Here is a 67,872-nt window from a genome sequence, read left to right as displayed (position 1 = left end):
GGAGATGGTGCTTGGTGTCGGAGGCTAGAAGTTTTCCGATGGACTCAAGAGTCGGCTGTGGTCGGGTGCTTCCAGGGTGCTGCATCGGCAAGTTTGCGGCGCTGGAGGTTCATGGCAGGGAGAGTTTTTCTTCTCTCTACCGTCTGTGTGAGATAATGGGACTTTGGAAAGACTTTGAGACTTTTTTTTAACCATGCCCATGGTCTGTTCTATATCAAATTACGGTATTGCTTGCACTGTTGTAACTATATTATATTTATGTGGTTTTTGTCAGTTTTAGTCTTGGTCTGTCTTGTGCTTCTTTGATATCATACTGGAGGAACATTGTATCATTTCTTAATGCATGCATTACTAAATGACAATAAACGAGGACTGAGTGTCCTCATAATCTAATATTCTTATACTTTGGTCTTTGCAATGAGGAATATAAGTCTTGTTCAAAAGGCTTCAAATTCTTGCTAAAGTAGTTTACCCTGGGAGCTGGTACAGTTTTTGACTTGCACAATTACTAATTATAGTGAAGATTTGTCATAGGATTTTTCTGTATCTGATTTTATCTTGGGATTTTAGCAGTCTGCTGCTTATTTTATGTTGTACCTTGTGAATATACTCATTCGGTTCTATTAAGTAGATTAAGGCTATGGACCCAATGATTATTGAGAATTGCAAATGTATTGAAGTAGAGCTAGTGGATGGTGGTATTTTCAAGTTGTCACTATTTCTTCCATGTGACATATGTGATGGAGATGGTGTTGAATGAGCCCTGGGAATTTGTGACAGTGCTGTCATGGTACATGGTGCTATTTCATTAAATTCCTTTGTATAGATGGTGACACGTTTCTCAAATTATACTCAGCCAAGTAAGTGAAGTGTATTATATTACAACTTATTGTTATTATTGTTATCTTCCAGACGGTACAAAGTTTATGGGATTGATGAAGTGAAGAAATTTCTGCAGAAGACTTGATCTCTGGCAAACTGTAATTGCCACTATTCAATATATTATCAGTGTTGATCTCTGCCTCTGTAAGGAGATTACCATAGGCATTTCTGTTTAGCATGATGAAGTGGCATATACTTGTTGAAAATGGTAATTGCTTAGCCACGAATTGCGCATATTTTACTTGGCAATTTTCAAATTGATGCCATTGTCTAGGCCGTGCTTGTCATATGTATGAACTGCTTCATATCTGTGAATAGAATGGAAGTCCCATGCGAGCATATCCACTTCTGACTCCTGTGGAGGCAGGTCAGTGATGAAGCAGCTGAATACATGGCCCTGAGGAACTGTTGCATTGATGACCTGAAGATGAGATGATTATCTTCCAACAACCTCAAACATCTTCACATTGTTTCTGCGGACTGGTGACTTTTGTGTTTTCACCAGGAACCTATGCTCTTGAATGCAGTAGTGAAAATGCTGAACAGGAATTATAAATGACTCCGAAGTCTATTTGATTTTGCAGTATCATTAATGTGTTTCTGGTGAGTAAATATAGATCTACAAACTTTTGTAGCTTCTGGGCCAATTTTTATAGTTGATTTTGGTTCCTTTTTTGTGTGTGGAAGATCAAGAAGGACACAGAGAGATCAAGAGAACCACCAATTCAATGACAGCAAATAACATTTGTCCGCAATGTTGTGAAAACCATACCTGTTCCAAATACCCAAGGGTCTACCTCACTGGGGGCTAAAAACAGAAGTGAACCCACCAGAGTGAAAGAAGCAGTTCATGCCTGCCTTAAGGTGTAGTCCAAAGACCACAACCACCATAATTGTTATTGGTGTGGGTACTTATGATTCCACCTTACAGCAGCAAAGTAGGCTCTCTACATCACAAGCAAATTGTGAATGATACATTCCAACTGATAAAATGTAAGGCCATGGAGCAGATAATAACTCCAATCAAAACCTGAAACTCAGTAATGAAAAGCTTCAGTCACAAACCCACAACCTCATCATGTAATGTAGAAGAAATGGATATACAAGGGTATAACAGGAATGCCATAATTTTGACTACCGCCAAGAAAGGAGACATGCCCAACTGGTAATGGCAGAAGGGTCCCTGCTGTATGCCATAGGGAAAGTCTTTGCTAGGGTCCTCCTAGATCACCTTCCAGAGAAGAAAACTCTCCAGGTCAGTGTGGATGATATCCACCCCGAAGTACAATAGACATGTGCAACAACCCTGAAGGACAATAGACATGTGCAACCCTGAAGAACAATACACACCGTGCAACAACCCTGAAGTACAATGGACACTGTGCAACAACCCTGAAGTACAATAGGGAGTGCAACAACCCTGAAGAAGTTGTAGCAAGCAGACTCTAGCACTGGGATGTGCCTATTGGTTTACTGAATCTTTGCTGATAATCAAGTTCTCATTTCAAGGGACATTTATTATCAAAGTATATGTGCAGTTTTCAACTGGAGATTAATAAACAAAGAAAACCATGGAGCCGTTAAAAGAAAAATATCACCCCCCATGCACAAAACACAAATCAAACCCAACCCCCCCCATACAAAACAAGTTGGAGCAACCAGAAACTGGAACATCAAACCCTGAACCCCAACACCCTCTCTTCCCCCAACAGCCCCCCACTGTGTAAAATAAAAACAAACTGTGCAAACGGCAAGAGGAAAGAATGGGGCGGAGACACAGAATATGAAGCACATATTGAAAGAGTCCTAATGAGCTACAGTCTAATTCGTAGTCCCCCAGAACTTGGGTATTATCCTCCAACAGCATCGTGAGCACAAGAGAGGTGGGGGGGGGGGGCGGGGACACCACCTGAACACAGGGGCCTTCCCTTAGGAGCAGCAGGAACGTCACAGATAGACACCCTCCTCTTACAGCAGCAAGCGAGAGGCTGGCAGACGGCACTGAATACTTGCACACCTTTTACATTTGCCTGCACAAATTTGATTTTACTGTCCCCAAGTTCCCATCTCTGCCTCCTTGCAGAAAACATTGCAGCAAACAACGGTAGACATTTGTATGGTGAGAGGAAACATGCAGTCACAGAGAGAGTACTCAAGTTCAGGATTGAACTTGGTTGCGGTGCAACTTTACTAGGATTTTTGATTTCACCAGTGGTGATCAACTGTGAGACACTCCTCGCATTCATCTGCCCACAAAAGCTCAATACGATTATATTTGCTCCAATGACGTAGCATGTACTAATCTGTCTACAATGGAACTAAACTTGGTGAAGAGTGTCAAACAAGTCTATATCATTGCCCCACCACTTTCCTAATCTTTCTTACTACATTGTTATATTTCACTTTCAACATTTGTGTACTCTTGGGGATCAAGATCCAAGATTTTGTTGATTCTTTCAACAAAACCTATGTGAGGTTGGGCTTTAGATTTAACATCGACAAGACTTGAGGTCCACTCCCTCTATGCCAATTCTGTTTACTAATAGGGATCTTATGATGATATTTTGGAAACTATGAACCATATCCTAAACCTTTGGGTCCAGCTTTTGCCCAATGCAGACATCAATGATGAAATGCATGCAGTAACTTAGCACAACTTGGTCAATTGAAAAAAAGAGTATTTGCAAATTAAGACTTCATACTTGATTCAAAGTTCGAAGAAAATTAGGCCTGAGACCTAAGATAACTGAAGCAAGTATTAGAAAAATATCACCAATAAAATCCACCAAATTTACTAAAAGTATAAGCAAGTGTAAATTACATCTCACCCCAATATTTCCAGCATTACTTGCATTCGGTTTGCTGTGCTGGGCAGGTCACTTGAGATGTATGAAACAGATATCTTATTTTAAACTCTGATGTGGTGGAGATAACCAGCTAGATAGAGGAATATGCTGAAAGCTTCTTTAAAGTGCATTGGTCCCATGGCTAGTGGGCACCTCGGGTCCCTAAACCTTCGAAGTGGAGAAGCAGGATTTGTTTGGTACCAAGAATCATTAGGCCATGCATCTGGCAAACACAGAAACCCTGCCCTCTGCCCCATCTGTGAAGGAATCACCATTTGTCTCATTGCACCAAAGAATTCTCAAAACTAGAATTTGAGAAAGTCTTCCTCAAGTCCCAAGGGCTACTTACAAAATCCAGAAAATAATGATTATGCATTTATTTTTAAAATTTGCATCTTTGGATTAATAGGCCTGTATGATTTTGCTTAAAACAAGTTGGAAATAATCCTTCAGTTGCTGTTAATTCTCGCTGAAATATTTTGATGTTACACTATTGAAATGAATGCAGGATATAATGTAGGTTGGTGTTTTGAGTTATTTTGCAAAGCCATTGGCTTAGCTATTCCCATTGTATTTTGTATGCTCTCTTCAGATTGTTTGGTCAGTTTTTTTTTCTGGGGGTGGGGGGGAGGCATATCGTAAATTGCAGAACACTCTTTGACATTTCCTGATAAATTGGCATAATGCCACACCCCAAAATACACAATCTTTGTTACTGAAGTGGTGCAAAGGGATTCATTTTGCTAGAGGAGAAGGGAGTTCAAAATTAGGAGACGCAAGATAAATTCAGTATCCATTTCCAAGAAGATATCTAATTCAACTGTGAGAATACAGCTTTGTGCACCTGAAATTATTGAAACATTAAAAGTATACTAAAAAAAATGTGGTTATTTTAATAGGGTGAGATGAGTGCTCATGAGAATAAGTTTTAATTTAGACCATTTGGTTTGAATAACAGAGTCTGATGCTTTAATATTCAAGAAAAGTGCAATATAGCTGTAGATTCTGGTTAAATAAACTTGCCTATTACAAACGTCCCACATATCATGCTGCACTATAAAGCCTGTACTTTATGTCCATCTGTTGGAATTTTGCGTTAATTACAAGGTGTGTGTGCTTGTTGAAAACATCTTTCATCATGAATAAAAAAGCAAAATTTAATTTGTTCTTGAAAAATAAGCAAAGCTCCCCCAAAAAAAGGAAATAGAAGTATATTCTCATCACCTCTCCCTTATCTGGATGCGCCTAGATAACCTTCCAACCTCTGTCTTACCTCTTCCTCACTTCTGTACACTGACCATCTTCCCTTTGCACATTCATTCCTGATGCAGGATCTCAATTTGAAATATAAATTAATCATTTGCTTCCACAGATGCTGTTTGACTGTTGAAATCTTTCAGCAGTCTTTCCCCCTTAGAAATGTCCATCTGTCATTTTTTATATTTTGTAGGTTCCTACAGAAGTCTTAGCTTAATACATATAGTGACTACATTTGACTGAATAGCTGGAGTTGGCAGGCTGTTCAGTTGTGGTCGGCAATGCCTGATTTTGTTCACCAACAGGTACTACAACAATTTTGGCAACACTTGATATCAGTTAAGTGCATTCAATTTTGTATCCTCATCGTAACAGTGCAGTTCCATTGAAATGTTAGTGAACCTAATTTGTAATAATATTTGTATTTTATTGTTTCAAATTAGTTTGACTAAAGGTCCTCACTAAACCTCTCATAAATTCATGTTCTCAATGGTCTGGACTATTACGAAAAATAAATCTGCGTTGACTTGATTCATTTTGTAAATATGTTACCAACCATTAGTTTAATGGTGGAGGTTGAGAGATATAGATAGGGTTGATTGCAGGAAACCAGGTGAACACTTGAAATGCCTCTATATAGAAGGCTTTGGACCAAGTGCTGGAGGATGGGATCAAGATGGATGGGTGCCCTTGTGGTGGGCTGAATGACCTAGTTCCTAAATTATGCTGTATGATTTTTATACTAAGACCATGAGTGAATTGCAACATCAAGTATGCAGGTCCATGAAGTATGCCTCACCTCCATCTGATTGAATGCAATTTGCTTCAAATAGGTTCTTTATCTTAAAATAGTATTTTTACAATTAGATTAATCACTTCCTAGCATTAAAAAAATTCTATTATAAAAAAAGTTTCAGCAAAAAATTTGGTTGTAATTTACTTTCTTTTCTGCCTCCTAGCAGAGTGTCGCAATTGCAGATCTTGTGTGGGGTTTCAAATAGAAAGCCTGAGGCAGTAAGGTAAACAAATACTTTAAACCTGCAAAGGGTAAAACTGTTGTTAATTTACAAAGAAAATTAAAATTTAAAGGAATCCTTGTGTGCTCCTACATCTAATTCTGGAATAAAGCTTTAAGCAAATTGATGTTTAATTTTTTTCATCCATCATTTGTGACATTTTCTTCAAAAGACATATTTATCCTTGACAAATATGCTGTAATACAACTCATTAATTAAATAAAGGTAGGTATGCCTCCTCCTATTTTTCATATCTCGTGTCACCTTGTACATTGAAGCAGCTGGTTAAATAGTACTATATCTGTGTAATTCACTTTGTGCATGAATGAGCTGCCTACCTTTACCTTATGCTTCAAAAGCATCTTTGTGGTTATATTTGCCTTGTGTTATAGATGCAGGTCTATATCAAAAACACAGAAAAACTTTAACATTGAAGATATATCTAAGTATCTTCTCAATATCCAAGATCCTAGCATTATTGGATAGCAAAGAGAATAATTAGCAGTTTTGACATCTGCTTATGGGCTCTGAGGTCTTGGTTTTTTAAGATTCATGTTCCAGCAAATGAGCTATGCAATATTGAGTATTAGAGCAGTATAGTATTATACTGAACCAACAGTAAGAGTGGCGCAAGAATATGTTGTTCGTGTGGTGAAAGTGGATACCTTGATAAAGCAATGGGTACCACCTGACCTGATCTGAACTGAAACATTTAATCAGTGTGCACTTAAGTCCTAAGTAAATGCAAAATACAAAGTTTACCCTGTTGAGTAACAGATTTCAATTAAGAATTACGGGTAGAAACCTAATTATTCCCTTGGGCAGGGACTCCAAGCAGGTTCCTTCTTGGATGGTGTGCATTTTGATAGTGAGCCTGATTCCCTTATCTGTTTCTCTGAACGTTCACAGTCCTTCACACACATTAGATGCACTGGAATTTCAACCCATCCCATTGAAACTAAAATTGTTAATTGCTTGTTTTACAACTATTTATGTAATTTCACCCCTGGGTTTTTAAGTGTCATTGAGTTGTACAACATAGAAACAAACTTTGGTACCTTGTGTCAAGCTGACCATCGTGCCTAGCTCTACAAATCCTATATGCCTGGATTAATTCCATATGATTCTATGCCTTGCTCATTCAAGTGCCTATCCAAAAGCCTCAGAAATGTAGCATTCTTCCACCACGTTCTCGGCACCCCATTCCAGATACCAACCACTGAGTGAAAGATACTCTTCTGTCCTTGGGATTGCCTTCAAATCCCCTTACCTTAAACCTATACCCTCTAGCTTTAGCCATGGCAAATTGGTTATCTACCCTATTTATGCCTCATAATTTTATATACAGTACTGTGTAAAAATCTTAGGCACATGTAAAAAAAATATTCTGTATAGCAAAGATGCTTTCAAAATAATGGAATGAAAAGGTTCTAATTATCAAAAAAAAACTATAAAGAGTAGTAAACAGTAGATCAATATTTGGTGTGACCACCTGTTGCATTTAAAACTGCATCAATTCCCTTAGGTACACTGCCGTGCAGTTTTATAAGAAAATCAGCTGGTAGGTTGTTCCAAGCATCTTAGAGAACTTGCCACAGTTCTTCTGCAGACTTGGGCTGTGTCACTTGCTTCTATATCTCCAGCTAACCTCAGGTGGCCTCAATGATGTTAACGTTAGGGCTCTGTGGAAGCCACACCATCTGAAACCTTTTTTTAAAAAAAGTGGGGTGTCTAAGACTTTTGCACAGTTCTGTACCTCTATCACAACATTTATCAAGGGAAAGCAACCCTAGCCCATCCAATCTCTCCTTGCATAACTCAGTCCCACAGATTCAGACAATGTTCTGTCAATCTTTTCATCATATTTTTCCTGTAGTGTGGTGATCAGAACTATAAAAATACTGCAGGTGCAGTCTAAGTAACTTAATCTTCATCTGTAACACAATGCCCCCCACTCTTATACTTAATGTCTTGGCCATTTAAAACAAGAATGCCATACTTCATATCCTCACTGTCGACGCTTTAAGCTACCTACTTGTATCTCAAGGTATCTCTCATATCATTGTCAGGCCCTGCCACTTTTTATGCCCTGCCCTGGTTTAACTTCCCTAAACGTGTGTCTTAAAAGATATCAAAATATTGCTCCATAGCCCCATTCAGTGACCTGATATTGTGGTAACTATGCATTCCTCTAACAAAACTGTGATCGTGCTATGAAATTCATTGTTTATGAATGTGCGCAAATGCAAGGGAGGTGGATACTGAAATACAAATTCCTCTAAACCTGCAGAAGGTTCGTGGTATCAATAGTTTTTATTGTATTTGCATTCTGGATATCTGTATTCAAAATAAGGATCACAAGGGCGTAAAGATTTTAACAATTCCATAAGCTCTCTGACTGCCTCAAGGATAGCCTTAGTGGAGAGTGTCTCATCACTGCAAAGACTTAGATATCTGTCTATTTGGTTTTGCACAGTTGGAGAAGAACTAAATTTGCCTACCACTAAGTGAGGCAGGAGGTCTCTGCACACTAGAATGAAGCTTTGTGCTTCACTGATGTTCCCACAAGGTGAAAAATCCATTTTGCAGTCTGAAGTCAAACAAGAGAAGACATCATTTTTTCCATGGACAAATTCCTCATCTGCAAAGAGAAGACATGTAAACAAATCATGTTTTTTAAAGATGTTCATTCATGGTACAAAGGCGAATGGACAGTGAAATATGAATATCTTTGTTCAAACTAGGCAAATGTACATTTACAACATGAGCAAGGGGTGTTTTGAACATACCACTAATCAATCTATTAATACGTAACCAATGATCAAAGGTGAATTGACACAAAAATTTCCCCATTTGTAAATTACAATTTTGATGGTGGGAATTCCAAGGAAAACTATTACAGAGTACAGAACACCACACCAGGGCACAGGAACAGGATATTCAGCCCATGATGCCTGTTGACCAAATGAAACTAATCCCATCTGCTTGCACATGGTCTACATTGCTCCATTACCTGCTTATTCTTGTGTCTGCCCAAGTTCTTAAACAATACTATCATATCCCCATACAGTATTCCAGACACCCAAAATAATCTCACACAAAATGATGGAGGAACTCTGCAGGTCAGGCAGCATCTGTGGAAATGCTGCCTGCCCTGCTGAGTTCCTCCAATGTTTTCTGCTTGTTGCTCTGGATTTCCAGCATTGCAGAATCTCTTGTGTTTAAGATAATCTCATACTGTTTTAAAAGTTTCGAATTCTTCATTGAAGACAGTGATCTCACATCTTTCCTGTTTAATTCTTACATTATGTATAAGGCAACTTTATAATAGTTTTAAAAACTGCGATAGAAAATATATAAAAGTAATTGTATTTTGTCATCAGCTGAGATAAAAGGTTTCACAACTGCAGGATTCCCAAAATAACTTCATTCATTGTACAGTCAGAGAACCTAATGCATTGCACAATTTTAGACAGCACCTTCCCACAAATAGTAGTGTGATCATAACCAATGTGCTTTCACTGAGGAATAATTCATTACCAAGACCATGTTTTATGCATCTAAATATAATTCCTGATGATTAACTGAATCTAAATGTTGACACTGCCAGAGTGAGGTTTGAACTCCAATCTAGATTCTTAGCCTGTAGTCGCTAAGTGAATGGTTCAGCACTTTACCAAAGGAATGCAGACTACTATTTAATACCTGACCTGAAAGGGTGTGTTTTCACCGACTGTGTAGTACTCCCTTCATACTTAAGAATGCAAATTAAAAGGATGGCTAGATTAAAGGTTCTGTTGAGGGGAATTAGGCAATTTGATGCGCAAGATAGAATACCGAGGAGAGCAGAATTGCAGGTGATAAGCAGGGTATCTCTGATAGAGACAGGAATTTATTGTTGTAGTATATAATGTCTTATCAAAGGAAAACAAGCGCTAACAATGATGAACTAAGAGCGTGGTATCAATGATATGGGTGTAATAATAAACACAAAATAATCTGCAGATGCTGGGGTCAAAGCAAAACTTCTTCAGGGTAGGCATACCTCGAAGATGGTGTAATAACAGTGTGTTCGAGTTACTAGACTGGTATTCATAAAATGGCACTGTTGATCCTGGGTTATCAATTTAGATCCACCAATGTTTATCAGGACATTTAAATTTGGGTAATGAAGTATTTTTTTTAAATTAGAACAAATAGGAATGGTAACCATGAAATGCTTTATTGGGAGGGGAAAAAGTCTGGTTTGTCTATGTACATCAGGGAAGGAAAAAAAAACTGCTTATGTTATCCTTTGTGTGATTCAAGACGCATTGATGTAATTGAATGGAGACAGTTAACAATCAAACATTTTGGGAATGAATTATAGATCTGAATTTCCAGCAATGCCCATATTTTGCGGACAAATATGTTTGAAAAATCCAGATTGTCTGTTTTCTGGAAAAGTAACGTTGGTGGAGTGAACTTGGTGTTTAAAGAATGGTAGTCATGGTTAAGTGGGATCAGGATAAGTACTGGATATAGGATCACTCTGGGAGGGGATATAACAGAAACACAAGTGGCAGCAGCAACACACTTGGAAATACTGATCAAGAATTCAGAGGGCTCATTGCAATGGTCATCAAATAAAGACAGGGCATATCAACCGGGAAAATAGAGCTTTGTTCTTTGCTTCAAATATATTACAACAGTATTAAGTGCAGAAGACTTGATAAGTATATAATACACCTCTAGTCATCAGGCTATGTTCGATTGCTAGATTCCGTGAAGAGTGACTTGCTGAAGAGAGAACTTGAAATAAATGGCACATGGTTATGACTTGTATTCGCAGGCAAATTCTTTGCCTTCGGGGTGTTAGAGCAAGGGTAGGGAAGAGAAGGGAATGGCTTGTAGTTTTAAAAAGAACTTTAATATTTACAAGATATATTAAATCTAAATTTGTATTTTTAATATTTTATATTGTTTAAAAGTTATGTTTTTGAAGGTTTTTTATTCAGGTATTTATGTTTCAGAGGATTGCGTGTTTCCGGAGTACAATATTTTTAGTAGTTTATGTTTGGTAGTGGTGGATACCTAAAATCCAGGGGAACATTAAGAATTTGAAAGTGCAGGCGGCACATGGCATTGGAAGAGCTGAAAGTAATAAGAATGGTCAGAACATGATTGACAAGGATTTTCGCTTGTTTTTTTTCAGTTGAGTTTCTTTGGAATCTGGTCATTAGATGGTGTTGACAAGAGTATGGCTTGGTGTTGGTTAAATATGGTGTGGTATAAATTTGGAGCAAATTCATTTTCAAAAACATTAAGTTAAATGTACTGAACATAGAAGTTGGAAGTTTGACCATGAGAGCATTAGATAATGATGATGCACTGTTTTTGGAATTCCACAAAGCGTCCAGCATAATCAAAGACCCAATCCACCCTGGATATTCTGACTTCTCCACTCCTCCATTGGGCAAAAGACACAAAAGCCTTTAAAGTGTCTACTACTAAACTTAAGGACAGCTATTATCCCTCTGTTATCAGACTGTTGAACAGATCTCTTGACCTCACAATCTACCTTGATATGATCTTGCACTTTATTATTTACCTGCACTGCACTTTGTCTGGAGCCTTTTCACTTTATTCTGCATTGTTACTGCTTTACTGTGTTCTACCCTAATACACTGTATTGATTTGATTTGTATGAAAATAGGCAAAATGAGCTAAATTGTCTTGGTTCATGTGATGACAATAATATACTATTATTAAAGAGCAACATTAAATATTATGGCAAATATGATATAAAAGATAATATGTTAGTATGGGAAGGAGATTAGTTAGCTGATGGTAAAGAAAAGGAAGTGAAAATAGTTAATTTCAGGACAATAAGCTAATTGCTAGGTTAACTTGGACCAGCCTTGGGGCTTCAGCTTCTTGCAGTTGTGTTAAGTGACTTAGATATAGGGACTAGTTATGTAACTAAATTAGCTGATATGCAAACAGAGTGCTTGCCGGATGAGCCTGAAGTAAATTGTGAGGACACGGTAAAGGTGATATAGATAAATTAGTTGGCAAATAGAAAATACATGAAGAGTGAGGTTATCCAGATTGGAGGTGGTACTCTAGAGATGAATGGCATATGCATTGTGTAAAAAGATCACTACATTTTTACACAGTATTTGCAGGCATAACACATTCTGATAACTAAAACAAGTCCACTAAGAATCCTTACCTTCCAGCTTGTCAATGATGCCTATTGTGCTGGTGTCTATGATGTAAAGTCGTCCATCCTCAAAGGTGCCAAACATGTTACTATGGACACTGGCATAGTACATGAAATAATTCAAGTCATTGTTTCCCAGCAAATGAGTAATATGAAGAAGCTGGTAAGCGATATCTGCGGTGATTTTGGAGGATTCATTATAAAATGCTTTGATTGATTTTGTCCATGGAGTCACAATTACTCGACCACAAGAGCCAAAGTATCGTAAAAATGGCCACCCTTCTATCCCTGGAAAAAGCTGAATAGACATATTGGTCATTATTACAGGACAGTACTGGCTTTTTTTAAAAACTGAAGAACTTAATTTGTGCTTTATGAACAGGACCGACTCATTCACTAATGTTTTTAATACACGGCTTTTAATATGGTGATGAAATGCTTTGAGAGGGTGGTCATGGCTGGAATGAATTCCTGCCTCTGCAAGGACCTGGACCCACTGCAATTTGCCCATGCCACAATAGGTCAATGGCAGATGCAACCTGAATGGTTCTTTACACGGCCTTGGCTCACTTGGACAATACAGACACCTATGTCAGGTTGCTGTTCATTGACTATAGCTCACACCATCATTTCCACAATCCTGATCAATAAGTTATAGAATCTGGGTATCTGTACCTCCCTTTGCAATTGGGTCCTTGACTTCCTAACCAGAAGACCACAATCTGTGCAGATTGGTGATGATATCTCCTCCTCGCTGACGATCAACATTGGCGCACCACAGGGATGTGTGTTTAGTCCGCTCCTCTACTCTCTCTATACCCATGACTGTGTGGCTAGGTGTAGCTCAAATGCCAGCCATAAATTTGTTGATAATACAACTATGCATTCAATGTCAGTAAGATGAAAGAGCTGACTGTGAACTTCAGGAAGGGTAAGATAAGGGAACTTGATCCCTTATAGAGGGATCAGAAGTGGAGAGTGGGAAGAATTTCAAGTTCCTGGGTGTCAAGATTCCTGTTGATCTAACCTGGTCTCAACATATCAATGCAACTATAAAGAAGGCAAGACAGTGACTGTATTTCATTAGGAGTTTGAAGAGATTTGGCTTGTCACCTAAAGCACTCAAACTTCTGTAGATGTACCCTGGAGAGCGTTCTAACAGGCTGCATCACTGGGGCGGGGTGGGGGGGGGAGTGTAGTTGCTGCTGCACGATACTGAAAGAAGCTACAGAAAGTCATAAGATTAGTCAGCTCCATCTTGGGTACTAGCATCCATAATACCCAAGACATCTTCAAGGAATAGTGCCTCAGAAAGGCGACGTTAGTTATTCAGGATCTCAATCACCCAGGACATACCCTTTTCTTATTGTTACCATCAGGAAGGAGATACAGAAGCCTGAAGGCACACACTCAGCAATTCAGAAACGGCTTCTTCCCCTCTGCCATATGATTCCTAAATGGACATTAAGCCCATGAACACTACCTCACTATTTTTAATATATATTATTTCTGTTTTGCATTATTTTAATCTATTCAATATACAGTACATATATAACTTACTGTATTTGATTTATTTTCTCTTTCTATATTATCATGTATTACATTTAACTGCTGCTGCTAAGTTAACAAATTTCACAACACATGTTGGTGATAATAATTCTGATTCTGACAGCTAGAGCTATGGGTGCAAACTTTTTTTCCAGATGGTGCTGAACTTATTCCTGAAAGTGTCAAAAGTCAAGCAATTTCATTTTCAGGACCATAAGGTATCCTGGACACATTTATTTTAGCTTGATTAAATTCGAGGGATTTTCCCGTGTTGGTTCAATGATACTTCCAGCTTTTCTTTTGCTCCTCCCTGTGCTTCCCATGGATGGTAGTTGAGGTTATTGGGAAAGATGGGCTTGACCACGTGGCTACGGTAGGAAATGTCCAGTCAGTTAAGAACCTCTCGTCTTCAGTGAGGGGCAAAGAAGAAGACTATGTAGTCTTTTCATAAGAACGTAAGAAGTAGGAGCAGGAGTAGGACACCTAGCCTGTCGAGCCTGCTCCACCATTCAATATCACGGCTGATCTGGACACGGACTCGTCTCCACCTACCTGCCTTTTCCCGTAACCCTTAATTCCCCTACTATGCAAACATCTATCCAACCTTGTCTTAAATATGTTTACTGAGATATCCTCCACTGTTTCATTGGGCAGAGAATTCCACAGATTCACCAGTCTCTGGGAAAAGCAGTTCCTCCTCATCTCTGTTCTAAATCTACTCCCCAAATCTCGAGGCTATGTTTCCTAGTTCTGGTCTCACCTACCAGTGGAAAGAACTTTCCTGCCTCTATCCCATCTATCCCTTTCATAATATTATATGCTTCTATGAGCTCTCCTCACATTCTTCTGAATTCCAGTGAGTACAGTCTAGGGCAACTCAATCTCTCCTTATAGTCTAACCCCCTCATCTCTGGAATCAACCTGGTGAACCTCCTCTGCACCACCTCCAAAGCCAGTATATTCTTCCTCAAGTTCAGGAGACCAGAACTACATTCAGTACTCTAGATGCAGCCTCACCAATACCCTGTATAGTTGCAAGATAACCTCCCTGCTCTTAAATTCAGTACCCCTAGCAATGAAGGCAAACATTCCATTTGCGGCCTTGATAGCCTGCTGCACCTGCAGACCAACCTTTTGTGATTCATGCACAAGCACTCCCAAGTCCCTCTGCACAGCAGCATGCTACAATTTTTTTACCATTTAAATAATAATCTATTCTTTAATTTTTCTTCCAAAGTGAATGACCTCGCATTTACCAACATTGTACTCCATCTGCCAGACTCTTGCCCACTCACTTAACCTATCTATATCTCTCTGCAGACACAGTATTTTCTGCACAATTTGCTTATTGTTCCCCTCTATCCACTGCGCTTATTATATACTCAAAGAACTCCAGTAAGTTTGTCAAACAGGACCTTCTTTTGCTGAATCCATGCTGCATCTGCCTGATGAATCTATTTCTTTCCAGATGCCTCGCTATTTCTCCTTTAATGATAGCTTCAAACATTTTCCCAACTACAGATGTTAAACTAACTGGCCTATAGTTACCTGCCTTTTGCCTACATGCTTTTTTGAACAGTAGCATGACATTTGCCATCTTCCAATCCGCTGGGACCTGCCCAGAGTCCAGAGAATTTTGCTAAATTATCACCAAAGCCTCTACTATAACTTTACTCCATTTCTTTCAGTACCCTGGGATGCATTCCATCAGGACCAGGGGACTTGTCTATTTTCAGGTCCACAAGTTTGCTCAGCACTATCTTTTTAGTGATAGCTACCAGCTACTGTATTGAGGTCCTTCACCTCCCATCGCATCCATAACCTCTCACTTTAGCAAATCAATCATGAAGACTGATACAAGATAGTTATTCAAATCCTCTGCCTTTTCCTAATTTTCCAATATCAATTCCCCCTTCTCGTCCTCCAAGGGACCAATGTTCACTTTAGCCACCCTTTCCTGCTTTATATAATTATAAAAACTTTTACTATCCATTTTTATATTTTGTGCTAGTTTATTTTCATAATCTAGCTTCCCTTTTTTTTTTGCTCGCTGAGTGGTTCTTTGTTACTTTTCAAAGTTTTTCCCAATCTTCCAGTTTCCCACTACTCTTGGCAACTTTGTATGCATGAGCTTTTAGTTTGATGCCTTGTTTTATTTCCTCAAGGCTGGCTCTCCCTACCCTTACTGTCTTTTCTTTTAACTGGAATATACTGTTGTTCAGCACTGTGAAAAATCTCTTTGAAAGTCTTCCACTGTTCCTCACCTGTCCAGCCTAGGGTCCCAGTCTACTCTAGCCAAATGATCCCTCATCCCATTGTAGTCATCAATGTTGTGGCATAATACATTGGTTTTAGATCAAACTATTACACTCTCCAATTTTCATGACTTTCACTTCCCTTAAATTTTTCTAAGAAACCTCGAAGAATTGGTAACATAAGATCTCTGCAGATGCTCAAAATTCAGATCAACATATACAAGATACTGAAGCAACTCAACAGATCAGGCAACATCTAAGGAACTAAGGAGAGAAATAAGCAGTTGAAGTTTTGGGTCCAGACACTTCATCAAGGCTGGAAAGGAAATGGGAGGAAGCTATAAAAGGGAGGTGGCAGACAAGAAGGAATACAAGCTGGCAAGTGATAGGTGAAACCAGATGTAGGGAAAGATGGGTGGGGGAGGAGGGTGAAGTGAAAACTTTAGAAGAAATTCTCAATTTGTAAAACATTTTCTGTTGATCACTGACAGATTATGCTTTGTCACCCCTCTTGCATACTATTGCAGTGAAGGAGATGAGGACTGGAGAGTGAATGTGCAGAAGATAAAGGAAGAAATCTTTCAGCTAGCTGTGACCTTTCTGAACTGACTTTTAATTCCCTTAATATCTAGAATTCACCTACCTATCCATGTCGGTGTATACTTAGAATCTGAACAGCCACAAACTGCTTAGGTAAAAAATTCCGAGATTCACTGCCCTCTGGTGATGAATTTTCATTTTCCCCTATATTGTGAATGGCTAACCCCTGATTCTGAACCAGGGGACTACTGGTTTTGGTCATCCATCTATCCTTTCTACTCCCAGAACAATTTTTATTTTCAGCTGTCATTCCTCAGAACTGTACTGTATTTCATTGCTGTGTCTCTCTAATAAGGTAAATTTGACAGCTAAGAATCAATGTGATAAATGGTTTAAAAATACACCAGCCCCTCTATTTGTTACAATGAGAAATACCTCACATTTTCCCATGCCATGACAGACTCACGTTTAAAAAAAAAAGAATTCTTACACTCTTGAAATTGGCCTCCTACCAGTTCAAGACCTTGAGAACCAACTCTATCCTTCTCCATTGCTATTTTGAAACATTTACAGAATTATGGTCGCTCTTCCCACTGACGCATCCACCACCTGGCCAGTTTCATTTCCTAACATTTATGTTCCTAATATCTTTTTCACATTTATTTTGCAAAGTTATGTAAGGCTGCAACTCTCAGGCACTTCCTCATACCTACCTCTTGAAGAGGACCTCACTCCAGACCATCAGAAAACTGTCTCTGACACCATCACTGACCTATCAACTCTGGTGAACTCCCATCCACCACTAACGCCATAGTTCCCTTATGCTGCACTGCTTGCTTCTACCTCCTACATTAAGAGTCTGATGATCTGCATAGGCCTATTGTCTCTGCCTGCTCTTGCCCCGCTGAACTCAACACCTCATACCTTGACCCCACTGCATCACTCGATTCAATCCCTTCCCACCTATATCTGCAACACTTCTCATGCTCTTAAATTCCTCAGTAACTTTCAATTCTCTGAACCTGACTGCCTCATTTTCACCATAGATGTCCAGTCCTATCCCTCATCAAGAAGGGTCTTAAAGCTTTCCACTTCTTTCTCAATGAAAGAACCAACCAGTTCCCCTCCACCACCACCCTCCTCTATCTGGCAGAACTGGTCCTCACCCTCAACAGTTTTTCCTTTCGCTTCTCCCACTTTCTCCAAACTCAATGAGCAGCCATGGGCACCAGCTATGCCTGCCTCTTTGTTGACTACATAGACCAGTCCATGTTCCAAGTCTTCCCCGGTAATGTTGCCCAAATCTTCCTCCACAGCATTGGTGCTTCTTCGTGCATTCGTGCTGAGATCATCAATTTCAACAACTTTGCCTCTAACTTCCACCCTGCCCTTAAAATCACTTGGTCCATTTCTGCCTCCCTCCTCTTTCTCGATTTCTCTGTCTCCATCTTAGAGACAAACTGCCAACCAACATCTTTTATAAACCTACCGATTCCCACAATTACCTTGACTATATCTCTTCCCACCCTGGCTCCTATAAAAATGCCATTCCCTTTTCTCAGTTCCATTCTCTGCTGTGTCTGTTCCCAGGATATGACTTTCCTTTCCAGGACATCAGAGACGTTGTCCTCCTTCAAAAAAAAAGGGATTTTCCTTCCTCCACCATTGATACTGCCCTCACCCACATCTCCTCCATTTCCCAAACATCCACACTCATCCTATCTTCCTGCCACTTTTATAGTGATAGTGTTCCTCTTCTCCTTACCTACCATCCCATGAGCCTCTGCATCCAACACATCCTCTGCAACTTCTACCATCTCCAAAGGATCCTACCACCAAACATATTGTTACCTCCTCACCTCTCTCCGCTTTCTGCAGGTATCGTTCCCTCTGTGATTTCCTTGTTCATTTGTCCCTCCCCACTAATCTCCCTCCTGGCACTTATCCCTACAAGTGGCCAAAGGTGCTACACCTGCCCATTCACCTCCTCCCTCACCTCCATTCAGGGCCCCAAACCACCCTTCCAGGTGAGGCAACACTTCACTTGTGAATCTGCTGGGGTCGTCTATTGTGTTTGGTACTCCCAATGCAGCCTCATCCTCATTGATGAGACCCACTCCAAATTGGGGGACCGTTTCATTGAGCACCTCCACCTCATCCGCCAAAAGCGGAACTTCCCAGTGTCCAAACATCTTAATTCCTATTCCCATTCTGATGTGTTGGTCCATGGCCGCCTCTTACGCCATGATGAGGCAGCCCTCAGGGTGGAGGAGCAACACCTTGTATTTTGTCTAAGTAGCCTCCAACATGATGGCATGAATATCGATTTCTCCTCCTGGTAAACGTTTCCCCTCTCATCAAGTACCTTTTTAAAAAGTAAATCTTCACCCTCAATAGTGGTAGTCCTTTGGATTCGAAGAAGACACTTTGAAACCTGTGCTTGATGGAGTTTTAAGTGGAACAGCCATTGCACAGGGGCAATCCCACTCTCTCGGCGAAAGAGACCTTGATCCAGTGGCACGGACAACCATTACGGCTGGAGACCTCTCCTGCTGCGGTGGATGACCAGGATGTATAAGTGTCTTGTCGTGCTCTTAGTGCTCCACAACGCCTGCTGGGCCTGCCTTCTTGACCATTGGACCATTAATCGGTCTCCTCCGCTCAATCTGCCAGGGCCAGATGTCACACGCTGGGATAGACAGATCCCCTATGCCACTGAAGGTCAAAGACCCCTCGGCTACCCTCACCTGGTTTGGCCTGTCTGCCGAGATGGTTTACCCTCATTGGACACTTACTCCCCACCATTCCTTATACCATAACTGAATTCATGGAATGCCTATAGAAAAATAATTGTACCACAGAGAGCAAAAGAATAATGCAATTCATGCATTGAACTGGCAAATAAAAAGCATTATAAATTCTTGCAATTTCTACATCTGAAATCATTGATCTAATTTGATAAAATGGAAATGGTTCAAAATAAATTACAATATTTTAAAAATGAAGATTTTCTTCTGTGTTAACCATGCACCTCACTCTGAGAGAATAGAAACTGTGAAAATGAATTGTGGCTGTACAGAACTATACCTGTAAGACAATAGGGTGGGTGTTGACAGACAACGTATAGAGCAGGCGCAGTTTGTCTCGATCAGTGAAATGTCGCATCAAGACGCTACCTGAGTCCCTCACTTCAGCATAACGTCGGATGATCCGGTCCAACAGACGCTGGGATGGACACCTCAGCAAGAGGCTAGGGAGTCTCTACAGTTAAAAAAAGTTTTATTTTAAAATCTATGTGGAAGTAGTGAAGAACTTACAAGAGCAGCATACAGGAAGGTGACAATATACATATACTGTAGATCAAATATATTAACTCTCAGCTGCTAAATGACTTACATTTAGGTGTCACCTCTTAATATCTTATAATTGTTCTGGTTAAACCCTGCCCAATTCTGGCATTGCACAATTATGTCTTCCCTTTGAACTTTACATATTTGTAGAAGCGCATGTTCAATTTGGCTGAAGGATAGGAAGATGATGAGCAAGGCCTTTGGCTATATTTGCTCAATAAAGATTGGGAAAGTAATACACAATGTTCATAATAAGGTTTCATTAAACAGTAAACTGGCAATCCTGTAGTGCTGATCGTGCTCCTTCTGTAGGACTTGCTGAATGGGAAGGAAGGACATCTGATGGTGTTCATAATTCTGATGGGTCTGAAGGACTAACATAAAGGGCAGCGGTGAAGTATGATGAAATGGTAATAGTTTAGAACAACAACAGAATGCTTTATGTTCCAATAGAAAGTTTTTTAAAAATTTCCTAGACATACAGGGGAATCCCAGATCTATTACCAGCTTTGTTTCACTGCAACTTGGGATCCAGCTGCTCCCATGTTGCCCTTAACTAACTCTGATTTGGACTTAAATAAAGTGATGAGGCTTTGCTATTTCTATCACAAAATTAATCTAAACATTTAAATAACTGGCATGTGGAGCTGTTTAGGGTGACTGCACCCAAGATAAAATGCTTAGGTGAAAAGAAGGCAGAAAACTTCTAAAATTATTTCATGAATAAATTAAATCTAAGCTCACTGCTAACTTCAAATATGAATTACCCAATAGGAGATAAATCAAGATTTATCTATATCACTCTGGTATATGGTTTTCAAACCTTAGTGGCCAGAGTTTGCATGTTACATAATCTATTAGGCCAGAGTGGTGCTAGAGGTGGTGCTGCTGCCGCAGAGTTCCAGCAGCCCAGGTTTGATCCGACTTCCTTTTGATTTATACATCCTCCCCGTGAACACGTGGGTTTCCCTTTACTGTGCTTTCCTCCCACATTCCAAAGATATATTGCTCATTAAGTTATCTGGCCTCCATAAATTATCCATAATCAACGTGGCTAGTTGGAGAATTGGAAGGCATTAAAGGGATATGTGAGAGAATAGGCTAGTTCAGAAATATAATGGTGGGGGGGGCAACATTAATGTGTTTAATTTGAGAGTCGGCATGAGCTCAATGGGCCAAGTGGTCTTATCTTAACTCATAAGGAAATGTTTAATATGCATATACAATGCACAGAAAACTCATATGAAGTGTGCTACATTCCATTGCAAAGTTAAGGGAAGCGAAATGTATAACAAGAAAGTAATACCTTTCTGAGATGGTTTATTTTGATGAAAAATCCCCATAAGCCTTTCAATTTCGTGTTACAAGGTATTAACCTTCAACAATCATGATCAGTTAGGCACAGAGAAGATCTGTATTTACAGACAAGTACCTTTATTGGCTCAGTTCACATTCATGTGAATTTACACAACTATCTGTGTGCACACTCACTCGGTTTCCCTGACCTTCTATGAAGGTCGAAGAGAAAAAAGCTATACCCGGGAAAGGGAGCCTACACCGGCCAGGTTTTCTCTTGATCCTGAATGTAATCCCCATGTTTCCGACGTGAGGCAATTTACTTCTGCAGTGGTTGGTCTCCACAGAGTTGCTGTTGTCTGTGCTCTCAATTCTCCATTCTTTTCTCAATTCTCTTCCTTATCGGATCAATCTACGTATTATCTTTCAACTTCATTGGTTCAAGATCATCTGACTGACCTGGGTCAGCTTCTCATTGAAACAGGCCCAAAGCTATGAGCAGAATTGCTTTATGGCTCTTTTCCCCCACAGATTCACTTTGTTATTTACAACTGAGATTGGTTCAAACCAATCTAACCAGCTCAGCTAAACAATTGGGCCCAGATGACCAGATCACAGGCAGTTCCTTCTGCATAATAAACAGCTTCTTATCTGAGAATGCTCTTAGGTTTAGAATATAGAACACAGAAAATATACAGCACATTACAGGCCCTTCAGCCCACAGTGTTGTGCCAACCATGTAACCTACTCCAGAAGCTGTCTAGAATTTCACTACCACATAGCTCCATGTACCTAATGGGCCAGATATTTGGCTGATCTGGTTAGATGTAGTACCTTTAACAATTGGCTTTTTAAAAATCTCTTCTGCATTTAATTGCTGTTTTACAAAGTAATTACATGGGCAATTTCAGCCTTTTACCTACTGCAGATATTCTTACCTCTCCCTCTCTTTAAAACTTAAAACACACGTTCATTGCTTTGCCAGTTCTAATGAAGGATTTTACTACAGCTGAAATGTTGGTTTTAGTTCTCTCTTTCCCCCGTTGCTGCTTTACGTGCTTTGTGTTTCTTGCATTTTTTTTTACTGCTTTGGCTTTTCCAATATTTACAGTTTGTTTGCTGCTTTTCCCCTCAGTTTGTTAATTTCTCTCAATTTTCAAGAACCTACTTATAATACACCTTAAATTGTTCTTGCTATTAGGACCATGTATGTTATATATATATTTTTTTTCAACTGTATATTTTTGTTAATTATTTCTTGATGTTCCTACAGCTTTCCCAGTGACTTGGTGCTTGTTTTCCTACAGGTATGAACCAGGATCGATGTTTACCTCAGAATCCTGATCTTGATCAGTAATACTTTCTATACTTCGCAATTCAAAAAAATACATACCTGAACCAGCTCGGCAGTCAGCCGGTCAGCTGTAAGCCATTTCTGGAAACGTTCTGTGGCTCTGAGGACACTTTCAATGCTGCATGCAACTTTTTTTGCGGCTGAGATGCAGATATTCTGATCAGAAAGTTCATTCTGATACGTGCTTTGTAATCGGGAAATGACGACGGGCTTCCAGGTCTCGGCATCGACGCTATAATTGGCAAAGTAAGTATTCCTGTGGCGAGGAGGGAGTCTTAAGTCTGCAGATAGCCAGTTCTCAAATCTGCAAACAATGCAATTTATAAGACAAATGTGGAGACATGGACATTGGTAAACAGTTCCTGTGCATCCTACAGAAACGCGTTTTTTTTTTCTTTCCCTCCATGTTTACACTAAAGACAGTAATATTTGACAGCAAAGCTTCTATCTCAAGGTAAATAATTTAATAATCGTGATTAGTTCCGGAAATGGTTGAGGAAGTTGTTGGCACTTAGATCAGTGATCAGCATCCATTTTAGATATATCGGCTCTCACACCTCTTGACTATAGCCGTCACCCACACCTCTCAGTTCCTTTCTGTAAGGACTCTCTACAATTCTCAGATTTTTGTCTGTCTCATGTATCTAATTTGATATTAGGATTGCCACCCCGGTGCTTGAATATCTTCCTTTTCCTTGAGCTATGGCTTCACCTCTACCTTAGTTTGCAGGGCTCTCAGTCACATCTCTTCTACTTTCTGAACTTTGATTGCATGTCCGCTCCCCTCTGCCAGAAGAAGGATTAGGGAGTGGTCACTGTCCACCTCACCAGCCTTCACCTTCAATTGACCTGTAATTTTCATCACTTTCAACAGGAATTCCACAGTAGACACGCTTTTCCCTCCACTCCCAGTCAGTACTCCAGGGACTCTCTAGGTTGGCTTTCCATTTCCAGCAGTCTCCCTTCCCTGAAACCATAGACGTTACAATACCCTCTTCAATTTTTATCATCCAAGCACTCAAACACACCTTCCAGCTGAAACAACATTTCATTTGTTTTTCTAATCAATTGTACTGCATTCAGTGTTCATAATGTGCTTGTTACTATATTGGATAAACGATATACAGATGGGTAACTGTTTTGTTGAACACTTCTCGACAATTACAATGCTGAGCTTTGGTTACCTGTGTTTTTAATTCTCCATCCCACTGCCACTTTGAGCCCACTGTGTTTAGCTCCTATTTTGTTCCAAAGTAAACCCAAGGAATTACACCACATGTTCTGTTTGGACATGTGGCAGCCGCTAGGCTAGATATTTAATTTAGCAATTTAAGATACAGTACCAACTTTTTTTCTTCACAGATTGAGTCTGTATATTTTTATTTCCAGATGTTTTTTGTATCCCTAACTTCATTAGTTAAAGCAATTGTTACCTTGGCAGATTTGGTCTTGAAGCACTCCCAACTAAACATTTCTTCTCCACCACAAACAAAACATGTTTATTTTCTGACTTCTCCAGTTTTATAGAGAGTCCTTGACCTGAAACACTGATTACATTTATCTACACACATCAAAGTTGCTGGTGAACGCAGCAGGCCAGGCAGCATCTCTAGGAAGAGGTACAGTCGACGTTTCGGACAGAAACCCTTCGTCAGGACTAACTGAAGGAAGAGCTAGTAAGAGATTTGAGAGGGGGAGGGGAAGTCCAAAATGATAGGAGAAAACAGGAGGGGGAGGGATGGAGCTGGACAGGTGATTGGCAAAGGGGATATGACAGGAGGCCCAGGGAGAAGGAAAAGGAGGAGGGGGGAAAAACCCAGAGGATGGGCAAGGGGTATAGTCAGAGGGACAGAAGGAGTGAGAGAAAGAATGTGTGTATATGAATAAATAATGGATGGGGTACGAGGGGGAGGTTGGGCATTAGTGGAAGTTAGAGAAGTCAATGTTCATGCCATCAGGTTGGAGGCTACCCAGACGGAATATAAGGTGTTGTTCCTCCAGCCTGAGTGTGGCTTCATCTTTACAGTAGAGGAGGCCATGGATAGACATATCAGAATGGGAATGGGATGTGGAATTAAAATGTGTGGCCACTGGGAGATCCTGCTTTCTTTGGCGGACAGAGCGTAGGTGTTCAGCAAAAAGATCTCCCAGTCTGTGTCGGGTCTTGCCAATATATAGAAGGCCACATCGGGAGCACCGGACGCAGTATATCATCCCAGCCGACTCACAGGTGAAGTGTTGCCTCACCTGGAAGGACTGTCTGGGGCCCTGAATGGTGGTAAGGGAGGAAGTGTAAGGGCATTTGTAGCACTTGTTTGGCTTACAAGGATAAGTGCCAGGAGGGAGATCAGTGGGGAGGGATGGGGGGTACGAAAAGACAAGGGAGTCGCATAGGGAGCGATCCCTGTGGAAAGCGGGGGGAGGTGGAGATGTGCTTAGTGGTGGGATCCCATTGGAGGTGGCGGGAGTTACGGAGAATAATATGTTGGACCCAGAGGCTGGTGGGGTGGTAGGTGCGGACCAGGGGAACCCTATTCCTAGTGAGGTGGCGGGAGGATGGAGTGAGAGCAGATGTGCGTGAAATGGGGGAGATGCGTTTGAGAGCAGAGTTGATGGTGGAGGAAGGGAAGCCCCTTTCTTTAAAAAAAAGGACATTTCCCTCGTCCTGGAGTGAAAAGCCTCATCCTGAGAGCAGATGTGGTGGAGACGGAGGAATTGCGAGAAGGGGATGGCATTTTTGCAAGAGACAGGGTGAGAAGAGGAATAGTCCAGATAGCTGTGAGAGTCAGTAGGCTTATAGTAGACATCAGTAGATAAGCTGTCTCCAGAGATAGAGACAGAAAGATCTAGAAAGGGGAGGAAGGTGTCGGAAATGGACCAGGTAAACTTGAGGGCAGGGTGAAAATTGGAGGCAAAGTTAATGAAGTCAACGAGTTCTGCATGCATGCAGGAAGCAGCGCCAATGCAGTCGTCGATGTAGCGAAGGAAAAGTCGGGGACAGATACCAGAATAGGTTCGGAACATAGATTGTTCCACAAAGCCAACAAAAAGGCAGGCACAGCTAGGACCTATACGGTTGCCCATAGCTACACCTTTAGTTTGGAGGAAGTGGGAGGAGCCAAAGGAGAAATTATTAAGAGTAAGGACTAATTCCGCTAGACGGAGCAGAGTGGTGGTAGAGGGGAACTAAATAGGTCTGGAATCCAAAAAGAAGCGGAGAGCTTTGAGACCTTCCTGATGGGGGATGGAAGTATATAAGGACTGGACATCCATGGTGAAAATAAAGTGGTGGGGGCCAGGGAACTTAAAATCATCAAAAAGTTTAAGAGCGTGAGAAGTGTCACGAATATAGGTAGGAAGGGATTGAACAAGGGGGGATAAAACTGTGTCGAGGTATGCAGAAAGGAGGTCGGTGGGGCAGGAGCAAGCTGAGACAATAGGTCTGCCAGGACAGGCAGGTTTGTGGATCTTGGGTAGGAGGTAGAAACGGGAAGTGCGAGGTGTGGGAACTATAAGGTTGGTAGCAGTGGATGGGAGATCCCCTGAGCGGATAAAGTCGGTGATGGTGTGGGAGACAATGGCCTGGTGCCCCTGAGCAGATTTAAAGAAAGGGACTTCCCTTCTTCCACCATCAACTCTGCTCTCAAACACATCTCCCCCATTTCACACACATCTGCTCTCACTCCATCCTCCCGCCACGCCACTAGGAATAGGGTTCCCCTGGTCCTCACCTACCACCCCACCAGCCTCTGGGTCCAACATATTATTCTCCGTAACTTCCACCACCTCCAACGGGATCCCACCACTAAGCACATCTTCCCTCCCCCGCCCACCACTTTCCACAGGGATCGCTCCCTATGCGACTCCCTTGTCTTTTCGTACCCCCCATCCCTCCCCACTGATCTCCCTCCTGGCACTTATCCTTGTAAGCCAAACAAGTGCTACACATGCCCTTACCACCATTCAGGGCCCCAGACAGTCCTTCCAGGTGAGGCGTCACTTCACTTGTGAGTCGGCTGGGGTGATATACTGAGTCTGGTGCTCCCGATGTGGCCTTTTATATATTGGCAAGACCCGACACAGACTGGGAGATCGTTTTGCTGAACACCTATGCTCTGTCTGCCAGAGAAAGCAGGATCTCCCAGTGGCCACACATTTTAATTCCACATCCCATTCCCATTCTGATATGTCTATCCATGGCCTCCTCTACTGTAAAGATGAAGCCACACTCAGGTTGGAGGAACAACACCTTATATTCCATCTGGGTAGCCTCCAACCTGATGGCATGAACATCGACTTCTCTAACTTCCGCTAAGGCCCCACCTCCCTCTCATACCCCATCTGTTACTTATTTTTATACACACATTCTTTCTCTCACTCTCCTTTTTCTCCCTCTGTCCCTCTGAATATACCTCTTGCCCATCCTCTGGGTTCCCCCCCCCTTTTCTTTATCCCTGGGCCTCCTGTCCCATGATCCTCTCATATCCCTTTTGCCAATCACCTGTCCAGCTCTTGGCTTCATGCCTCCCCCTCCTGTCTTCTCCTATCATTTTGGATCTCCCCCTCCCCCTCCAACTTTCAAATCTCTTACTCACTCTTCCTTCAGTTAGTCCTGACGAAGGGTCTCGGCCTGAAACATCGACTGCACCTCTTCCTAGAGATGCTGCCTGGCCTGCTGCGTTCACCAGCAACTTTGATGTGTGTAGCTTGAATTTCCAGCATCTGCAGATTTCCTCGTGTTTTTATTTATCTCTCTAGAACCCTGCTGAATGCTTTCAGCATTTTCTTCTTTTGTCCTAAAATGAGCATGGGTTTGTTTCCTTCAACAGGAAATGTTGGGTGTGGAAGATTTGTTACCATTTTGGAAGGAATAGGATTAGATTTCATTTTCTTTATATATCCTATGTTATATCCTCATAAGAATAAAACTTCTTGATATCCTTAGCTTGGAGAAAGATTCAGGTGATAGTTGTACAAAACCAAGTAAAGGTGCCCCGTAAACCACTCTTTATCTCTTGCTTTTGTGATAACTGCACTTCCATTACGACAAAGTTTCTTTCTTGTCTACCTTCTTGTTGTTTCTTTTAAAATGTCTGCTCTTTGTATGTTCTGCACTATATATCAGTTTGAGAGCAAGTAGGTAAGGAACACAACTTTCTAAAATGAGATGCAGTTGGTCTAAGTGAATTGCGAGAAATAGGTTCAGTATTAATCAGCAGTCACTTTACACCACAAGCATTCTTTTCCAGTAGAAAATAATTGATTCACTGTAACCGAAACAATGATCAATTTTACTCCCAAGATTTCAGTTTTGACAAATTGCTATTAAATTTTTAACATTAAATTTCTCTGTTTATCACCTTCAAATATTGATCTATTGAGAGAAGATCTGGTATAGACGTACACAATGTCAGGTTAAGATTTTTTCAGATCAGACCAGGAACTCCAATGCAGTAGTGACCTATTCTGGAGTAAGGCATCATAAAGAGAGAAAAGGGGAATAGATATCATCTGATAACTTTTTCTAGTATTTTCCTTGTACATCAGCTAATATTATCCTTTAAAATTGGTGTCAAAGTATGGGTAGAATCTAGTAGTAACTATTAAGCAAATAGGGTTTGATAATGAGGCACTTCAATCTGTCACTCCTGTATTTCAAGGGGATTCCACATTGCTTCCAAAGTTTTTTTTTGAATTGTACAATTCAAATGGAATATTCAGATTGAGACAATGAATTTAAAAATGCCAAACAGGCTGCATTGCTGTGGAAAAAGAGGACAACTTGTAGGTAACCGTTTCAGTGTATTGCTATGCCCAGAGTAGCTACTACTTAACCCACACTCCAAACTAAAATGACATTGCAAAACTTTTCATTTTCAGTATGGAAACAAATCAGAAAAATCAAAATTTGGATTACTTGATTTAAAAATTGCTCTTGAATATATTTGGCTCCTTACACCTGATAGAGTTTACAGACTATCATAAATGGACCTTCTGGAACACAAATCTCACCTGATTTTTTCTCTGAAGAATTTTTTGCACAACGATGTTCCGACACAAGCATCACACTTATCCAAACCCAGAAAGTTCCTGCCGAAGTTGTAGACTGGTTTCAGCTTTGTTACGTTAGTGATGTCTTCAGCTCTTGTGTTTAAACTTATTTCCCAGGGTGCCAGAAATATTAAGGACCAAATGGTACAAGTCCACATATTTACCAAGTCCTCCACACAGATCTTCTAACTTTTAACTGTAACTGATTTATACATATTAACTGTGAAGCAACCTATCTCCAGAAAGTCAAATGTAAATTGTTAATAGAATATTTTTTGCATGTAGTTATGAAAACTGAATTGGACTATGGTGTGAATCCAACTACCTCCATTTCTGTGTAGGTTGTTCTGAGAGGAAATATGGAGCATGCTGATAATCTGGTTGCTATGGTCATACTTCCTCTGTGCTCTCCAGTCCAGGAATCTGATAGGATACAATATCTGTTTGCTTCCTATCTGTGTCGCATAACAACATCATTGTGCTCACATGCTGTGTAATAGATAATGGTCGGATATCCTGGACCTTTTAAATCCACCAGCTATTTGAAGCTTTATCAGAATCAGGTTTGATATCACTGGCATATGTTGTGAAATTTGTTGTTGTACAGCAGCAATATGTTGCAATACATAAAAGCTTTGAATTACAGTAAATATATACATTAAATTAATTAAGTGCAAAAAAATAGTGAGACATTCTTCTTGGGTTGAATGTCCTCGGAAATGGGATGGCAGAGGGGAAGAAGCTTCTCCTGAATTGTTAAGTGTCTGTCTCAGGCCCCGGTAGCTCCCCTCTGATGGTAGCAGTGAGAAAAGGGCATGTCCTGGGTGATGAGCGTCCTTAATGATTGATGTCGCCTTTTTGAGGCATTGCTCTTGAAGATATCCTAGAGGCTACGGAGGCTGGTGTCCATATTGGAGCTGATGGAGTTCACAACTTACTGTAGCCTCTTTCGATCCTGCGTGGTAGCCCCTCCGTGCCAGACAGTGATACAGCCAGTTAGAATGCTCTCCACAGTACATCTGTAGAAATTTGTGAGTGTTTTCGGTGACATACAAAATCTCCTCAAACGTACAAATGAAGTATAGCCACTGTTGTACCTCTTGGTAACTGCATCTATATGTTGGACCCAGGATAGATCCTCAAATGTTGACACCCAGTAACTTGAAATTGCTCGCTCTTTCCTTTTCCCATTCCTCTGAGTACTGGTGTGTGTTCCCTCATCTTACCCTTTCTGAGCCACAATCCATTCTTTGGTCTTACTGATGGGAGTGTAAGGTTGTTTCTGCAAACCACTCAACTAGCTAGTATATTTCGCTCCTGTGTGCCTTCTCGTCACCATCTAAAATTCTGCCGACAACAGCTATGTTGTCAGCAAATTTATAGATGGCATTCGAGCTGTGCTTAGCCACAAAGTCATGGGTGTAGAGAAAGTAGAGCAGTGGACTAAGCACACATCCTTGGTGCTTCAATGTTGATTGTCAGTGAGGTGGAGATGTTATTTTTGATCTGCACAGACTGTGGTCTTCCGGTGAGGAAGTTATGGATCCAGTTGCAGAGGGGGTATAGAGGCCCAGGATTTAGAGCTATTTGATCAGACCTGCAGGAATAATTGTGTTAAATGCTGAGCTGTAGTCAATAAACAGCAGTTCGGCATAAGTATTAGTACTGCAGAGGTGAGCCAAGGCCACATGAAAAGCCAATGAGATTGGCATCCACTGTAGACCCTCTGTGGTGATAGGCAAATTGCAGTGGGTCCATGTCCTTGCTGAGACAGGACTTTATTTTAGTCATAACCAACCTCTCAAAGCATTTCATTGCCTTAGATGTCAGTTCTACTGGATGATGGTCGTTAAGGCAGCTCAACCTGCTCTTTTTGGGCACTGATTTGATTGTTGCCCTTTTGAAACAGGTGGGAAGTTCACACTGTAGCAATGAGAGAACAGAAGTGTCTTTAAACACACCCACCAGCTGACTGGCACAGGTTTTCAGAGCCCTACTAGGTTCTCCTTCACAGCTTGTCACCTTGTGAGGGTTCTCCCTCTTGAAAGACAAGAGTTGGCCTCTGAGACAGAGGTCACAGGGTCACCGGTGCTGCAGGGATCCTCATAGCTGTAGTTTTATTCTCCCTTTCAAAGTGAGCACAAAAGGTGTTGTGTGTGAAGCATCACTGCCATTCATGATGTCAGGTTTCGCTTTGGAGGAAATAATGGCCTGCAAACCTTGACAGAGTTGACGTGTATCCAATTCCATCTCCAACCTTGTTCGGACTTGTTCCTTTGCTCTTGAGATAGCCCTCTGTAAGTTGTATCTAGCCTCCTTAAATAGTCCTGGTTTACCACACCTGAATGCCACAGATCTAACTTTCAGCAGACTTCAAACTTCCTGGTTTATCTGTGGCTTTTGATTTGGGTATGTACAACATGTTCTAGTGGCACACACTCACCCACACAGGTTCTAACAAAGTCAGTGACAACTGTGGCATATTCACTCAGATTTGAGGATGAATCCCTGAATACAGTCAAGTCCACTGACTCAAAGCTGTCCTGTAAGTGCTCCTGATCTCCTTTGTCCACACCTTCTTCATCCTCACTACTGGTGCTGTGGTCTTCAGTCCTTGCCTGTACTCAGGGAGTGGAAGTACAGCCAGGAGATCAGACTTTCCAGAGTGTGGGCGTGGGATGGTACAGTAAGTGTTCTTGATGGTGGTATAACAGTTGGCCAGTGTGTTGGTTCCTCTGTTTCCACAGGTGATTTGTTGGTAACAATTATTTAGACGCTTTTTCCATCTGGCTTGGTTAAAACCCCCAGAATGATGGGGAAGGCATCAGAATGTGCTGTTTCATGCTTGTTGATTACATCACTCTGCTCACCTAGAGTCTGTTTTACACTGGCCTGAGGTGGATGTACATGGCTACCAAGATGATCGCTGAAATCTCCTGCAGCAGATAAAGTGAACGGCACTTGATCGCGAGATGTTCCAGGTCGGATGAGCAGAACTGGGACAGCACCGCCACGTTTGTACACCACAAGAGTTGATCATAAAGCATACTCCACCTCATCTGCCTTTGAAAGACTCGGCAGTCCTATCTTGCAGTGAATTGCGAAGCCATCGAGCTGCATCCTGAATCTGGAATGGCAGGGGACAGCCGAGATTCTGTAAAACAAAAAATGCAACAGCTCTTCATGTCCTTCTGTACAAAAATCTTGCTCTGAGATCTTCAATTTTATTTACCAAAGACTACCAGCAGGATAGTCAATGTTGGGAGTCAGAAGCCTTGTCTCCATAAGTGAACTTTTAAATCAACGCGGCATCTTCTCTTCTACTGTCTTAAGGGAGAACCGCACCAGTGGCCAGAGTCTGTTTAAGATTTGTCGACTTTGGGTAGTGATAGATTTTTTAATCTCCTTTCTGTGTTACTTTGTCTGTGGCTGTAGCTGTGGCTTTCAGCGATAGTAGTCTAAAACGGGACTATTTGATGATTTCCATCAGAGCTGCTCACACGAGTTGCCTCCTTAATGGCACCCTGGAAGTACGTTTTTTCTCTTTTCATCATCGTCATCATCAGGTGCCATGCCCAGTTTGAGCTTTGACTGCCATGGCCCACACACTCCTGTTCTGGTCAAGTGGATCAATTCATTGGTATTCATTTCCAGTTCTCTGGCTGCTGTCTCCATCATCATTTGTCTTTGTCTTTGTCTTCCTCTTGCTTTCTTCCTGTCAATCTTTCCCATAATTACTGTGCATTCTAACTCCTCTTTCCTAATCACATGTCCAATGAAGTTACGTTGCCTTTTCATGATCTCATACATTATTTCTCTTTTTGTGTTTGCTCTGTTCATGACATCCTTGTTAGATACTCGTTTTGTCCATATTCTCTTTTACAATTTAGAAAAAATTCAGTACCTGCATTGACCTCCAATGAGAAAGGATCTAAAAAGTGTGGATTGGGACAGGTTGTTCTCTGGCAAGGATGTGATTGGTAAGTGGGAGGCCTTCAAAGGAGAAATGTTGAGAGTGCAGAGTTTGTACGTTCCTGTCAGGATTAAAGGCAACGTGAATAAGAATAAGGAACCTTGGTTCTCAAGGGATATTGGAACTCTGATAAAGAAGAAGAGAAAGATGTATGACATGTATAGGAAACAGGGAGCAAATAAGGTGCTTGAGGAGTATAAAAAGTGCAAAAAAATACTTAAGAAAGAAAGCAGGGGGCTAAAAGAAAACATGAGGTTGCTTTGGCAGTCAAGGTGAAGAATAATCCAAAGAGCTTCTACAGGTATATCAAGAGCAAAAGGATAGTAAGGGATAAAATTGGCCCTCTTGAAGATCAGAGTGGTCGACGATGTATGGAACCAAAAGAAATGGGGGAGATCTTAAATGGTTTTTTTGCGTCTGTATTTACTAAGGAAACTGGCATGGAAATAAGGCAAACAAGTCTTGAGGTCATGGAACCAATACAGATTGAGGTGCTTGCTATCTTGAGGCAAATCAGAATAGATAAATCCCCAGGACCTGACAGGGTATTCCCTCGGACCTTGAAGGAGACTAGTATTGAAATTGCAGGGGCCCTGGCAGCTACATTTAAAATGTCGATATCTATGGGTGAAGTGCTGGAGGATTGGAGGATAGCTCATGTTGTTCCGTTATTTTAAAAAAGTCTCCAAAAGTAATCCGGGAAATTATAGGCCAGTAAGTTTGACTTCGTTAGTAGGTAAATTATTGGAAGGAGTACTAAGAGATAGGATCTACAAGTATTTGGATAGACAGGGACTTATTAGGGAGAGTCAACACAGCTTTGTGTGTGGTAGGTCATGTTTAACCAATCTATTGGAGTTTTTCGAGGAGGTTACCAGGAAAGTGGATGAAGGGAAGGCAGTGGATGTTGTCTACACGGACTTCAGTAAGGCCTTTGACAAGGTCCCACATGGGAGGTTAGTTAGGAAGATTCAGTCGCTAGGTATACATGGAGAGATAGTAAATTGGATTAGACATTGGCTCAATGGAAGAAGCCAGAGAGTGGTAGTGGAGGATTGCTTCTCTGAGTGGAGACCTGTGACTAGTAGTGTGCCACAGGGATCAGTGGAACCCTGTCCATTATTATTTGTCATCTATAATCAATGATCTGGGTGATAATGTGGTAAATTGGATCAGCGAATTTGCTGATGATACAAAGATTAGAGGTGTAATGGACAGTGAGGAAGGCTTTCAAAGCTTGCGGAGGGATTTGGACCAACTGGAAAAATGGGCTGAAAAATGGCAGATGGAGTTTAATACAGACTAGTGTGAGGTATTGCACGTTGGAAGGACAAACCAAGGTAGAACATACAGGGTTAATGGTAGGGCACTGAGGAGTGCAGTAGAACAGAGGCATTTGGGAAAACAGAGACAAAATTCCCTAAAATTGGCGTCACAGGTAGATAGGGTCGTAAAGAGAGCTTTTGGTACATTGGCCTTTATAAATCAAAGTATTGATTATAAGAGTTGGAATGTTACGGTGAGGTTGTATAAGGCATTGGTGAGGCCGAATTTGGAGTATTGTGTTCAGTTTTGGTCACCAAATTACAGGAAGGATATTAATAAGGTTGAAAGAGTGCAGAGAAGGTTTACCGGGACTTGAGAAACTCAGTTACAGAGAAAGGTTGAATAGGTTAGGACTTTATTCCCTGGAGCGTAGAAGAATGAGGGGAGATTTGATAGAGGTATATAAAATTAGGATGGGTAGCGATAGAGTGAATGCAAGCAGGCTTTTTCCACTGAGGCTAGGGGAGAAATAAACCAGAGGACATGGGTTAATGGTGAAGGGGGAAAAATTTAAAGGGAACATTGGGGGGGGGGGCTTCTTCACACAGAGAGTGGTGGGAGTGTGGAATGAGCTGCCAGATGAAGTGGTAAATGCGGGCTCACTTTTAACATTTAAAAAAAAAACTTGGACAGGTACATGGATGGGAGGTGTATGGAGGGATATGGTCAAAGTGCAGATCAGTGGGACTAGGCAGAAAAATGGTTCGGCACAGCCTAGAAGGGCCAAAAGGCCTGTTTCTGTGCTGTAATGTTCTATGGTTTCTATGGTACCGCCATTCAGGTAATGGAAATTTACACTTACAGGATTTGCTTCTCTGCTTGAAAATATGAGATCCCAAATAAAATACGCTCTCATAGAATTTACATGGGGTGGGGGAGGGGGGGAAAGGATTTTTAAAAATATTTTTCAACTAGCTTGTCTTGATGCATTCACAGACAATATGTTGTGGAAAATTGGACAGTTTTCTACGAGTACAACCCTTCCTTGTTTTGGGTGTTTGGGTATTCAAGAACCACAAAAGAAATAATTGCAGCGCAGGCTCATATGTGAATGCTCAGCGAGTGCATGTGAAGGGATTTCGTAGGTCATTGGGGGCTTTTATTACTCCCTGTTCTTTTATGACATTTGAAAAAGATTGAAGAATGCCTCAAGTCTGTCACAGTTCTGTTTATGCCTCACAGTGATGCAACAGAATGGAGATGCTTGGGCATTGTAATAAATTCGTCCTTGGGCCTGATCATTGAAATTTTAACATAGAAACATAGAAAATAGGTGCAGGAGCAGGCCATTCGGCCCTTCGAGCCTGCACCGCCATTCAGTATGAACATGGCTGACCATCCAACTCAGATCCCTGTACCTGCCTTCCCCTCATACCCCTGATCCCTTTAGCCACAAGGACCATACCAAACTCCCTCTTAAATATAGCCAATGAACTGGCCTCAACTGTTTCCTGTGGCAGAGAATTCCACAGATTCACCACTCACTGTGTGAAGAAGTTTTTCCTAATCTCGGCCCTAAAAGGCTTCCCCTTTATCCTCAAACTGTGGCCCCTTGTTCTGGACTTCCCCAACATCGGGAACAATCTTCCTGCATCTAGCCTGTCCAATCCCTTTAGGATTTTATATGTTTCAATAAGATCCCCCCTCAATCTTCTAAATTCCAATGAGCATAAGCCTAGTCGATCCAGTCTTTCTTCATATGAAAGCCCTGCCATCCCAGGAATCAATCTGGTGAACCTTCTTTGTCCTCTCTCTATGGCAAGAATGTCTTTCCTCAGATTAGGGGACCAAAACTGCACACAATACTCCAGGTGTGGTCTCATCAAGGCCTTGTACAACTGCAGTAGTACCTCCCTGCTCCTGTACTCGAATCCTCTTGCTATGAATGCCAGCATACCATTCGCCTTTTTCACCGCCTGCTGTACCTGCATGCCCACTTTCAATGACTGGTGTATAATGACACCCAGGTCTCGTTGCACCTCCCCTTTTCCTAATCGGCCACCATTCAGGTAATAATCTGTTTTCCTGTTCTTGCAACCAAAATGGATAACCTCACATTTATCCACATTAAATTGCATCTGCCATGAATTTGCCTACTCACCTAACCTATCCAAGTCACCCTGCATCCTCTTAGCATCCTCCTCACAGCTAACACTGCCGCCCAGCTTCGTGTCATCTGCAAACTTGGAGATGCTGCATTTAATTCCCTCGTCTAAGTCATCAATATATATTGTAAACAACTGGGGTCCCAGCACTGAGCCTTGCGGTACCCCACTCGTCACTGCCTGCCATTCTGAAAAGGTCCCGTTTATTGCCACTCTTTGCTTCCTGTCTGCCAACCAATTCTCTATCCACATCAATACCTTACCTCCAATACCGTGTGCTTTAAGTTTGCACACTAATCTCCTGTGTGGGACCTTGTCAAAAGCCTTTTGAAAATCCAAATATACCACATCCACTGGTTCTCCCCTATCTACTCTACTAGTTACATCCTCAAAAAATTCTATGAGATTCGTCAGACATGATTTTCCTTTCACAAATCCATGCTGACTTTGTCCGATGATTTCACCGCTTTCCAAATGTGCTGTTATCACATCTTTGATAACTGACTCTAGCATTTTCCCCACCACCGATGTCAGGCTAACTGGTCTATAATTCCCCGGTTTCTCTCTCCCTCCTTTTTTAAAAAGTGAGGTTACAGTAGCCACCCTCCAATCCTCAGGAACTAGTCTAGAATCTAAAGAGTTTTGAAAAATTATCACTGATGCATCCACTGTTTCTTGGGCTACTTCCTTAAGCACTCTGGGATGCAGACCATCTGGCCCTGGGGATTTATCTGCCTTTAATCCCTTCTATTTACCTAACACCACTTCCCTACTGACATGTATTTCCCTCAGTTCCTCCATCTCACTGGACCCTCTGTCCCCTACTATTTCCGGAAGATTATTTATGTCCTCCTTAGTGAAGACAGAACCAAAGTAGTTATTCAATTGGTCTGCCATATCCTTGCCCCCCATAATCAATTCACCTGTTTCTGTCTGTAGGGGACCTACCTTTGTCTTAACCAACCTTTTTCTTTTCACATACCTATAAACACTTTTATAGTCAGATTTTATGTTCCCTGCCAGTCTTCTCTCATAATCTTTTTTCCCCTTCCTAATTAAGCCCTTTGTCCTCCTCTGCTGGACTCTGAATTTCTCCCAGTCCTCAGGTGAGCCACATTTTCTGGCTAATTTGTATGTTTCTTCTTTGGAATTGATACTATCCCTAATTTCCCTTGTCAGCCACGGGTGCACTACCTTCCTTGATTTATTCCTTTGCCAAACTGGGATGAACAATGGTTGTAGTTCATCCATGCAACCTTTAAATGCTTGCCATTGCATATCCACCGTCAATCCTTTAAGTGTCATTTGCCAGTCTATCTCAGCTAATTCACGTCTCATACCTTCAAAGTTACCCTTCGTTAAGTTCAGAACCTTTGTTTCTGAATTAACTATGTCACTCTCCATCTTAATAAAGAAATCCACCGTATTACGGTCACTCTTACCCAAGGGGCCTCTCACGACAAGATTGCTAATTAAGCCTTCCTCATTGCTCAATACGCAGTCTAGAATAGCCTGCTCACTAGTTGGTTCAAAAAACCATCCCGCATACATTCCAAGAAATCCTCTTCCTCAGCACCCTTACCAATTTGGTTCACACAATCTATATGTAGATTGAAGTCACCCATTATAACTGCTGTTCCTTTGTTGCACACATTTCTAATTTCCTGTTTAATACCATCTCCAACCTCACTACTACTGTTAGGTGGCCTGTACACAACTCCCACCAGCGTTTTCTGCCCCTTAGTGTTATGCAGCTCTACCCATATCGACTCCACATCCTCCCAGCTAATGCCCTTCCTTTCTATTGCATTAATCTCCTCTCTAACTAGCAATGCTACCCCACCTCCTTTTCTTTCATGTCTATCCCTTCTGAATATTGAATATCCCTGAATGTTGAGCTCCCATCCCTGGTCACCCTGGAGCCATGTCCCTGTGATCCCAACTATATCATATTCATTAATAACAATCTGCACTTTTAATTCATCCACCTTATTATGAATGCTCCTTGCATTGACACACAAAGCCTTCAGGCTTTTACAACACTCTTAGCCCTTATACAATTATGTTGAAAAGTGGCCCTTTTTGATTTTTGCCCTGGATTTGCCGGCCTGCCACTTTTACTTTTCACCTTACTACTTTTTGCTTCTACCCTCATTTTACACCCCTCTGTCTCTCTGCACTGGTTCCCATCCCCCTGTTGTGAACTAACCTCCTCTCTCCTAGTCTCTTTAATTTGATTCCCACCCCCCAACCATTCTAGTTTAAAGTCACCTCAGTAGTCCTCGCAAATCTCCCCGCCAGGATATTGGTCCCCCTAGCATTCAAGTGCAACCCGTCCTGTTTGTACAGGTCACACCTGCGCCAAAAGAGGTCCCAATGATCCAAAAACTTGAATCCCTGCCCCCTGCTCCAATCCCTCAGCCACGCATTTATCGTCCACCTCATTGCGTTCCTACTCTCACTGTCGCGTGGCACAGGCAGTAATCCCGAGATTACTACCTTTGTTGTCCTTTTTCTCAACTCCCTTCCTAACTCCCTATATTCTACTTTCAGGACCTCTTCCCTTTTCCTACCTATGTCATTGGTACCTATATGTACCACGACCTCTGGCTCCTCACCCTCCCACTTCAGGATATCTTGGACGGGATCAGAAATATCCCGGACCCTGGCACCAGGGAGGCAAACTACCATTCGGGTCTCCGGACTGCGTCCACAGAATCGCCTATCTGACTCCCTTACTATCGAGTTCCCTATTACTACTGCGTCCTCTTCCTTTCCCGGACTCTGTGCCAGAGGCACGGCCACTGTTGCTTCCCCCAGGTAAGCTGTCCCCACTAACAGTATTCAAACAGGAGTACCTATTGTCAAGGGGCACAGCCACTGGGGTACTCTCTATTACCTGACTCTTCTCCTTCCCCCTCCTAACCGTGACCCACTTGTCTGCCTCCCGCGGTCCCAGTGTGACCACCTGCCTGTAACTCCTCTCTATCAACTCCTCACTCTCCCTGACCAGACGGAGGTCATCGAGCTGCAGCTCCAGTTCCCTAACGCGGTCCCTTAGGAGCTGCATCTCGGCGCAGATGTGGACATCCGGAAGGCTTGGAGACTCCAGGGCCTCCAACATCCGGCACCTGGAACAACAACCAGCAGTGGATGCACCATGCACCTTATCGTTTGGGTTCTAACCAAAGTCTGCTTACACCAAGGTCTACAGGTAAAGTTGTGAGGTGTGGTAAAGAATGAGACTCATCGGATTATACCTCATGGACGTGGGCCCTTCAGCCTAACACCCACACTGTCTGAGCTACTCTAATCCCACGGAACTTTTCCTATCAGTGTATTTGCCCGAATGTCTTTAAGTATTGTATATGTATCTCTGGCAGCTCACTTAATGCACCAACCACACTTGGTGTGGAAATATTTGTTCCTGTGATCCTCTTTAAATCTCTTCCCCCTCAACTGATATCTGTGCCCCCTACCCTAGGGAGAAAATATTCAACTATACCGTATCTATGCCTATCATAATTTTATAAACTTGTATTAGATCACACCTCAGCTTCCTTCACTCCAGGGAAAACAGTCCCAGCCTAAACATTACAAGCCTTACAACTCTGGAGATTTGGTAGCTTTAGTAGTAGTAAGAATGGTGTTCTTGATTACAAGTACCTGCATTGAATATGAGGTCTGGCTTTTTCTCATGGTTGCATCTTTAAACAAGTTTCTGAAAATATCTTGGCTCTTTATCTGATTAACAATTTTTTCCAGGTACGATCAATGAATGCTTTGAATAGGGGCTTATGTGCTAGATGTTTTCAGTGAGGGATTAATCAGTTTGGAAAGGAAATTAGTGTGATCTTTCCACACACTCTGAAGGAAGTCAGTGATACTTGTTCATTTTGCCTTATGCTGTATGATGTGATGAGCTGCTTGAGTTTACTGGGGAAGGCTCGCTGAGTGTTTCAGTACCAAGTAGCACATCTTTAATCACAATCCTTTATTATGAATCCATCAGACTTGATCGATAGTGCTAGACCTGAGTCAAAGAGGCAATGGCATAACTATATCAAGGACCAATTTGTTTTCTCATTTAATCTGGTTAGAGCTTTAGTGTTTTGTAGGTAAAATTGTTATAGGAGATATAATTTGTGCTTTCTGTTGCTGTGGATTTGAATGAGAATGAATTTGAATGAAATTCAAATGAAATTGCTGCTTATTTATTCAGTTCTGAAGAAGAGTCTCAGCCTGAAACGTCAACTACTCCATTCATTTCCATTGATATGCCTGTCCTGCTGAGTTCCTCCAGCAGTTTGTGTGTGTTGCTAGGTATATTAGTGTTACTGATTATATGCCCATAAAAAGTATTCATCCCCCTTTAGAAATTTTCATGTTTTATTGTTTTACAACATGGAATCACAGTGGATTTAGTTTGGCTTTTTTGACACTGACAACAGAAAATGTGTTTTCGTGTCAAACTGAAAACAAATTTCTACAAAGTGGTCAAATTTATTAAACAAAAATTGATTGTATAGTTACTCACCCACTTTAAGTCAGTATTTAGTAGATGCACCTTTGGCAGCAATTACAGCCTTGAGTCTGTGTGGATAGGTCTCTATCAACTTTGCACATCTGGACACTGCCATTATTCTTTACAAAACTGCTCAAGCTCTGCCGGATTGCTTGGGATGATTGTGCATGAACAGCCCTTTTCAAATCCAGCCACAAATTCTCAATTGAATTGAGGTCTGGATTCCGACTTGGCCATTCCAGAACATTAACTTTGTTGTTTTAAAGCCATTCCCGTGTAGCTTTGGCTTTATGCTCATGGGCATTGTCTTTCTGGAAAACAAATCTTCGTAGTTTAGGGAGCCATTCAAGAGGGATGAAAGAAGAGAAATGTAGTGGTAATTGAGGATAGTATAGTTAGGGGAATAGACAGAGTTCTCTGTCGCAAAAATAGAGCGATCGGAAGGCTGTGTTGCTTGCCTGGTGCCCAGGTTCGTGACATCTGATCTGACCTGCAGAGGAATTTGCAGTGGGAGGGGAAAGATCCAGTTGTCGTGGTCCATGTGGGTACCAACGGTATAGATAGTGTAATGTATTGTGTGAGTATTCGTAGCGTCAGAGTGTGTATGACGTCAGGACTTGGAGAAGTAAAAAATGGAAGTCTGGTGAATAAACGTGGTTGTTCAATCTACACCGGTGTCCGAGTCACATCAGTATTACATGGTGTCAGAAGACAACACGAAAAAAAAGGAACAGAAGACACGTAAAAGATGTCACAGTTGCAGCCACCGTCAAGTTTAAGCCTACAAGGTAATCTTGCTGAAAACTGGAAAATATGGATCCAGAAGTTGGAGCTGTTTTGCACTGCTAGCAGCCTAGCTGAAAAGACGCGGAAAGTGCAATGTGCTACATCTCTGCATGTGGCGGGAGAAGAGGCAATAAAAGTTTGCGACACACTTGTCTTCCAAGATGATGAACAAGATAAAATTGAAGTGTTGAAGAAAAAGTTTCAAGATTACTGCGAACCGAGAAAAAACCTACCGTACATCTGACACCGGTTTTTCACGAGGGCTCAAGGACCAGTTGTTACATACCTCAAGGAGATCTTGTGGCTTTCTTGTGAGAATGATGTAATGGTCTTTTTGAGGTCACCTGATGTAATTTTCCAGCCGATGTGAGGTCACGTGATGACATGTTCACCACGGGTATAAAAGGGAAGACCTCTGGTGACGCAGTTAGTTTTTCCCAGCTAGAACGTTCGTCAGTGTCTCCATTCCGTTGCGTATTTGTTGTATGATGCAGTTTCATTTTTAAAATGGAGTGTTACGTTCTGTTGCAAGGTACAATAGTGCTGGACTGGCAATTTCTGCTAGATTTGTCGATGTACCTTTTCAGTAGTATTGGAGAGTGAAGACTTTATCAAAGTACAGGATATGAAGGATTAAGAGAAATTGGTATCATTCAGCAGTTTAATAAAGGATCGACCTTATTGAGTCTTCATTGAAGAAGTAGCGACCTGCATCGAGGATAACTCCTGCCAAAAACACAAGGTAGTACATGCAGGATTTGCTCGCCAGAAGAAAGGTCAGTTGTTTTAAGCAGTTTATTTCCTTCATCGTGAATCCTTTGGACAGAACTAGCAGGAAAGTTGCGTCTATGAAGAAATCCTTCTCCAGAGAAGTATCTCCCAATTGAACGTATAAATCTGTTGGACTTTCTAATCACCACTTTAAGAACTGTAGTTGACTTTACTGCTTTAAGAACTGTTTTCGCATTTATTGCTTTAAGAACCAGTAGCGAGTGACGATTTATTGAACGGCCGTATAGCGGTTAACTTCCGATTAAGGTTTTCGTTTGATTTTATTGTTTATCGGTGTTTAATAAATGTTTTGTTTCTTTTATATAACCTGTCTCGATTGATATTCATTGTTACTGGTTACGTAACACAATAGAGACCATAGACGCCTATGTAACAGATTTGAAGAACAAGGCAAAAGACTGTGAGTTCGGACAACTGCATGACTCTTTAATATGTGAAGGGATTGTATGCGGCATACGGGATGATCAAGTGAGAGGCAGGCTATTGAGAGAGGCAGATCTTACATTAGAAAAGGCGATTGATGTTTGCCTTGCCAACGAGATCACGTCAAGTCAGGTTAAAGTGCTCAATGAAGAGATTGAAGTGCACAAAATAAAAACTGAAAACTGACAAGAATAGGACAAAGCCAGCTCCGGGATGATCAAAAGGAAGTTAACTGCAACAGATGTGGTTATAAACATGGATACAGAAAATGTCCAGCCTTTGGTCAGACATGCAAGTTATGCCAGAAAACAAATCACTTTGCAAAGATGTGCAAATCGAAGGAGCACGCAAGGAAAATGCATGCTGTGGAACAGAGTGAGGGCAACAGTGACATATTCATTGGCACAGTTGAAGTGGAACAGAAGGTATGCATCAAGAATATTGACAATGCAGAGATGGGGGATGAAGATGATTGGACTCAAGATCTGATAATAAACAGGAGGAATGTGACATTTAAGCTTGACACTGGGGCAAAGTGAGAAAATCCACCTGCAAGCTTGTTCATATTTTGGCCACAAGATGGCACCACTGGGCAAAAAAAGCACCCACCTATGTGTACAAAGGTCAACAATACAAGATCGAGTTTGAAATAGTACAGCAACATGTTCCAGCAATACTGGGCAAAGCAACATGCACAAAGCTAGGCCTGGTGAAGCAAATCTATGGTGTTGAAAAAGAAAATGACATTCTCAAAGACTTTGATGACTTGTTTTCTGGGTTAGGATGTTTACCAGGGAAACACCATATCTAGATTAACCCAACTATTGCACCAGTCGTGCATGCCCCGAGAAAGATTCCAGTAGCTCTCAGGGATCGAGTAGTGGAGGAGCTACACCGAATGGAACAGATGGGAGTCATAACAAGACAAATAGAACCAACTGACTGGGTGAATAGTATGGTGACAGTGGTCACAGAAAAAAAGACGAGGATTTGCATGGATCCACAAGATCTCAACCAAGCCATCAAAAGAGAGCACTATCCACTGCTCACGGTTGAAGAGGTTGTCTCCCGCATGCCTAATGCAAAATACTTTTCAGTATTAGATGCAAATCAAGGTTTCTAGCAGATCAAGCTGGATGAAGGAAGTTCCAAATTATGCACTTTCAACACGCCCATAGGGAGATATCATTTCCGGCGTCTACCCTTTGAGATTTCTTCTGCATCAGAGGTATTCCAGAGATCCGTGGCACAAGTGTGAAGGCCTGGACGGGGTGGTCAACATCACTGATGATTTGCTGATATGGGGTGACACAATTGAGGAACATGATCAGAGACCGAGGAAGCTCCTGGAGAGAGCACGCGAGTATAACCTAAAACTGAACAAAAGTAAATGTAAGATCAGAACTACAGAAATCAAATACATAGGTCATGTACTCAGTGCTGATGGGCTAAAACCAGGTGATGAGAAGGTCAGAGCTGTGGTACAGCTACCACCACCCGAAGACAAGCAAGAACTATTGAGGTTCATGGGCATGATACAGTATCTTGCCAAATTAACTCCCAATTTATCAGAGGTCAGCACTCCACTCCGAAAGCTACTAGAGAGCAACACTGAATGGCATTGGGAAGACGAACAAAAGAAAAGTTTTGACACATTGAAGCAGTTGGTTACCAATGCACCAGCACTCTAGTTCTATGATGTCAATAAACCGGTGACGATGTCTGTGGATGCCAGTTCGGAGGGAATACGAGCTGTTATACTGCAGGATGGGAGGCCTGTGGCGTATGGATCACGAGCACTTACGGACTGTCAACGCCGATATGCTGAAATCGAGAAGGAATTATTCATCTTAATTTATGGGTGTGAGAAGTTCTACCAATATGTATATGGAAAAGAAATCCAGGTTGAGAGTGATCACAAACCACTTGAGAGCATCTTCAAAAAGCCACTCCACCAAGCTCCTATGAGGCTACAAAGGATGCTTCTCAGGCTACAGAGGTACACTCTCACAGTCACCTATAAGCCAGGAAAAGAACTGCACATCACTGATGCTTTGAGCTGTGCTTACCTCAAAGAGCAAAAGGAAGAGTTGCTAGGAAGAGAGCTGGAGGTCAACTGGGTTACACCTCAACTACCCATCTCTGAGGAGAAGTTGAACATGTTCAGGAAAGCGACTGCAGATGATCCTGAAATGCAAATGCTAAGAGACATTACAATGAATGGATGGCCAACAGAAAGATGTTCCAAAGGAAATGCAGAAATACTGGACATTTAAGGAGGAAATCAGCTATGCATCAGGACTAATGTTCAAAACAGCAAAACATCGTACCAAACCAAATGAGACAGGAAATGCTTAACAGAATTCATGAGTCACACCTGGGGATAGTGAAATGTAAAGAAAGAGCAAGGGACATTCTCTATTGGCGAGGCATGTCAACTCAGATAGAAGACATTGTGTCTCAGTGTGCTGTCTGTAATGAGAACAAAAACAGCAATCCAAGAGAGCCTCTGCTTCCCCACCCACTACCAGGAAGACTATGGGAGAAGATGGGCACAGATCTCTTTCACTACAATGGTGCAGAATATCTGCTTTGTGTGGACTACTATTCAAAATATCCGGAGATCGCCAAGTTAAGTGACACGTCCAGTCGAGGTGTCATTACCACAATGAAGTCGACATTCACAAGACATGGTATTCCAGATATTGTCGTTAGTGACAATGGTCCACAATATGCCAATGGTGATTTCAGAGGGTTCTCAGAAAGCTGGGAATTTCAACATGTTACTTCCAGTCCAGGGCACGCTCAGTCTAGTGGACAAGCAGAGAGAACTGTACAAACTGTCAAGAACATGCTCAAGAAGGCACATAGCAGCAACGGTGACCCTTACATTGCTCTGCTTGAATACCGCAGCACACCGATTGAGGGTGTGGGGTTCTCTCCTGCGCAGCTGTTGATGGGACGTCATCTGAAGTCCAAACTGCCAACATCCACAACTCTACTGACTCCTGAAGGTAATGCTCAAGTACATGACAAGCAAAGGTACAAGCAAATAAAGCAAAAGAGCTACTATGACAAACATACAAGACAGTTGCCAGATCTGCATACAGGTGAAAATGTCAGAGTACAGAGAGGAGACACTTGGCAACCAGCTGTGGTTGTAAACAGACATCAGCAACCAATATCCTTCATAGTTCGCACGCCGGATGGAAGAGTCTACAGGAGGAACAGGAAGCATCTGCTGAAGACAGGCGAGAGGGAGTTTCCACGTACAGATGCACAGGACATTCCACAGATACAGACATGGAAACAAATGACACCAAGAGTGATGCAGACCCCAAAGACACAGAGGTCACTGGAGAGACTGACACTGATGAAGGACAAGCACAGTCACAGTTGTATCACACACGGTCTGGGAGACAAGTCAAACTTCCAGTTAGATACAGAGACTAGACATACAAACAGTCTCACACAGTTTGAGGCAAAGTCACACATGTCATAAGTTCCAAGGTGTGAAATAAAAGGTTTATTAGTCTATGTTAGTAAAAGAAAATACACTGCTGTTAGTATTGTAAGATACAATGCAGAATACAGTACAAGGAGGTAAGATTTTTTTTAGTTTATGTGGTGGTTGTTGCACTGTAAGGAGGACATACCTGGAGGCATTGTTTTGGTAATTCACAGTGTTGTAAAAAGAAAAAAAATCTTGAGAAGTGGGGTGTAATGAATTGTGTGAGTATTCGTAGCGTCAGAGTGCGTATGACGTCAGGACATGGAGAAGTAAAAAATGGAAGTCTGGTGAATAAACATGGTTGTTCAATCTACAGCGGTGTCCGAGTCACATCAATATTACAGGTAGAATGAGGAAATTTGAGCAGTTAAGGACTAAATTAAAGAGCAGATCTGAAAAAGGGAAACTAGATTATTACCTGAGCCACACATAAATTGGCCTAGGGTCAGGAAGATTAGAGAGTTAAATGTGTTGGTCAAGGATTGGTGTGAGAGAACTGGGTTTGAATTCATGGGAAATTGGCACCAGTATTGGGGAAGGAGGGACTGTACCAATGGGACGGGCTCCACCTGAACTGTGATGGGACCTGGATCCTAGCGAATCGCATAACTAGGGCTGTGGATAGGGCTTTAAACTAACTAGTGCAAAGGAGTAAAAGATTATAAGATTTTAAAAGCACAATGAGTGTTTGGGCACTTTATTTGAATGCCCATAGTATTCAAAACAATGTCGGTGAACTTGTGGCTCAAATCAGTACAAATAAATATGACTTATGGACCATTACAGAGACGTGGTTGCAGGGTGGAGAGGATTGGGACTGACATATCCAAGGATATCAGGTAACACAGTGTTGGAAAATGTATGGTTATGCACTTTGGTGGAAAAAATAAATGGGCAGACTATTGCATATTTAGATGGGGAAAGAATTCAAAATGCAGAGATTCAAAAGGACTTGGGATCCTTGTGCAGGATACCCAAAAGGTTAACCTCCAGGTTGAATTGGTGCAGAAGGTGAATGCAATGTTAGCATTCATTTCTAGAGGTATTGAATGTAAGAGCAGGGATGTGATGTTGAAGGTCTATAAGGCACTCATGAGACCACACTTGGAGTATCGTGTGCAGTTTTGGGATCCTTATTTTAGAAAGGATATAGTGACATTGGAGAAAGTTCAGAGAAGATTCACAAGAATGATTCCAGGAATGAAAGGGTTACCATATGAGGATTGTCTGGCAGCGCTTGGGCTGTATTCCCTGTTCAGGAGAATGAGGGGGGATCTCATAGAAATATTCCGAATGTTAAAAGACCTCAACAGATTAGATATGGCAAAGTTATTTCCCATGGTAGGGGGGTCTAGGACAAGAGGGCACGACTTCAGGATTGAAGGACGTCCACTTAGAACAGAAATGCGAAGAAATTACTTTAGTCAGAGGGTGGGAAATCTGTGGAATTTGTGCCACGAGTGGCTGTGGAGGCCAAGTCATTGGGTGCATTGAAGACAGAGATAGATAGGTTCTTGATTAGTCAGGGCATCAAAGGGTATGGGGAGAAGACAAGGGTGTGGAGATGACTGGAAGAATTGGATCAACCCATGATTGAATGGCGGAGCAGACTCGATGGGCTGAATGGCCTACTTCTGCTCCTATATCTTATGGTCTTATCTTAATATGGAAGCATAGGCAAGGGTGGTGGGGTACCGCTCTTAACTAAAGATGAGATCAAGGCAATAGTGAGAGACAATATAAGATCTAAGGAGCAGAATGTTGAATCCATCTGGGTAAAGATTAGGAATAATAAAGGGAAAAAAAAATACTGGTGGGAGTTGTCCATCAGCCACCAAATAATAACATTATAGTGACACAGGCAATAAACAAATATCTGAGGCATGTAAGAATGGAACAGCAGTTATCATGGGGGGCTTTAACCTGCACATAGATTGGGTGAATCAGGTTGGTTGAGGCAGTTTTGAGGAGGACTCCATAGAATGCACCCATGATGACTTTCTCGAACAGCATGTCACTGAACTACAAGGGAATGCGTTATCTTAGATCTGGTCCTGTGCAATGAGCCAGGTAACATTAGTGATCTTGTAGTTAGAGATCCTCTTGGAAAGAGTGATCATAGTATGATTGAATTTCTCATTCGAATGGAGGGTGAAATCATTCAATCAAAACCAGTGTATTATGCCTAAACAATGGAGACTACAATGGGATGAGGGAGGATTTGGCGAGCGTAGACTGGGAACACATATATGGTGGGACAGTTTAGAAAGAGTGGCAGACTTTCAGAGAGATTTTTCATGGTGCTCAACAAAAGTATATTCCAGTTAAAAACAAGGGCAGTAAGGGTGGAGAGAGCCAGCCTTGGATAACTAAGGAAATAAAAGAAGGCATCAAACTAAAAGCTCATGCATACAAAGTCACCAAGAGTAGTGGGAAACTGGAAGATTGGGAAAACTTTAAAAAGCAACAACGTACCACTAAGCGAGCAACAAAGAAAAGGAAGCTACATTATGAAAATAAATTAGCACAAAATATAAAAATGGGTAGTAAAAGTTTTTGTAATTATATAAAGTGGAAAAGAGTGACTAAATGTAGATCCCTTGGAGGACGAGAAGGGGGAATTGATATTGGCTAATGAGGAAATGACCGAGGCTTTGAATGACTATTTTGTGCCCTTCTGCATGGTGGAGGACGCATCTAACATGCTAGAGAGAGATATTATGGATGCAATATGAGGTGAGGATCTCGATAGAATAGCTATCACTAATGAGGTAGTGCTGAGCAAATTTGTGGGCCTGAAGATAGGCAAGTCCCCTGGTCCTGATGGAATGCATCCCAGGGCAGTTCTGGTCTCCTTACTTGAAGGATATACTGGCTTTGGAGGCGGTGCAGAAGAGGTTCACCAGGTTGATTACAGAGGTGAGGGGGTTAGACCATGAGGAGAGATTGAGTTGCCCTAGACTGTACTCGCTGGAATTCAGAAGAATGAGAGGATCTTATAGAAACATATAAAATTATGAAAGGGCAAGATAGGATAGGGGCAGGAAAATTGCTTCCACTGGTGGGTGAGACAAGAACTAGGGGACATAGCCTCAAGATTTGGGGGAGTAAATACAGGATGTAGATGAGAGGGAACTGCTTTTCTCAGAGAGTGGTGAATCTGTGGAATTCTCTGCCCAATAAAGCAGTGGAGGATATCTCATTAAATATGTTTAAGACAAGGTTGGATGGATTTTTGCATAGTAGGGGAATTAAGGGTTATGGGGTATAGGCAGGTAGGTGGAGATGAGTCCTTGACCAGGTCGGCCATGATCATATTGAATGGTGGAGCAGGCTCAGTGGCCCAGATGGCCTGCTGCTGTTCCTGTTTCTTATGTTCTCCCAAGCCACAGTAATCTTACAGACTGCATCATTGTTTTCCACCAGGATTTCCCTGTATTTTACTGTATTCATTTTGCCCTCTACCTTCACAAGCCTTCCAGGGCCTACTGTGGCGAAGCATCCCCACAGCATGATGCAGCCACCACTTTGCTTAATGGTAGGGATGGTGTGTTTGTGATGATGTGCTGTGTTTGGCTTACTCCAATCATAGCGTTTGGTCTGATGACCAAAAAGCTCAATTTTGATTTTATCAGACCATTGAACCTTCTTCCAGCTGACTTCAGAGTCTCCCCCGTGCCTTCAGGCAAACTCTAGTCAAGGTTTCATGTGAGTTTTTTCCAACAGTGGCTTTCTCTTTATCACTCTCCCATAAAGCTGCGACTGGTGAAGCACCTGGGCAACAGTTGTTGTATGCACAGTCTCTCCCATCTCAGCCACTGAAGCTTGTAGCTCCCACAGAGCTGTCAAAGGTCTCTTGGTAGCCTCTCTCACTAGTCCCCTTATAACCATATAACAATTGCAGCACGGAAACAGGCCATCTCGGCCCTTCTAGTCCGTGCCGAACGCTTACTCTCACCTAGTCCCATCGACCTGCGCTCAGCTCATAACCCTCCATTCCTTTCCTGTCCATATAGCTATCCAATTTGACTTTAAATGACAACATCAAACCTGCCTCAACCACTTCTGCTGGAAGCTCATTCCACACAGCTATCACTCTCTGAGTAAAGAAGTTCCCCCTCATGTTACCCCTAGACTTTTGCCCTTTAACTCTCAACTCATGTCCTCTTGTTTGAATCTTCCCCACTCTCAATGGAAAAAGCCTATCCACGTCAACTCTATCTATCCTCCTCATAATTTTAAATACCTCTATCAAGTCCCCCCTCAACCTTCTATGGTCCAAAGAATAAAGACCTAACTTGTTCAACCTTTCTCTGTAATTTAGGTGATGAAACCCAGGTTACATTCTAGTAAATCTTCTCTGTACTCTCTCTATTTTGTTGACATCTTTCCTATAATTTGGTGACCAGAACTGTACAAAATACTCCAAATTTGGCCTTACCAATGCCTTGTGTAATTTCAACATTACATTCCAACTCCTATACTCAATGCTCTGATTTATAAAGGTCAGCATACCAAAAGCTTTCTTCACCACCCTATCCACATGAGATTCCACCTTCAGGGAATTATGCACTATTATTCCTAGATCCCTCTGTTCTACTGCATTCTTCAATGCCCTACCATTTACCATCTATGTCCTATTTTGATTAGTCCTACCAAAATGTAGCACCTCACATTTATCAGCTTTAAACTCCATCTGCTATCTTTCAGCCCACTCTTCTAACTGGCCTACATCTCTCTGTAAGCTTTGAAAACCTACTTCATTATCCACAACTCCACCTATCTTAGTATCATCTGCAAACTTACTAATCCAATTTACCACCCCATCATCCAGATCATTAGTGTGTAAGACAAACAACATTGGACCCAGTACAGATCCCTGAGGCACACCACCAGACACCGGCCTCCAATCTGACACACAGTTATCCACCACTACTGTCTGGCGTCTCCCATCCAGCCACTGCTGAATCCATTTTACTACTTCAATATTAATACCTAACGATTGAACCTTCCTAACTAACCTTCCATGTGGAACCTTGTCAAAGGCCTTACTGAAGTCCAGATAGACACCATCCACCGCTTTACCCTTGTCAACTTTCCTAGTAACCTCTTCAAAAAAATTCAATAAGATTTGTCAAACATGACCTTCCTCGCACAAATCCATGTTGACTGTTCCTAATCAGGTCCTACCTATCCAGATAATTATATATACCATCTCTAAGAATACTTTCCATCAAATTACCCACCACTGACATCAAACTCATAGGCCGATAATTGGTAGGTTTACTCTTAGAACCCTTTTTAAACAACGGAACAACATGAGCAATATGCCAATCCTCCGGCACCATCTCCGTTTCTAATGACATTTGAAATATTTCTGTCAGAGCCCCTGCTATTTCCACACTAACTTCCCTCAAGGTCCTAGGGAATATCCTGTCAGGACCCGGAGACTTATCCACTTTTATATTCCTTAAAAGCGCCAGTACTTCCTCTTCTTTAATCATCATAGTTTCCATAACTTCCCTACCTGTTCCCCTTACCTTACACAATTCAATATCCTTCTCTTTAGTGAATACTGAAGAAAAGAAATTGTTCAAAATCTCCCCCATCTCTTTTGGCTGCACACATAGCTGTCCACTCTGATTCTCTAAGGGACCAATTTTATCCCTCACTATCCTTTTACTATTAATATAACTGTAGGAACCCATTGGATTTATTTTCACCTTACTTGCTAAAGAAACCTCATATCTTCTTTTAGCTTTTCTAATTTCTTTCTTAAGATTCTTTTTACATTTTTTATATTCCTCGAGTACCTCATTTACTCCATGCTGCCTATATTTATTGTAGATCTCTCTGTTTTTCGGAACCAAGTTTTCAATATCCCTTGAAAACCATGGCTCTCTCAAACTTTTAACCTTTCCTTTCAACCTAACAGGAACATAAAGATTCTGTACCCTCAAAATTTCACCTTTAAATGACCTCCAATTCTCTATTACATCCTTCCTATAAAACACATTGTCCCAATCCACTCCTTCTAAATCCTTTCACATCTCCTTAAAGTTACCCTTTTCCAATCAAAAATCTCAACCCTGGGTCCAGACCTATCCTTCTCCATAGTTATGTTAAAACTAATGACATTGTGATCACTGGACCCGAAGTGCCCCCCAACACAAACCTCAGTCACCTGACCTATCTCATTCCCTAACAGGAGATCCAGCACTGCCCCTTCTCTAGTTGGTACCTCTATGTATTGCTGCAAAAAACTATCCTGCACACATTTTACAAACTCCAAACCATCCAGCCCTTTTACAGTATGGGTTTCCCAGTCTATGTGTGGAAAATTAAAATCTTCCACAATCACAACCTTGTGCTTACTACAAATATCTGCTAACTCCTTACAAATTTGCTCCTCCAATTCTCGCTGCCCATTTGATGGTCTATAATACACCCCCATAAGTGTTACTACACCTTTCCCATTCCTCAATTCCACCCAAATAGCCTCCCTAGATGAGCCCTCTAATCTATTCTGCCAGAGCACCGCTGTAATATTTTTTCTGACAAGCAATTCAACACTTCCCCCTCTTGTCCCTCCGATTTTATCACACCTGAAGCAATAAAATCCAGGAATATCTAGTTGTCAATCACACCCCTCCTGTAACCATGTTTCACTAATAGTTACCACATCATACTTCCAGGTATCAATCCATGCTTTAAGCTCATCCACCTTTCTTATAATGCTCCTAGCATTAAAATAATTGCATTTAAGAAATTTTCCACCTCTTACTCTCTGTTTGTCACTAACGGTGCAAACAACTTTACTATTTTCATTTTCTTCCTTCTCCCCTACATCTGTTCCTACACTCTGGTTCCTCTCCCCCTCTGGATCCAGTTTAAATCAACTGGAGCCTCTCTAGCAAACCTACCTGTAAGAATATCTGTCTCCCTCCAGTTCAGATGTAAACTGTCCCGCCGGAACAGGTCCCACCTTCCCTGGAAAACTGCCCAAATATCTAAAAATCTGAAGCCCTCCCTCCTGCACCATGTCTTCAGCCACGTGTTGATCTGCGCTATCTTACTATTTCTAAACCCGCCTGCACATGGCACTGGTAACAATCCTGAGATTGCTATCCTGGAGGTCCTGTCCTTTAACTTGGAGCCTAACTCCCTAAACTCACCTTTCAGGACCTCCTCACTCTTCCTACCCATATCGTTGGTCCCTGCATGGGCCACGACATCCAGCTGTTCACCCTCCCTCTTGAGAATACTGAGAACTCAATCTGAGATATCGCGGACCTTGGCACCAGGGAGGCAACAGATCATCCGGGATTCTCGATCTCTTCCACCCCCAGAACCTTTTATCTGTCCCCCTAACTACCAAATCCCCTGTCACTACTGCTCTCCTCTTTTCCTTCCTTCCCTTCTGAGTTGAGGGTCCTGTCTCGGTGCCAGAGACTCAACCACTGCAACTTGTCCCTGGTAAGCTGTCCCCATCAACAGTATCCAAAATGATGTACTTATTATTGGTGGGAACGGCCACAGGGGTGCTCTGCTCATTCTTTCTATTCCCCTTCCCTCTCCTTACAGTCACCCAGCTACCTGTCTCCTGACTCTTAGGGGTGACTATCTCCCTGTAACTCTTGTCTATTTCTGCCTCTCGAATGATCCGAAGTTCATCCAGCTCCAGCTCCAGTTCCCTAACTCGGTTTGTCAGGAGCTGCAGCTGGATGCACCTTTTACAGGTGTAGTCATCAGGGACCCTTCTTGCACGGTCACCCGTTTTTGAGGACGGCCTGCTCTAGGCAGATTTACAGCTGTGCCATATTCTTTCCATTTCTTGATGATTGACTTCACCGTACTCCAAAGGATATTCAGTGACTTGGAAATTTTCTTGTATCCATCTCCTGACTTGTGCTTTTCAATAACCTTTTCACAGAGTTGCTTGGGGTGTTCTTTTGTCTTCATGGTGTAGTTTTTGCCAGGATACTGACTCACCAGCAGTTGGACCTTCCAGATACAGGTGTATTTTTACCACAATCAATTGAAACACCTTGACTGCACACAGGTAGTCTCCATTTGCAGTAACTAATTATGTGACTTCTAAAACCAATTGCCTGCACCAGTGATGATTTGGTGTGTCATATTAAAGTGGGGAGGGGGATACTTATGTAATCAATTTTTTGTGCTTTATATTTGTAATTAATTTAGATGACTTTGTAGAGATCTGTTTTTACTTACACAAAAGAGTCTTTTCCTGTTGATCAGTGTGAAAGAGCCAGATTAAATCCACTGTTATTCAATGTTGTAAAACAATAAAACATGAAAACTTCCAAGGCATGGGAGGGGGTGAATACTGGTTGTAAATTGCTATAGATCCCAATTAAATTTGATGACTTATTGGTACTATGCATCCCCATTTACAGAGCACTAGCTTTTAAAGGCCACTCTCCAATATGCCTCAGGACTAGTTTGTTTATTGTATCCTGGTGAATTTTCTTGCAAGATTGGCAGAGAGAGGGCCAGTGGAAAGAAAGGAAAATTTTCCCCATTTCTCAGCCTAGGGCCTTAATTCTGAATGCCGGTCAGGCTTATAATGAAGAATATGGTTCAGCTGGCTACTTAAGGAGCTACTCACCCAGAAAACAAGGAATTCCACGGGACACTGAGCTTGTATATAAGAGTCATTCAGCATAGAAACAGGCCCTTTGACCCACTGAGTCACTGCTAACATAAAGCACTCATCTACCTTAATCACATTTATTTATTGCCTCATTCCCATTGACTCTCCCCACATCCTAACACTTACCAACACACTGTGGGCAATTTCCGGTCTCCAATTAAACTACCGCCTGACTTGTTTTCACTTGGAACGGCACCTCCCACGCTGCCTTCAGCTGTGTCACTCAAAAGCGACTTGGAAGATTCACTGACGGCCAGTCTTACATCAGTTGTTGGAGTTTGTATCTGTTCGCCTGCAGCCAAAGGCAGGCATCATTGAAACTCTTTGTGTCTGTGTGGAGTTCTGAGCTCTCCACTTAGAGCCCTGCTTCCTCTGATCAGAAACAGATTGCTGTTAACTGGGAGTAGGTTGCCATTCTCAGGAACACAAAGATGTCACCTGCACATGGTTTGGTCTCCACTTGGCTCAGATTGCTGGACAGTCTGGGGTGGGTGGGGAAGGAGCTAACAACTTGGAAATTACTGAGGAGTAGGCTGCACTGTGAGATTTAGTGCAGGACTAAATGCTGTTTTTTTTTGTGCATTCAGGGTCACAATCCATTGTTTGCATTTCCTTGGATATTCCACTGCCACTGAGCAGTGTGGAAGTGCTGTCACCCTTTCAGTGCTTTTCCTTCCGTTATTGACACCCTGACATTGTACTTGTCTGTGCTCCACATCCAGGTACCCAAGATTGCAGCCTCAGTAGCCAGCAATAGATCTTGGTGTGGTTGACTATCATTGACTCTGCCAGGCAGCAGCCATCCATCATTATGGAAACAAGAATTCTGGAGTGAGAAGTATAGCAGTTCTGTAAGAGCAGTTTGTTCTGTTTTCAACCTGTTTGGGTTATTGTTGAAGAGAAGGGATGCTGAGGAATGTGTGTCATCCAATTAGGATGGTGGAACTGGGAGAAGGGTTGAGAGAACACTGCGGGGAGACGGTTTTGTGAGGGACAAGGTTGGTCTTAGTTTTTGTTGGTTCGGCAGGAGATGAACTGGAGAGAACCAATCGGAAGATTCAGTCTGGTGGGGGACTGTGATTCAATGGAGCCAGGCGCCGAGATCGGCTGAGGATTGGTGAATATGAATTCTGGGAAGGGTTGAGCTCTAACTTGTGCATATTTGACTGTTTAATTATAATGGCCCCTTATTGTTTTTTTTTCTTTACTAACCCTTTACTTAAATTAAGATTCATAAATATAATTCCTTTAATTGTATGTAGTGTGCTGTCTGTTGTTTCTTGGCACTGGGTTGTAACAGGGTAAGAAATTACACAGCGTCCACACAAACCGTGCTTTGGGGTGGAAGAGCCATCTCAATCTCCTGGGTTTGGCGGGACCTGAGTATGTATTCCCTAGACTTGTGCAGTCAAGGAAGCAAGTGGGATTTCATACAAATGTACATGAAGGATTCACAGTAAAAGTGGCTAGTTTAATTTCCTATCTACTGTAATTGTCACTGAGAAGCCACAGTATTTGGCTGCAATGCCAAAAAAAACTTTTCCCATGGGCTTGTTATCGAAAAAGTACTACTGCACACAATTGCTACCCTTTTAGCACAAAGCTGATGAGGTGTTTACCAGTTGACAGTATGATGTCAGAGAAAGGTTTTTATTTCTAGGGTTCTGTTTCTCTCTGTCGAAGGGGCTGGTGGTCCTCACATTCTTTGTGGGCAGTTTAAAACACTCAAGGAACTTCAGTGCCGTGCTGTGGTGGACATATGGCACTGCATCTGATGCAAAGTTTATGCTGTGCAGTACGGTAATTAGTAAATAATATGATCCAGATATTTACAGATGTTTTCAGTATTTTGAGTAACTTTATCTGATACTTCTGCAGCTGACTGTAAATGTTTGATTTACAATTCTGTAATATTTCCTTTTTAAAAGTAATTTTTTTTAGGAGGCCAGTGGTAGAGGTGCTGAGTCTTGGGAAGAAAACTTTTTACCTGTTCACACTTTTCGTGTTTGCATTGCCTCATCAATATTGAAGCATTCTATGATAACCGTTACACAGCTTATAACAATTGGCAATGAACAAATGCAGGAAACACACAACATATTTTGTAAAGACAACGAAGCAACATCATTCCTTATATCAATTTTTATTAGTGTTAATTTCAGCCTATAGAATTTTAAAGCAGAATGTGTTGAGAATTCCAACATAAGTGTAGTTGCCTTTGTGATAACCTGATACAACTCTGAGCCTGTTGCTCAGCAGCTTCAGTCAGCTGAGAGCAAGTGCTTCATTCTTTCAAAGTATAGAGAAATAAATCAAACAAATAAGGAGACTGCAGTTCCAATAAGAATATGAATGTGTTCTGCAACACACACAAAGCTGGAGGAACTCAGCAGGCCAGGCTGTATCCTTGGGGAAAAACGTACTGTTGACGCTTCGGGTTGAAACCTCTTTGGCGGGACTGGAGGAAGAAAAGGGAGTGGGAAATGCCCCCCACCCCCCTTCACCATTTCCCATCCCCTTCCCTCTCTCTCATGTTATCTCCTTGTTCACTCATCACCTCCCTCTGGTGCTCCTTTCCACACCCCCTTTTTTCTTTCTTCCATGGCCTTCTGTCTCTTTCACCAGTCAACTCTGCAGCTCTTTACTGCATCTAGGTTGCAAGTTTCACCTATCACTTGGAGTTTCTCTCTTACCCTCCCCCCACCTTTTAAATCTACTCCTCAGCTTTTTCTCTCCAGTCCTGCTGAAGGGTCTCGGCCCGAAACGTCGACTGTACTCTTTTCTATTGATGCTGCTGCCTGGAGGAACTGGCCTGCTGAGATCCTTCAGCATTTTGTGTGTGTTGCTCGGATTTCCAGCATCTGCAGATTTTCTCCTGTTTGTGATTTGACAATATATCTATTTTCTTCTTGTTTTAAAATGTTTTTAAGTAGCTTTGGCGTCGTCTGGATTTCACATTACATGTCACCCTCACTGTGATACTGCACATGCATCCTGGCAAATCCTCCAGTGGATTTTGTGCATGAGAAAGCAGGACGCAGCTTGTATGTTGTAAGAAAATCTGTGTACCATATTGTCTTAATTATGTTTAATGTCATGCATGAAGATGATTTTTTGTTGTTTAAGGCTTGTTCATTGCTACCTTGCTTCAGCTGTTTGTGTTAAATCACGGATACCCACACAAGAACATATAGAACTAGCAGTTCACCCATTCTATCCAACACAATGTATCATTTTATGATCATTCCTCACTCCACCCAAAACGTAATCTTCCTGGAGCAGCAGGACTGACATGGGAAATGAATGGAAAACACGCCGTTGAAGGAACTCAGCGAGCCAGGCTGTATCATTGGAGGCAAAGAGATGGTCAACATTTTGTGTTGCAGCCCTGCACCAGGACTGAGAGAGTAGAGGGGAGATGATGAGGTGAGGATAGCGCTAGGTGATGACAGGTTGGTGGGCTGATGAAGCCAGGTAGGGGAGCGGGTGAATGGAGATGCCCAGAGAGGCTGGGAGGTGGAAACAAAAATGGGCTGCAGATTCTGCAAGGAAGATGATTGAGCTCAACCGGACAAGGAGGGGAATGGTGGGCAGACTGCAGGGAGAGGGGAAAATTTAATTTTTAATTTTAAGTCTCAAAAACTAATTTTATCTAATTTGCTGAACTAAAGAATATAACAAGGCCACTGTTTCTAACTGACTTGGTTCCAATTGGATATCGTGCAATTGAATAGTTCTTGGTATCCTTCAGGCAGTCTTTAAAGATTTGAATAAATTAATTTCAACTCCTGCATATCATAGTTATTTCATTTTCATTCAAATTCCATTGATGTTTCTGTATGTAAATTAATCTTTCTCCAAAAAAAAAATCATCTGGGTTCTGAAGAAGGGTCTCGGCCTGAAACATCAACTGTGTACTCTTTTCCATAGTTGCTGGCTGGCCTGCAAGGTTTCTCCAGCATTTTGTGTGTGTTGCTTTAGTGGTGTCAGCAACCTTTTAGCGTGGAACATGGTCAGGAATGCCTTGTTTTTGTACTGACTACCAATATCTTCACCTGTCTTTGTCAGGGTTTTTGTGTTTTCCTAGAAGGCATACTGTATTGCTATTGACTAAAGAGTTTCAAAATATTTTCTGTCATTCACAGCAAATGAAAGCAGTTCAGGCACAGTGCATATAGTCTGTGGGGGAAGTTTAACTGGCTAATGGACTTGAAAGTTGCAGGTTCTGGTCCTATTTTTGAAATCTGATAGCCAAGCATAGGCTGATAATTCAGTGAATTGAGGACTTCATGAGAAATGGATATAGGTTTTAAATGAGATGTTGAACTTGAACTCAAGCTGTCTTGTCAAGTGAATGTAAAAAAAAATGTCATGGCAGTCTCCAATGAATAGGGCAGTTCCTTCTTTATATTTCAAAAAACACAATAAAAAAAGAAGCCTCATTATCCAGTCCACCTAATTATCTACTTAGTTTCTGTTTGTGCGATCTTATTTAGTAACTTGCCACATGCTTTTGAGGATAGAGGTAGAAAGATCAGTCAGATGTATATATGGCTATCACTGGATTACTGGAATCTCTTCTGGGTTAAGGTACAAGAAGGGTAAATTGTGCTTGAACTGGAGGGGGACCAATATGCTTTGAGGGAGGTTTGTTAGTGTTACTCGGGAGGGTTTAAGCAGTGAGGAGGTTTTGCATTGCTGACCGGGGGAATCTTCACAACCGAACTCAGAGAGGACACCCTAAAGGGGCAGCCAAGGTAGAACTTAGAAATCAGAAAGGGGCAATCTCTTTGGGAGGCACCCAATAATTATTGGAAATTAGAAGATCAGATATTTAGACAGATTACAGAAAGATGTAAGTGCAATAGGGTGGTGGTAGATTGGGATCATGAAGCTGGGATTGCTTTAATGCAGAGGGATTTGATAGGGAAGAATAGGTCAAATGTATTTGACAGATTTTTGGAACAGTTTGTAACAAGCCCCAGCAAGGAAGGAGCTGGACTTAACTTGTTGGAACATGGTGGGCAAATGATTGAAGTGTCTGTGGAAGAACCCTTGGAGCTTCAAGGTAGGCATGGAGAAAGGTAAAGCAGGTCCTCGAGCCAGTGCCTTAGGTGAGGATGGGTTTTGCAGATTTACAGATTTTGATACAAGACCTGATCTGTGACAGATAGATTAGGAATAGTGTCTTGGTGGGTGGGGGATCAATATCTGATAACCATAATGTATTTGAAAGTGAGATAGTAAGAATCCAGAGTTCCAGTATTTCCTGTTAGGGTAAGAGGCAAAGATGGGAGCCTTGGTTAACAAAGGATATTGAAGATTTGATCAGGGAGACATCAGGTATAGGAAATTAGTTTCAAATGAATGGGGATATGGGAGAAAATTTGAGAAAGAAATTGGGTGGGGGGAACCATAAAATGCCTTGACAAGTGGAATTAAGGAGAATCCTAAAACCTTTAAGTACATCAGAAACAAGAATGTAGATAAGTAAGTCTCCCTAGGGACCAGAGGGGTAGGGGGTTGTAGTGGATGGAAGTCTGTAAAAAGTGATATACTGCAGTGATCGGTACTGGGGCCATTGTTCTTTGTCATATGAAACCTTGAAAATGTACATGGTTTGTTAGTAAGTTTGCAAATGACACATAAATTAGTACTTTCATAGTGTAGTGAACAAGATTGTCTCAGGATACAATGGGACATAGATCAGTTGGAAAGTTGGGTAGAAAAGTAGCAGATAGAATTTAATTCAGTTAAGTGTGAGATAGTGGTAGGATATAGTGTAAAAAGAAAAAAGGTTGTCAGGGGCATTGAAGTACAGAGAAGCGTTGGGGTGTAAGTCTATCAACCCTTGAAAGTGATGACACATGTGGTAGTGAAAAAGGCCAAGGTGGTTATTATAAGATTTTGGATGCATTTGTACAAACCATTCGTTAGACCGCACTTGGAGCATTGTACATGGTTCTGTTTGCCACACTTTAGCAAAGTTGTGTTAATAATGGTGAGGGTAGAGAAGAAATTCATCAGGATATTGCCTGGAATGGAAGATTGTAGATATAAGCAGAGACTAGATAGACTGTGTTTATTCTTACTGGAATGAAGGAGGTTGAGAGGTGACCTTATAGAGAGATGTACCTCAGATTGTCATAATCTAAATCCCAAGGCAGGGGAGAATATACAGTAACTGGAGAAAACGGGGCCAAAAGAGCCTATTTCTGTGCTGTACATTTTTATAGCTCTATAATTCACAAATTAGCTTTTGTATTTTCTACAACTGCAACAGTAAATTTCAAAAGCATTCTGTAGTACTTTGGGATATCCTGATGAAAGATGTTATGTAGTGCATGTTTTTTTTTCCCTCTGTGGAGAATTCTAGAATTATGAGGGTTTACTCCAGATAGTCATAAAAGAGGATGCTGTCCAAGTTGCGTGCCATCTTGGACAATGTCTCCCATCCACTACATAATGTACTGGGTGGGCACAGGAGTACATTCAGCCAGAGACTCATTCCACCGAGATGCAACATAGAGTGTCATAGGAAGTCATTCCTGCCTGTGGCCATCAAACTTTACAACTCCTCCCTTGGAGGGTCAGACACCCTGAGCCAATAGGCTGGTCCTGGACTTATTTCCTGGAATAATTTACATATTACTATTTAACTATTTATGGTTTTATTACTATTTAATTATTTATTGTGCAACTGTAACGAAAACCAATTTCCCTCGGGACCAATAAAGTATGACTATGACTATATATCCCAAGGTACGGAGTATATAACTAGAGGGAACAGATTAAAGGTGAGGGGGGAGAAATTGGATCGAAATCTAAGGGACAAGTTTTTCCACATTGAGGCTAATGAAAATCTGCAAAGAGCTATGAGGGAAGCTGGTGGAGGAAGATACAATTGCAATATTTAAAAGGTATTTTGATAGGAAAGACACAGAGGAACACGAACCTAATGTGAGCAAAGGGGGTTTAGCATCGATGGACATCACAGTTGGCATGGACAAATGGGGTCAAAAGATCATTTTTAAGATGCTATTTATAAATTAGCTTCTGTATTTTCTACGTTTGCAACAGTAAATTTCAAAAGCACTAGGTAATTGATTTGGGATATCCTGATAAGGTGTTATATAGTGCATGTCTTTGAACCGTCCTTGAAGTCCAACAATATACTGTGCCTATGAAAGGTATTCACCCACCTTCAAAGTTTTCTTTTTTTTTGTTTTACAACATTGAATCACAGTGGATTTAGTTTGTCTCTTTTTGACACTGGTCAACAGAAAAAGACACTTTTGTGTCAAAGTCAAAACAGATCTCTACAAAGTGATCTAAATTAATTATAAATATAAAACACAAGATAATTGATTGCCTAAGTATTCACCCCCTTTAATATGACACCTTAAATCATCACTGGCACATCCAACTGGTTTTAGAAGTCACATAATTAGTTACTGCAAATGGAGATCACTGTGTGCAGTCGAGGTGTTTCAAGTGATTATAGTAAAAATACATCTGTACCTGGAAGGTTCAACTGCTGGTGAGTCAGTATCCTGGCAAAAACTACACCATGAAGACAAAAGAAGACTCCAAGCAACTTGGTGAAAAGGTTATTGAAAAGCACAAGTCAGGAGACGGATACAAGAAAATTTCCAAGTCACTGAATATCCTTTGGAGTACAGTGAAGTCAATCATCAAGAAATGGAAAGAATATGGCACAGCTGTAAATCTGCCTAGAGCAGGCCGTCCTCAAAAACTGTGACTGTACAGGAAGGGGACTCAGGAGGGAGGCCACCAAGAGACCTATGACAACTCTGGAGGAGTTACAAGCTTCAGTGGCTGAGATGGTAGAAACAGCGTATGCAACACCTGTTGCGTGGCTGCTTTCCCAGCCACAGCTTTATGGAAGTGTGGCAAAGAGGGAAAAAAAACTCACATAAAATCTCGGCTAGAGTTTGCCAAAAGGCATGTGGAACACTCTGAAGTCAGCTGGAAGAAGATTGTATGGTTTGATGAAACCAAAATTAAGCTTTTAGGCCATCAGACTAAATGCTGTGCTTGGCGTAAACCAAACACGGCACATCATCCCTACCATGAAGCATGGTGGTGACTGCATCATGCTGTGGGGATGCCTCACTGCATCAGGCACTGGAAGGCTTGTGAAGGTAGAGGGTATAATAAATGCAGCAAAATACAGGGAAATCCTGGAGGAAAACCTGATGCAGTCTGCAAGAGAACTGCAACTTGGGAGAAGATTTATTTTCAATGACCCCAAGCATAAAGCCAAAGCTACACAGGAATGCTTAAAACAACAAAATAGTGTCCTGGAGTGACCAAGTCAGAGTCCAGACCTCAATCCAATTGAGAATTTGTGACTGAACCTGAAAAGAGCTGTTTATTCACGATCCCTATGCAACCTGACAGAGCTTGAGCAGTTCTGTTGTTACATGCCCAAGGAGATCTTTTTTTTTTTGTCAGAATGCTGTAGTGGTCTTTTGGAGGTCACCTGATGTGATTTTCCCGCCAATGTGAGGTCACGTGATGACATGTGCCCCGTGACTATATAAGGGTCAACCCAGGTGACGCAGTTTTTTTAAGTTTGTAGATTTCCAGGTAGAATGTGCTGTATCTCCGTTTCTGTTGCGTGTTTGTTTTCGTGACGCAGTTTCATTTTTAAAACAGAGTGTGCGTTCTGTTGAGAGATTCCATGTTATTTGGACTGGGAATTTGTGGCTGGATGTGCTAATTTACTCAATTCTGACAGTTGAAGAGAGAGTGAAGAATTCATCGAAGGATCGAGAGAAGTCGGCATCGTTTGGCAGTTTAATAAAGAATCAACCTTATTGAGTCTTCATTGGAGGAGTACCTGCATCGAGATAACTCTTGCCAGAAAGAGCAATGAGTTCATGCAAAAAGGTGCTCTCTCTCTCTAAAGGAATTTAAGGTCAGTCGATTTGAACTGTTTATTTTCGACATCGTGAATCTTGTGGACAGAACCAGCAGTAAAGGTGCATCTGTGAAGAAATCCTTCTCCAGAGAAGTCTCTCCCAATTGAACGTGTAAATCTGTTGGACTTTCGAAGTTATCGTTTTAAGAACTATATCTGACTGTATCGCTTTACGAACTGTTTAAGCATTTAACGCTGTAAGAACCAGAGCCCAGTGGCGAGTTGGTGAATGACTGCATATCTGTTAACTTGCAGTTAAAGTTTTCATTTGTTTTTTTTTCCCCTTATCGTTTATCGGTGTTTAATAAATGTTTGGTTATTTTCATATAACCTGTCTTGATTGATATTCATTGTTGCCGGTTATGTAACACTGTAAAGGAGAATGGGAAAAATAGCAGTGTTTAGATGTGCATAGCTGATAGAGACCTATCCACACAGACTCAAGGTTGGAATTGCTGCCAAAGGTGCATCTACTAAATCCTGACTTGAAGGAAGGGGTGAGTAATTATGCAATCAAATATTTTGTGTTTAATAATTGTAATAAATTTAGACCAATTTGTAGAAATTTGTTTTCACTTTGACACGAGAGTCTTTTCTGTTGACCAGTGTTTAATAAAAATCAAGTTAGACCCATTGTAATTTTTCCAAGGGAGGTGAATGCTTTCTATAGGCACCATAAGTTATGTTAGTATAGGCAAGAAAAAATGTTTGCAATGTTTTGATTATTTACAAATTACATAAGATCACGGTCCAGTATATAACTTACTAACATGTGAATGACATGAAATAAAAGAAGTACATCCAGTGAAGCCCTTATAATTATGATGCCCCTTTCATTATAGTTTAAACATTCTGCACACCATACAAAACCAGATTCAGGTTTATTATCTTTGCTCTATATGATGTGAGAATTGTTGTTTTGCAGCAGCAGTACATGCAAAGACATAAAATAGTAAAATAGTGCAAGAGAAGGGAACAATAAAGTAATGTTCATGGATTCATGGATTGTTTGGAAATCTCTTGTCTCTGGGGAAAGATGCTGCACCTGAATTGTTAAGTGTCGTTCTTCCAGGCTCCTGTACCTCTTCTCCGATGGTAGTAATGAGACACCTCCTGGATGGTGAAGGCCTTTAATGAAAGATGCCACTTTCCTGAAGCAAAGCATCCTGAAGATATCCTCAACTGTGGGGAGTATTGAGCCCGTGATGTAGCTGACTGAGTCTACAATTTTCTGCAGTCTCTTGTGATCCTATGCATTGGGGTCTCCATACCACACGGTGATGCAACCAGTCAGAATGCTCTGTACTGTACAGCTATAGAAATTTGCACGTTTTTGGTGATGTACATGAGAAGCAGAAAAGCTCAAACAGAGTTGTGTCTTTAAAAAAAATTCAAGGAAATACTTCCTAATCCTCGCAATTCAATGCTATTCAAGGAGCACAGTCTGGTCTTGAATATTTTCTGGCATTCAGATTTTGAATAAAATGATCTCTGCCCCAAGCAAATTTTGAGATTAAAAAAATACGTATTCTCAGTTCTGTGCTGTTGGAACTGATAGTGTTACAGGAAAAATATGATTCTAGATGCTTATTAAAGCCAAAGGTTTATTCGTTGGTGCTCTTCATTTTGAAGAGGTAAGATATGCTTTTAGGTGGCCCTCATTACAAAATTGTGAAGTAACAGCTAATATTTTAGTCCCTTTTTTGATCATGATCTATGAAAGAGGTGGGTGGCATTAATCATGGAATTGCCAAACTGATGCAATGAGTTCTTTTCTGAAAGTATAACTTAGCCAAATGATGAGACAGAATATGGGAGTTCTTGGCTCCATTTGGCTGGTGCTCTCTGTAACATAGTCCTTCCTTTGTTTACTCATTTAAAGAAACAATGGATCAATGGGGACTGGCAGCTCCAACAGATTATTTGTCTGCCCGTGGTAGTGCTCTGAAAATAGTCCTTACTCAACATGCTTCAAGAACAATGAATGTTGTTGTGTGAATGAAGTCACTGAGGCAAAGTACAAAGCAGCTTCTTTATTTGACCAAACAAGATACAGCAGGCATCATATTGAGGGCTTTTTGGGCAAAAGGTCTGACTGGCCCAATGTGAAGCTCAATATTTAATGCACTAAACATCAAAGGACAATTCCATATTTACAATATATCCCCAATGCCTTCTTTGAAACTACAGACAAACTTCACACCTGATTCGCACCCACGCCACAGACATCTAAATGAATTTTAGTCAGCATTGTCTGGTCCGTGATTCAAGGTTTTTAGGAACCTATTGTTCAGAGCTGCATTTTAAATTAAATCTACAATTTATACTCAGATTTGAGATTTGTAGCTGAAGTCATTCACTAAATGTAAATGTGCTAAACCCCAAAGTCGCTCTAACAATGAAGAAAGGTGAAGAAATATGGAGGGAAGAAATGTAGGTTTTCAAAAAGTGAATGATCTATGACAATTAATGCTGACATCAGAATAATAACAACTTGCTCAGGCATCCATTTGGCTTGAATTCTTCCTCTGAATCTTGGAAATTGCAGTATCGTTGATTCCACATCCTTGCTTTTGGTCCATATTCTCTGCTAGCTACTTTATAAAACTATTTAAGAAATTGACTCCAATCCTCTGCAGCTCTTTTCTGGTAGAGCATCTCCTATCTCAACAAACCTGAGTGAAAAATGTATTTTCATCTGTCTAGTGTCTAGACCTTTGGGCAATGATTTGAAATCTATGTCCTCTGATTCCCCAGAAAATAGAAGGCTCTCTAACATCATCTTTCAGAAAGCGATTTAAAAAAGATAAGCACATTTAGAGTCATAGAGCAGTACAGCACAGAAACAGGCCCTTTGGCCCATCTAATCCATGCTAAAACCATTTAAGTTGCCTAATCTCAACAACCTGCACCTGTTCTCCATATCCCTACTATTTATGTACCTATCCAAACTTCCGTTAAACATTGAAATCAATCTCACATAGACCACTCGTGCTGGCAGCTCATTCGACGTTCTCACAACCCTCTGAGTGAAGAAGTTTCCCCTTAAACTTTTCACCTTTCACCCATAACCTATGACCTTTGTTGTAGTCCCACCCAACTCTGGAAAAAGCCTGCTTGCATTTACCCTATCTATACCCCTCATTTTTGTGTACCTCTATCAAATCGCCTTTCAATCTTCTATATTCTAAAGAATGCAGTTCTAACTTATTCAATCTTTCCTTAAAACTCAGGTCCTCCAGACCTGGCAACTTCCTTGTAAACTTTCTTTGTACCCGTTCAACCTTGTTCATATCTCTCCTGTGGGTAGGTGACCAAAACTACACACAATACACCAAATTAGCCCTCTCTAGCATCCAGAGCAACTTCAACATAACATTTCATTTTCTGTACTCAGTACATCGATTTATGACACAATACAGTTGCTACAAATTCAGGGTAGAATGACCTAGCCTTGAATCCAAATGGCACAGGCATTTGGTGTGGGAACCTGCTGTGAAATAAAGTGCAGAGAAATAGTCATCCTGTAAGGAGGACAGGATCTGAGATCAGAGCTTTGACCTGTTGATGCTGTTGGTTTGTTGAGTACCATATAAGTGCCAGTAATTACTTCACATTTGTTTCACAGGTTGTTAATCAAAGTACTTGATGTTTTTAGGAAGGGGAAATTCAGCTAGAAGAAAAGGATATATGTACAAATATGTGAATTGCATGCGTCGTCACGCTACCATGTGATATGTCTGTGCCTCACTTCAGATAATCTCAAAGTTAGACCTACATTTCAGACTCCTGTGACTTTTGAATTAGTTTATTGATTTGAAGTTACAAAACATAACATTGCCAACAACGTATTTTTAAAAAGAACCTGAGACAGCTGCCAGCTCATTCAAGCGCAACGAGATGTTCTAGTTTTTTTTTAAAAAGCACAACAAGGAATGTAAAGTTTAAAAAAAAACACCCTCTTGCACTCTCCCTCTTGTTCTTTAGATAATTCACTATGAGTTATATGTACAAATACGTGAACTGCATGCGACATCACACTAGTACTTGATACATGTGCGCCTCGCTGAAAGTAAACTTGAAGTTAGACCGGCATTACAGGCTCCCATGTCTTCCTTTGAATTAGTTTAATGTTTCAAAGTTAGAACATAATAATTAATATACTTTATATTTTCATTTTTACATTGCAATATTTGATTTGGGACTT

General features: G+C 41.4%; 1 protein-coding gene across 1 annotated transcript; it reads right to left on the bottom strand.

Moving 5' to 3' along the window:
* Nucleotides 1–8,274: 8,274 nt before the first annotated feature.
* dipk2b (divergent protein kinase domain 2B) lies at nucleotides 8,275–28,969 on the bottom strand. Its single transcript, XM_072260432.1, has 5 exons — nucleotides 28,562–28,969; nucleotides 22,589–22,853; nucleotides 19,637–19,810; nucleotides 12,216–12,504; nucleotides 8,275–8,642 (listed from the first exon to the last, which is right to left on the bottom strand). The coding sequence occupies exons 1-5, from the start codon at nucleotides 28,756–28,758 to the stop codon at nucleotides 8,305–8,307; spliced, it is 1,263 nt and encodes a 420-aa protein (XP_072116533.1). The 5' UTR covers nucleotides 28,759–28,969; the 3' UTR covers nucleotides 8,275–8,304.
* Between the last annotated feature and the right edge of the window lie 38,903 nt (nucleotides 28,970–67,872).

This window comes from Mobula birostris, chromosome 6 (genome assembly GCF_030028105.1).
Source record: "Mobula birostris isolate sMobBir1 chromosome 6, sMobBir1.hap1, whole genome shotgun sequence".
In the NCBI taxonomy this organism is placed as follows: domain Eukaryota; kingdom Metazoa; phylum Chordata; class Chondrichthyes; order Myliobatiformes; family Myliobatidae; genus Mobula; species Mobula birostris.
This window is presented reverse-complemented; position numbering and strand designations above follow the sequence as displayed.

Bases quoted from the DNA above. Each gene is read 5' to 3' on its own strand.
- dipk2b (XM_072260432.1), bottom strand. From the start codon at position 28,758: ATGTGGACTTGTACCATTTGGTCCTTAATATTTCTGGCACCCTGGGAA. The intron at 22,854-28,561 runs GTGAGATTTGTG...CATTGTTTGCAG, and splicing joins TTCTTCAGAGAAAAAATCAG to ATTTGAGAACTGGCTATCTG. The intron at 19,811-22,588 runs GTATGTATTTTT...TTTTAACTGTAG, and splicing joins TGACTGCCGAGCTGGTTCAG to AGACTCCCTAGCCTCTTGCT.